This window comes from Mauremys mutica, chromosome 21, assembly GCF_020497125.1.
Source record: "Mauremys mutica isolate MM-2020 ecotype Southern chromosome 21, ASM2049712v1, whole genome shotgun sequence".
NCBI lineage: Eukaryota > Metazoa > Chordata > Testudines > Geoemydidae > Mauremys > Mauremys mutica.
In genome coordinates this window covers 3,441,549-3,502,496 of record NC_059092.1, presented here as the reverse complement: position 1 = coordinate 3,502,496, position 60,948 = coordinate 3,441,549, and the positions used below count along the sequence as shown (strand labels likewise).

Below are 60,948 nucleotides of genomic sequence, written 5' to 3'. Positions count from 1 at the left end.
TACTAGGGACTCCCCCGGGCTGAGAGAATCCTCATCAGGAAAGGTTCAGCTGCTTTCTGCTCCCTCCATGCTATTGGGGAAGTGCAAAAGGAGTGCAGCAGGCCAGAGGCTCTGTCCCCAAAAGACTGCTCATCACTAAAAGTGAGATGCAGGTTCTTGGGATAATTATACACAACACTGCACGGAGAGAACCAATATATAAGTGTTAACTATTGGGTAAAGGAAGCTGTCAAACACTATTTGTGGTTGATAAACAGCAGTGTGTAGTTCAGGTGAAATGGATGACGTGGGGCTCTTATCACTTGTAAACAAATCTTGGAAATGTTGTGCATCACATAAAACTTGCTCAGTTATGGAGACAAAGGAAACAAGTACTTCTCTTGTCATCGCTTTGCATATGTTCTGCCAGTGCTTTTATTCAGGCCCCCTTTTGGGGTAGGGATCTTGCTTCCTACAGAGGGGGATCGAACCTTTGTTGCCGTAGGACCTGATTTGTTTATGGTTAATCCTGCTGCTTTGCCTGGGAAAAGAACATACAGATTATCAGTCACAAACAAATACTGCACATTTCTTGCATTTCAAGTACATGACTGAGCTACAACATTGACAGAAATAATAAGATAGTCTTTGAAGTGACAGGATTATTCACAGGCGTGGTAATAGGAGATGGATCGTAAATTTGAATCCAGGCTAGGGAGTAAACATTAACATCTGACATCAACATACCATCAGCTTGTTCAGAGACCCACCATATGTGACACGAGTCCGTGGTCAGAGTTCAGTTCCCATCTACCTACCTGCCTCAGGCATTTGTATGATGCTTATCAACCCAGTGTCCTAATTTCTAGTTCTCTACAGGACAGATAAAGACTACCTATTCACTTCACTCCGTCCCATAGTTAGGATTAGATTAGCATCTCCAACTGGCCCCTCTCAGGCCTGAGGCACATTGACAGTATAGCATTTAAGTGGCTCTCTGTGCACTACTGTATCTGTTCAGTTCATAGCGTAACGTAGGATATAAGAGGGCAACTACAGCAAGACCAGCAAAGAATCCTGTGGTCTTTAATTTTTTTTTATTTTTTTATTTTTTTTAAGAGCATGAGCTTTTGTGGGTGAATACCCACTTCGTCAAGACGAGTCTTTGGGGTATGCTGCTCCATAAAACGAGACAAACAATAAAACAAAATTAAAAATGATGCAACTTCTCCATTCCATTCCAACAGCGCATCTGTGCTGAAGTCATTGAGACTGACTGGAGTATCAGAGGGTAATTTGCCCTGTGTGCGCTATTCTATACCAACATATTTAGAAATACAGAGTCAGCATATACAAATACTTGAATAATGCATTCAACTGTTATTGACTAAGGATCAACTTGCTTTCTAGAATAGAGCCTTCTGCTTAAATAGGTAAACAAAGTGAAAAGCATAGTAATCACAAGGAAATCCATACCAGGCTGCATCAGCAGAGTTTTATTGAGTGTATGCGCCCTCCGCAGATTCATTTTACAGCCATCTTTGCCCATTAAGTGAGATTTCCACGCCTATGATAAATTAAGAAACAAGCGGTGTTACAAAAGCAGAGAAATAGCAGGTCTTTCATACGAATGCTATTTCTGTATCTACACATGTGCAGGCATGCGCATGCACATGCATGTTTTACAGCATGAAAGGAAAAATGAAATGCTAGGTGTTATTTTACTGAGAAAAGCAAGCAGATTTCAATAGGTTTTGGTCTGCACTGAGGACAAAATCAGGAACATCTCACAGACAGCGTGGGTTTAAGATGACACGCTGTCTCATTCTTTTGCCTATTAACTACTGTCTTGATCAGATTTAGAAGAGACCTCTGAATGAAAGCCAAACAGGGATAATCAATTCCTGCTGTAACCTGAACAAGCCTAAATGTAACTCCATCAAATCACTTAGCAAAGCAAATTAAGGTGGCAGGAGAATTAGAGGCATCACTTTCTGCTCCAAGAGCTGATCTCAAAAGAAGCAAGATGGCCATTAAAATCCTGTTTAGCACAGCCTTTGAAAGTAGTTTGCTACCAGTTGGCATTTACTATCATTGTCCTAGAATCTGAAGCCACAGGCAGAGACTGCAGGCACTTTTTGATATGGTTATGTTCAGGCAATGTAGGTAATTTCAGTGTTAAAGGACAAATTATTGAAGTCTTAGTGACAAGACTAGCAAGACCAATTTGACATTACACTCATTTTCTCTTACCTCCTCTCCTGGGGCGAAGTTTTCATGGCACAATGGACAATGGTTTGCCACCTTTTCTGGTTTTGCAGCTGAAATGATTAGAAAGAGAAAAAAAAAAGTTACGCTATTGCCATGTGCTTTGCCAAATGCAAGAGGAACAGATTGATCTCTGCCAGTTTCTGTGAGCAAGAGATGGAACTGGCTGCTATTCTACCTTCCCCTGCCTAGTCAAGAAACCGATCTCATTATCAAGAGGAAAAAATGAAAAGGGAAGAGAGAACAGCTAACACAGAAGTGCCTTCAGCTTGTTCTACAGTGATGAGGAGCAAACTAAACTGTGGAGCAATCTTCAGGAGTTTTCTGTTCTTGCTCAGAAGACACTCCCACGTGTATTAATAGGAGCTAAGTGCAGGGAGCACTGAAAGGCAAAAACATTTAGGCCAAAAATATTCAATCCTTAGCCTCACGTTAGGATTCCAAATCCATAGTTCAGCACCTAAATAGAAGTGGCCTGGTTTTCCAAAGGTATTGAGTCCTAGCAGCTCCCCAGGCTTCACTTATTCCATTTGAAACTACTCACGATTGCAAGTCTTGCCCTTCACATGTTTGGCTAGTTCCTCTTTTGGAATGGCCTCGCTACAGCGCTGACATTTCCCAAAGCCATCTTTTTTATCACACTCAGTCAGCAAGTGCTCTGTCAGGCTTGCTATCTCCACCACCTGCAACAGGAAACCAGACAGGTGGCTGAGAATACAAGAGATACAGGAATAGACTTGTATTGTGCTATGAAACTACGAATAATATTTTCAAAAGATCTCAAGTGACTTTAGAGCTCAAGACTCATTTTTAAAAGTGACTTAGGCACTTACAAGCCTAAATGTCATTGAAAATCAATGAGACTTGAGCTCCTAATTCACCTTTGAAAATGGGGCTCCGGGTAAAATTTCAAAAATGCCTAAATCTGATAAAACTCTGCTTGTGTTTCTTACACATGTAACCTGCAAATTTAATGTGAAAAAGGTATCATTATAGGCTTAAAAATAAAACAAGGAAAGATAACTTAGAACTTGTTCCTATGTTTAACTCTATTCTTATCTTTAAATACAGTTGTTAGAAATGATTCCATGTATTGTATTGTGTATGAACACAGAAGTTGCTAACACTGCATGTATGTCCAGGCAGGCACTGGGACAAAACAGGAACACATGCTTCTTTCTGGGATAATCTTTGCACAACATAGCTAGCAGCGTCTAGAGAGATGCTTCAAAGCCACCTTGACTGCCAGTGGTTGAGAAAATCAATGAAAGATTCACATTAAACACCTCAGTAAGGGCTCCTAGGCCAAGTTCATCCTGAAATAAATGGATGCAACTCCCTTGGAAGTCTCAGGTAGAAGTTGGTCACAAAGCAGATGCAAATATTGAAGTAAATTTGGACTGATCTAAAAGTCAGTGGGTGTACAAAATAATGGAGCTTACACACTAAAGAACAGAAAGATAGAGGTGGGAGGAGGAAGAGGAAAAGCAATTGAAATAAGCTATCCCAGGCCTCTCTCACTTTTTAGTGCTTGTTTTAATTGCTTCTCCTGCTACATCCCTCCTCTTCTCCCCACCCAAAGTGTAAGTTAAATTGAAAGTGCAAAACAAATGTATGACAAATTAGAGCAAGTTACTCGACAAGTAACACTGGAATGTTAAAATGCCCCCCAAAATAAATACATATCTGAAACAGGGCCCATACTAAGCTGGTTAGTAGTCATATGGCATGCTGCCTTGTTCTCCAGAATCTCATGTGTGATCATATTTTGAACATCTGCGCAATCAACTCTGACTATGTGTCTTCGGTGGGCAGAGCTGATTTTGTGGGTGGAGTTTGGAAGAGTATCACTAACTTCTCCTCCCCCAATATGACATTTGGTCTGAAATGATTTAGAATTTCACACACAGCAAGAGCTCTGATTTTCACACATGCATCTGCAGCTTATACTGCGTAGCAGTGATTTCTCTATAGATGTGACACTGCCTTTCCTTCCAAACAACACTATTTAAAAGGTATTTGTCTTAACCCAGAAGAGAGATCCCCTTCCTTTCCAGTTTCCTCATTCTAATGGTGCTGTTACATTTTAAATGGACAAGTATGTTGAGCAGCTTTACTTTGGTTGTTAATCTGGTTCCTTATACTGCTCGTCTCATGTTATTGTCCATGACAATGATTTTGCTACAAACGGAACTTTTTGTTAAACAGCAATTTCCACCTTTTGCAGCTTATCTATTGACAACAGAATGATTCACTGCTTGTGTTAGTTCTGGAATGTGTATGTTAGGTTGTATATAGGCTTTTGAGTCCAATGCCTGACCTGTTTGCAGTGCTCACATCTTGTCAACATAGGGCAATGTTTCCAGTAATGGAGATCCAAGCCTTCCTCTGTGAAGGATTCGTCCCTTTCACCACAAAAAATGCATAGGCTGGAGAAGACAGAGGAATAATAACAAATGCTATAGATTACTAAAATAAACAGGTATTCCAAGTCGAGAGGAAACATCCTGCCAGTTTAAAATAATTCTGTACAAAACATCTTACCTACAGAATACCTGCCTCTGATTGGGCTCAGGCAGAGACTTTTGTAAAGTTGTAGTGTAGCTATAACTAAAAACGTTCACTCAAAGAGAGAGATGTTATTACAAATAAATACTGGGAGAGCTCACTTGGACAGTTTACCTGATCCCAGAAAGCATTCTATATTCTCATCAAGCCTCCAAATGTAACAATCTTATTCTTAGCTTTGCCTCTGTTCCCGTAGCAGTGATACGCTGTTATATTGTGACAGTTTTCTAATCCATGGACACAACTTCTCAAACACATGTACAAAGCTCACATTGTACAAGTGGCGAAGGATATGAAATCCTGATTTATCCATTATTAATTATATTTATTTTGGAAGATAAAGAATAAGGAGGAAGAAATTAAAATATTCAAAATGGTCCCTATTAACACTTAACAATTTAAATCTTATTTAATGAACTGTCCACAAATGTCAGTATAGATATTTGCATTTGGATGATCACTAACTGCTCTTTAGCAATTACTCTTTTAAAGTGGTTAGATGCTGCTGATTTTACTTACTTATCTAAATAATTTGCAACCGAGGAATGATCATCTGGAATCTCTGTTGCCACAGGTAGGGTGACTTTCTTTACCTGCTCACCTGTAACAAGGAATCTATTAAACTCAATAGCTGGTTCTTAGTTCTTTTTGGATAAATATTGTTTCTCAAGGTCTTAATGGTAACTGACTATTTGGAATAGTACACTCCTAAACATCAAAAAGGAACTAAAGTGTACGCAGTGCCACGAGGAAACGGCTCCTGGATACAACTGGACAATTGCTTGCCTTTTGGGTGCAGTGCCATATACAAAACAGCAGCCATGGACTGTTTGCACACACAGTCACCACTTAAAATGTTGGTGAACATTTTGAAAATAAAGTGGCAGATGATTTTACCTCAGTGTGAGGAGAAATCCAAACTGGCTTCAATCCAAGCCAATCTGATTGAATCAAGCCAATCTGATCTGGTGCAAGAAACCACCCACCTAGCTGATGGCAACCAATGTTGGCACACTAAATGGTCAGTTCTCCCCTGAAGACTGAATGATTCTCTCTGTCAGATTGAGTCAACCAATCCAAAGCTTTAGGATCTGTGCGCTTCTGAACTCAGATGAGTCAGTGTGCATTATGTCATAGTCACCTATTGGTTGCCATGTGTCCTAACTACTTCCCCATCCAAAACATTTCAAGGCTAATTTGGTTTCTGTGTTTCTTTGAATAGTTTTAAGCTTTACCTACCTTGAGTCTTTGGCTTCTGAAAATCATTTTCTTTCTCCTGCCAAAGAGAGAAGTAGATGTCAGTAACTCCCTTGGTGACTAAGGCACCAGCCAAGAAAGAATGATTTCTTGGTATTTCAAGAAAGAAGAACAGATAAATCCAGAGAAAGTCCAGTCAGTGAACAAACAAGATGCACGGTCAAGACAGCATAGGTTGTGGTGCAGACAGGCAACCTTCCCAAAGAGGATGTCTCCTATGTGCTGGGACACAACAGTGTTCCTCCAGTAGACATATTCCTTTCCCTGCCTTGGTACAGGCACGTATATTGCAGTAGAGTGGGCAACAGCCCCTCTACCATGTCAGGGTGCAGTTATTAACCTTTTAAAGTCAAGTATGTTCAAATCCAATTGCTGACAATTATATAGTATAGCATCATTCTAAAGTGACCTACACGAGTTATTATGTATACCAGGGGAGGCAACCTATGGCACGGGCGCCGAAGGTGGCACGGGAGCTGATTTTCAGTGGCACTCACACTGCCTGGGTCCTGGTCATCGGTCTGGGGGGCTCTGCATTTTAATTTAATTTTAAATGAAGCTTCTCAAACATTTTAAAAACCTTATTTACTTTACATACAACAATAGTTTAGTATCAGAGGGGTAGCCGTGTTAGTCTGGATCTGTAAAAAGCAACAAAAAGTCCCGTGGCACCTTATAGACTAACAGACATATTGGAGCATGAGCTTTCGTGGGTGAACACCCACTTTGTCAGAGGCATGTAATGGAAATTTCCAGAGGCAGGTATAAATATGCAGGCCAGAATCAGTCTGGAGATAAGGAGGTTAGTTCAATCAGGGAGGATAAGGCCCTCTTCTAGCAGTTGAGGTGTGAACACCAAGGGAGGAGAAACTGCTTTTGTAGTTGGCTAGCCATTCACAGTCTTTGTTTAATCCTGAGCTGATGGTGTCAAATTTACAAATGAACTGAAGCTCAACAGTTTCTCTTTGAAGTCTGGTCCTGAAGTTTTTTTGCTGTAGGATGGCTACCATAAAATCTGCTATTGTGTGCAATAGTTTAGTTATATGTTATAGACTTATAGTAAGAGACCTTCTAAAAATGTGAAAATGTATTACTGGCACACGAAACCTTAAATTAGAGTGAATAAATGAAACTCGGCACACCACTTCTGAAAGGCTGCCAACCCCTGATATATAGTATCCTTGCACGGCTCTAACAAGTTCTTGGACATTTTAAAGTTTGTAGAAGCAGCCTCCAAATACCACATGATGGGTTAAACAATTCTACATGGATGCAATTTTTGTACCACTGTACCAAAAACAAAGCATAGAATTTTAATTTTGACTTCTCTTTCTGATGTGAGTAAAGACCAGTCCCTTCATGTATTTCAGTTAAACTTCTTGTGGTTTAATATAGAACCAGAGTTATCACAAAGCAGCTTTCACCTCACAGAACACAGCAGCTTAATCTGTTTCCAGCATCCATCCGGAAAAAATAATAGGACCAGTACCTGTAATTACACCACCATTACAAGATAATTTCAACCCAGGACATCAGATCAAAAATGATATTGACCTTTCCAGCCTGAACTTCTGCCTGGATCTCCTTCAGTGCTGCTAGCTGCCCTTGCAGGGCCTTAATCTCCTCTTTCTTCTGTTTTTCTGCTTCTTCTGTGGCCGCCTTTTTCTGTGCCTGTTAAGAAATACTCTTTTGGTTACAGTGGTTTTGTAACACTCTCTCATACAGGGAAGGATGCAAAACCACCATTTAATCTAGAACATAAAATTGTTTTCTTACTGTGTGTAAAACTAACAACTGGTCCATCACAATATAAACAAAAAAGGATCTTCTATGCTAATTTTAAATAAATGCATTATGATTTAGACATGTTTATCATATAAATGAATAAATTAACACATCCTCCATTCATCCCACAGTCACAGAATGACCATACTGCCATTGAAACCTAGATTTTTACCTTACTGATGTGAAAATATTGTTACTGTTTCAGAAATATAATCTGTGCTTTTTTCCATGTTTGATCCCTATCATAACAGTGATTATAAACAGATGTATATAGTAAAGTGAGTGCGAGTCTATTTTTTTACTATACAACCATTATATTTACAATTATGAAATTCTGTCATAAGTGTTAACATTTTTTTTATATGATCAGTGCAGCTACAAATTCAATATACGGTTCCACCAAGACACTGCTTAAAATACAGTATCTTAACATAGCTGCACACTTTCCACAGTCTTATTACTTACCCTAAGCTCAGCCTCAGTAAGTCTACCATCTATTTTAGTAAATCCATCAAAGAGTGTTTTATAGAGAACATTCTTGCGTGTGTTGGCATCATCTGGAGGAAGATAGTCCAGTATAATGGCCTGGTGCTGCCTGTACATGTCGAAGATAATCCGTAATGCTGTATCGCGTACCTCATATACTCTGTGCTCCAATGCCCCTGTCGCAAACTGAAAATATTGGTGAAAAAAGTTATTCTAATTTTCTTCTGGAGTTAAACTGGGCTGGACTATTCTCACCACATTGGGGGAAAAACAAAGGTGGCTTTAAACCACCTTCACCAGTCCCATTTCCACTGTGTGCTAAGCATAGCTCAGTTAGGCCAAAGGATCTGTCCCTTAATCTGGAGTGACTGCCCACTGCAATGGGAGCATTGTTATTACCTAGTTAGACAGACAGACAGACAGACATGTTTCTCCAACCGAGTATCCTTTATAACTTTTCTTTTGCATTATGGATCTTCACAAGGTTGACTAAAGCCACCTGGAGAAGCTCACTGGGCCTGGTTACCTGGTGTATGCGCCAGGCACTAACACAAAAACTAACATTCATCCAAGAAAAATACTGTAGTTTCAGACTCTTACCCTCATGACATTGTCAATGGTAAACCCAGAGTTTTCTGTTCCCAGGTCTTTCAACAGCCGTTCCACCAAGTCCACCTGACTCATTGCCAGATGAGTAGGGGAATTCGGTTTCAATGGTTGGACCAGATGAACCGGAATGATTTGAAGAGGTTTAACTTCATTACATAGTGCCATTTCCTATAGGGAAATACAGAGTTAACTCGCACAGGAAAATGCTGAAACACAGGATGAAATGGTTTGCAAAGCCAATGTTATTCAGGACCTCATAACCAAGAATGTCCCGTGTTAGTTACAATGAGATAAGCCTTTCAGGAGAGGCAGATGGTCATTCACTATTTCAACACAGTCTGCTGTACACAGCATAAAGAGAAGAAAAAACAGTGTCAGTCTTGCTATTGACAACAGCTTTATTGACAAAGAACATGCACATATTGCATCTGCTGAGAAATATGTATTTCACTGGGACTATTCTTCAGAACAAGACCTGCAGAATTGGATATTAAGGTTTTTTTGTTTTTAAATAACTGAAGTAGCGAGGACATCTACTACCTCACATTTTATTGATCTACTAAGGAAACTGCCTCACAGCTGAGTTCTGTTGTCATAAGATGCTTGCTGTTTAGTCCTTTCAATGCTAGACAGTACTTATTCTAGCTGTGTGCGCAAAACTGATTATTTTTTTTCTACAAATGTTAAAATTAAGTTAACTTTCACTTAACATTTTAGTTTTATTAGGCTAGAATCTGATTTCAATAAGAAACCTGGATTAAATCCAACAGCTCCTGATCTACTATGTAGCACAACAGATCAGAATCTGACCCACTGAGTAAATTTAACAAATAAATACAGTTATTTTTCCCAGTGAATAAATTTTAATATGCATGAATCAATAAATGTTCCTTCCACTAATGAACAGTGAAGACTAGCATTTTCATATATTCTGTGCTTTTATGAAGGGTAAAGAAATGCATATTTCTAGGACAGTTCTCCATTCCTACATAAGTTCTAAATCCTAAAACATGGTCAATGCAATTGGAGTCTCACTTGTGTTCAAATTACACTAACTTTTGTGCCCATTTCATTTCTTCAGTGCCACATCTTAAAGATAAGGTTTTGGTTTGTATTTTTTAACATTTCAAGTAATGTTTGTAATTTGGTTAATTGGTTTATTTTTACTTTCAGTGTGGTGCCAAGCATCATTATTGTCTTCAACACCAAAAAAAAAAAAAGTCATAATATTTAGTTTAATAGTTGTGCTTTAAATTTGCTAAGGTCACATGAAAAAGGAGAAAAGTATATTTAAGCTAAGGTTTCCTGACTTGTCTAAGGAACTACCAACAACAAGTAAATTAAAGGAAACACGCAAGTCAGTTGTGACAATAGAAGTATGGAAGCACAGGCACTAGATCACGAGGCTATGAAGCCAGGTAGTATTCCCTTGAAATCACTGCTCTCTGTTCTCTTGTAAGCAAACCTGACAAAAAGGGGAACAATAGAGAAGGAGCCAGACATTAGTTCAGGTAGTTTGTACAGAAAGAAGAATCTGTTTTAACAGGTTTACTGCAACATAGCTCAGACCATAAGCCACTATTGGTCTTGCCAGCACAACTGACTGAATACTGGTTGCCAGTAGCTAGGAAAGAGAGAGTAACAGCTTACAGGAGAAAAGTGAGACATGTGAAGCAGCTTGCATCAGGATCAAAAGAATATGTGGTGGATGCACATGGAGGAAGAACCCTGATCTGCAGGCACCCATTGCACAGGATAATTTATGAACCTTCCATTTGCACTGTCTGTGTGGGACCCCTGTGCCAAAGGAGTAAGTGGCATTAGAGAAACAGCTTCTTTCATAAATTGGTTTGATTTTAAGTGATTATGGAGCAATGTTTCATTTAAACTTAATTCATATTTTTTAAAGGACACATGAATGATCTGCATTCACTTTTCAAGTAAGAGGCAAACCTACAGGAAAGGTACTAAGACTATATAGGAAAAGGGCTCTTTGACCATCTTTTATACCTCCTGTAGGGAAATGTCATACAAAAATCCTATGGTAATATTACACTGTCACTCTAAATATTTCTTAAGTTTTATTGTTTAGATTCTATTAAGATTTTTTTTTAATTTTCTGCTAGCAATAATATAGTAAGTACATCTTCCTCCTTTTCCAAGTAACAGTACTCTATGTCCTGGCTACAAAACTACACCACTAATGGCTTCCTCATTTCCTTTCAAGTATACAATTACAAATCTATTATGAATACCTCTTGGCTCATGTACAAGCAAGCAAGAAAGAAGCCACCTTTGGCTTTAGAGTGACAAATCAGAGCAGTGCTCACACTATCCCTATTAAAATCCGAGTCAAGTCTGCAATGAAAGAAAAACCTTTTCTCCCCATCTGGATGAATGCAATGATAAAATAACCCAGAGCCAGTGACTCACCTAGTACCCTCCCCTGGCACTATATTAACACATATATACACACACAGAGAATTACTTTTCCTATTTGGAAGTTTTACTGGAAAACAGAGTCTGTACACTTCAACAGCTGTTCACAAATGGTCACTGCCACCACACGAGGAATGGATTGTAAATTTTTAAATTGGCACCCTTTTTTTCTTTTGCTAAATCTGATATTTACATCATTTGTTTACTTCTAATTAAAAATTTTCCTTAGTTTTTATTGCAATTAGGTTAAAAGACTCTATAAAATGACTCTAAAATTCAGTCACAGAACAGGTAAGTTTACTTATAATTTTACAATTAGTTTGAGTGTAAATATATTTTCTTTTAATCAAAAATTCTACCATATTACAAATAGGAGACAAGGACTATCTAGGTACTTTCATAGCTCTCATCACTGCAGTACCCCTCAAATTAATCATCATAAAAAAAGAATGGCCAACTAAACTTTGTGTCCATTCTGCTCTTGCAGGAGTAGACGGAAAGCTAGCAGATTATTCCACAATCAGTAGATTCGAGCAAGCTGCTGAAAAAGTAATTGTGAGGAAGCTAAGTCAAACAAATGGAGTTAGTTCCAACTACTGTGAGGTACATGGTCATTATCTCTTCTGTGAGTGAGTTCCACCGTTTAGGTCCAAATCCTGTGAGAGGTCTGTCTCCTGCATTCACAAGCAGTACAAGATGAATCTCAGGAATTCCAGTTCATGAGATAAACCATATTTCAAAATGTTGAACTAATTCCAATTCAGCACAATATTTTGAAATTTCTTATGAACTGGAAATCCTGAAAAATATTTTGCTTCTCATACACCAACACATTACATTTCCAAAAAAGAAACACGCTTTCCAGAGGGCAGCTGTTGACTAAAATTGACTTTCTTGGCAGTTTAGCCACTGCTACCGCAATGAAATGGACAAGAATGTCAATTTCAGTCAGCAGATGCTGGAGCTTCCAAACTTTGCAACTTTTCGGGTGGACCTTCTTGGGGCTGGTGATGGAGGGCTTTCAGACCTGAGGGCGAGCTGGCTTCCATGGCTGCCTGCTTGGGAGCTGAGCAGCACAGGAGGCAGCCAGCCCAGGAGTCTGGAAGTCCTTGGTGACCCTGAACAATCAGCATGAAAATATGATAGTGTAATCTGTAATGAAGTATTTACCAGAAATATCACATTCAAACCAAAAAGGGTAATTAACATTTAGTGTCAAAACAACCAACCATGATATGGAGTTTATTTAGGTTAATCTAGCAGCAGTAAACTGATTACTATAGCACCAATATATCTTATTACATTTTCATATTTGATTTTGGACTGATGTCATGCAGTCTGTGTCTTGGTGGCATTCTCAGTCTGTCGTATGTGTGGGTAAAACAGCTAAATGTTGTGTTAAAAGTCAATCTAATATGCATTTCCAGATGACATTCCTACCTGAATGAAGTTGGCAGCCACAATACGAAGACGGGTTGAGGAGTCTCCTGTTCTAGAAAGCAGATTTGGAAGCGTTCTTTCCACACAATGAGCTGTTTCCAGTTTACCTAGTTTATGCTTTGGTATATACTGAGTGATGATCATTTTCAAAAGTTTCAGGGAAGCTTGGAAAACCTGAGTTAAAAAGATTATTAAAACAAAAAATATTTTAAAATTTCCTACTTCCATGTAATACAGGTCACAGGCAGTAAACAAAAATTCATGGCCCGTGAACCTGTCCATGACTTTTACTATATACCCCTGACTAAAACTTGGGGAGAGGTCAGCTCGGGAGGGCACTATGGGTGCTCAGGGGGAGGGGGATGGTGGGGCTGGGGCAGGCTTCCTACCCAGCTCCTGGGAAGCGGCGATCCCAGCTCCTAGCTCCACATGCTGCCTCTGCTCTGTCCCAAACCCTGGTTCTACAGCTCCCATTGGCTGGAAACCACGGCCAATGGGAGCTGCGGGGGCGGTGCCTGCAGGCAGAAGCAGCACGTGGAGCTAGGAGATGAGGGAGGAGAGTTCCTGTCACCCTTCTGTGGAGCGCCCCCCACAGGTAAGCACCGCCCCACACCCCAACCCTCAGCCTGGAGCCCCCCCACACCCAAACTCCTGCTGCTAGGGGGCGGGAGGCCCTGAGACTGCCCCAGCAGAGGTCGGTGCGCCTGGCCTGGGAGCTGCCTGAGCTGCTCAGGCGGCCCCTGGGCCAGGCGCACTGGCCGCTGCAGAAGTCACAGAAAGTCTCAGAATCCATAACTTCCATGACAAACACGGAACCTTACCCATCAAATATATTATTTGCTAAATAGCCTAATAGACTCTTTCTACTATAGCATTTACGTTCTGTATAAAAGTTTCATAAAACTTATTTATTGAGCACTGTCACTATTCTTGGTGGTATGCAATATACAGACAACCCAACATGCTCACATTTTATAAACTATTAAAATATTTACCTCTCTATATTATGCAGTTCCCTAAATTCTGCAGCAATTAAAAACCTGCATGAACTCACATTTTTGTAAAATTGCACCTATTATTCAAAGCCAAAATTAATATAGCAGCATTTCCTTTTAGAGTGTAGGCTATTCAGATATTTAATATTATTAAATTACAATTATTTTCTCAACTAAAAGCCTTTATTTACTAGGAGCTGATCCTGCAACTTGTTCCATGTGAGTATAGCCCTGCAGAAGGCTGTGCAGACTGGAGCTTCAATTAGGATATTTTTATTATGAAACAGTATTACTCACTGAAGACACTATGTCTTTTATGGCTCTTCTTATAAGAAAGACAGCAGCTCTAAGCATATTCTTTAAATCATCCTTAGATGTGCTGGCAGACATTTCCATCAGCTTTTTATATATAGCAAGCAATGCATCTTCTCGATATGACCAAGTCTTGGAATATGCTCCTGCAACCTGATACAGAGCAAGATTACTGTTAAAATGGCTAATACTGGCAACTCAATGCATAATTTAGTGTGACATAGAAAGAGATTTGCAAAGGCAAAATGGGAATTAGGAGCCCAAATCCCATTTACTTTCAATGGGACTGAGGTATCTTACTTCTTTTTGCATCCTTGAAAATCTCTGCCATAAGATTGCTTCAAGGAAAAATGAGACTTTATACCAAAAGAAAAAGGATTAATAACTTAATCTCAACAAACTATCCCAGGTTTTGGCAATTACCTATCTACTGACAAAGCACCAATCGCTGGCACTAGCAGTGAAACTTCCATCAGAGGACAAATTCTAAAGCAGATAATCTGTAAACATCTTCTTATTTCGCCCCCGAAAATGGATGAACTAAATGGACGAACTACATAAACTTAACTAGACATAATAGATTCCTCTGATAATATGTAATCAACTCATTAGCAACAGAAAGTTAGGTAGCCATGTAAATACTGAAAACAGGCACCTGATTTTAATACTAGTTATAGCAATATCAAACTTTAGATTTGCAGTTCTATTTAATCATTACATATAGGAAGCCATTATCTCATCATGCTTTTGTTCACAAAGTGAATTCTAAAATGACTCAAGATCTGGATTATAAATGTGAAGTGGTTTATTTTTCTGGTCTTTACCAAGGCCTCTCCGAAAACTTCAATGGCAGGGCTAGCCTCCCTCAGCGCTTTCTCAGTTAATGGTTCTGGTTCTCCAGTGATGCCACTTCTTGGAGTATCACTGATATCTTCTTCATTCATCTCTGGCTCAAGGTAGGCAAATCCATCCTCATGCTGCTTACGAATAGCTGGAAGAGGTCTCTCATCATATGGCAAAAATTCAACCTAATGAAGAAGACAAGCAAAGTAATTCTAATTGTGACTCAGATCCGATGGTGTTCCATCACTACTTTGATTCATTTCAACACAATCCATCCAGACTTTTCTACAGAGTTGTATCGCCTGCATTTTAAATGCAGGTTTGGAAGTTTTCCTTTTTTCCCATCCTGTTACCATGGCAACAGTGCTTTCAGAATGGAAGTCAGTACAAAGGATATATTTTATATGACATTAAGCAGATAAGATAAAAACATTATGGAATTCCATTTATAGCCACTCTCCAGATATGAAGACAATGTAAACAGTTACATTATTTTACTCCAGTGTGCTGTAAAGAGATTATTGCTGCTCTTAGGGACCAATCCAATCCCTACTGAAGTCAATGGGAGTCTCCACTGGCTTCAGCGGAAGTTGGGCTGGCCTTATTGGTTATGTCAATACTGCAATTAGACACCTAGAGCTGGAGGGTGCATCTGACTTGGGCTCAGGCTAATAGGCTATTTAACTGCAGTGCAGATGTTCCAGCTCAGGCTGCAGCCTGCGCACAGGGGCCATCCCACCGCACAGGATCCTAGAGCCTGGCTCCAGCCTGAGCCTGGATGTCTATACTGCAATGAAACAGCCCTGCAGCCCCAGCCTTGTGAGCCCAAGTCAGCTGGCATGGGCCAACCATGGGTTTTTAATTGCAGCCTAGACATATGCTTAGTGTTTCTGGTTCCAAGAATTTTATTACGATTACAGCCTGGATTACTTTTCCTCGTGGTGCATGTGCCATCAAGCCATTACTATGTTCTTCAATCTCATTCCAGCATATTCTTTGCTGCTGTTTTGGCCGTGAGCCTGGACTCACACATGATAATTCATAAAAGAGGAGTGTTATCAGATCATTAGAGGAACAGGCTGAGTTGTAGCCCAGGTCTAAAGTGAATCAGCAGTGTGCCCTTGGACTAATCACTTAACCTCTCTTTACGTCAATTTCCCTATTTGTAAATTGGGTATAATCTTACTTAACTCAGTCTGCATGAATGTTTGTAAAGGCTTTCAAGAGTCTTTCACAAGAGATGCTAAACATTATTATTACTAGATGAACACAGATTAACAGCAGAGAAAGCCAACCTCTGATGCCATATGAGACATCAGCATAACCAAAAGATTATCAGATTTCTACAGGAAACTGAATGTAATAAAATCTTTTTCTCTGGTAGATTCCTATAGAAATGGCCAAGAAAGGTGAGACTTTTGGTTGGACATGATTATATGATGATCTCTTGTAAACGTGGGAGGTCTTGAATCAGAGAAGCAGAGAAGCCTTAGATAAACAAGATCACTTACATTTATCTTTGGAAAACCCTCTACAGAGACTGGTGGCTGAGCAACAGGAGAAGCGGCGTGTTCAGGAACAGTGGGCTCAGGGGAAGTTGTCTTGGGTGGCTTTTCTTGTGACAAAGGCTCAGTCTTCTGTGCTTCTGTTTTCTCATGCTGGGGTGACTGCATGGGTTTCTTTTGCCGAGGGCTAACTGAATAAACCATAGGCTCAAGTGGCAATTCAGGAGGTCTTCGGATCTGAGAAAAGAAAGGGCAATTTTGTACAATAAGGTTTCAGTACATTGCTTCAAAATAAAATTCTGAAAGTGAAGCTCAGTTACCACTACTGCATCAGCTGTTTTCGAATAAACACTACAACTCCACTTATAAAAATTAGTGGAAATCATGGTTCTAAATGCAGGTGTCTGGCATAACAGCAAAGCAACACAAGGGAGAAGACAACAGATTATAAACAGCCTCACCAGTTGGCAAATAATACTTCCCAATAGCTTTCTAAGCTATAAATACACCTTAGGGTTGTGGTATGTCACTCATTTTGAACTCCTGTGGTTTGCAGTGATGCCACCAGAAGCCCTTTATGCATTTACGTTAGTAACAACAAGAGGTGCTTAGAAATATGAGAAAGCCACGTGTCTTGGTTACGTTTAGGTCAGACTAAGTGATCTAATGGTCGCTTTTATCCTTGAAAATCTGTGACAAAACATGTGAGTATATCTAGTGTAACTGTGATATGTTAGTGCCTTTTCATTATTATTTATAGACCATTAAGTGTATATAGCTGGAAAAACTAGATGAATACAGATCAACAGCAGAGAAAGCCAACCTCTGATGCTATATGAGCAACTAACAATCCAAGTAAAAAAAATATAAACATTTAACAAAAATACTCTATGACGATTATCTTATGAGTCCTAACCCATGAGTTTATTTTAGCTTCTCAGGCACATCTCTATTTATAATACAACTGGATAAAGCCTTATGAGTCAAGCCGCCATGTGTTTATTTTTATATTATGACTAGTGTTCCCTACCATCAGCTCTGGATCCAGAAGGTTGTGCAGCTCCAGTTGCTGATACACCTTCAGGCGGTACTCTTCCATCTGCTGTTTCTTCTGTTTAGCAAGATCATAATCTTCCTTCTCTACAGCACAGCGCTTTTCTACCTCATACCGCCCGAGTCGTTCCCCAACCTGAAAAATGGTGCTTTCATGTCATGAAGATTGCTGGAAATCACATTCTTTTAAATGTATATAGAATTCCAGCCTATAAAACTCAATTGTCTGACTCTTCATTTGTTATTTTTAAACACACCAGAGGGGTGACCTGCAGCCACCACAAATGTATTTTACTGCAAAGACTGAGGACCACCTGATGGACAAATGAAAAACTCATGGATTTGTGACATAACAGTCATTAAACAGTACCTTTTGCAAGTCAGCAATAGCTTGTTTGAGTTTCTTGGCATAGTCATAACGTTCATGATGGACAGCTTCATGCTTTTTCTCATCCAGTTTACGAATTATCTGAGCAACTTCCGGATCCTGGTACATATCAAAAGCCAAATCATCCAGTGGTGAAATAGAGTCAGGTTTTCTGGAGAGAAAAAAAAAAAAGAAGAAAAGAAGATGATGATATTTTTTAGGTTAATCTGAAGCACCAGCTACAATATATTCCTTCTCTTTTTGCTGTGAGAAGATTAAAATATATTAAAGATGACAATTATTTTTTTCTCATTCTTCAGTATATTGTGGATCTCACTTATTTTAAATGGCTCATCAAAGTCACATTTTTCCTGTTTTACTTTGAAATACAAGTTTAGCTCTTGTAACAGTTATTATTGAAACCAAAAGAATATTTAAGCAAATGTATATTTTCCATTTTACTCTACACTGAAGTTTAGTGGATATGCTATCTCCTAACTCAATGTTCTAGACCTACCACCACCGAGACTTTGATGTGATCTGTTGTGATAATATAATCATATAGATGTCACTGAAAACATTTCTATGTAAATGAAAGAGCTCCTCAAGACTCTGGTCATTGAGATTTTCTAAGGAAGAAGAGCAGATGTCTGTTATAATGTTTATACACGGCTCTGAAGATTTAAAGTACTAGGTAATAGCTAATTATTATACTCCTGTTATTTCCATCATTCACCAAATCCTCTTCCTCCCAGATCCACTCTGAGGTGCTTCTTCCGCCAAATGAGAAACTGGAAAATACTGCCTCTAGCACTAGTCAATGTTGCTATGACTGCAGTGATTTTAGTAAGTAAACAATTTGTCAATGTCCACAGAAAATTGTCTTTTATTCAAAAGAAAATACCTCCTACTTACAAGGGAAATTAACCACTAGAACATCTTACCAAGGAACATGGTAGAGTCTTCATCATTTAAGTCTTTAAATGACAATTAGATGTCTTTCTAAAAAAATATATTCTCTAATCCAACCACAAGATAGGGGTTTGATAGCATTTCACCCAGTAATTTCTGCAAGGTCTGTGTTATACAGTTCAGACTAGAATCCTAGATGATCATAATGGTTCCTTCTGACCTTAAAAATATATGAATTTATCACTGAGAATAACAGTCTCTTCTTCTAAGTGAGATGCTAACATTTTTTTAAATGAAGAAAAAAAGATCCAGAAAAATAACATTCCTGAAAACTAAAAGATTGTGTTATTCTGATAGAGTGTTTTTGTGTACCAGGCATGCTACGATATTTCCTCCAGTTGTCACACAGATAATTCAATAATCTGCTGATTATTCTGATCAAATAATGCTAGAATTGGATCAATTTGATCAGAACAAGCAGGAAGTATTATAGGCCAAAATATCAAAATCCTATGCAATGGACACAGATTGTTCATACATCAACAGCACATGCAAAAACCAATGTGTGTAAATCAAGTAACTGCACATTTATTAGGATACAAACTGAATTAGTTACTTGATCTGCATGCCCAAAAGAGGGTTTCTGTAGGAACAATTTGCATGGCTTTTGTAGAGGTTTGAAAATGTGGGCCATATAATTATGCAGCCAAAAAAGCCTGACTGAGAAACACAGGGCTGGCTGTTGGTGGTCTCTGACAGTTACATGGCTGTTTGCTATGACAATAATATCGGTAGGAGAGTAACTCAGAGACCTAGCTAGCTTCTCGAGAGTATAGGCTAGTCTGTTAGCCAAACTACTGTCCTTGTCTGTCAGCTGATAGAACTACCACACTGGCCAAATTTGCAGTGCTGCCACATTGGCTGAATCCTTGACTGCCGGCATACACATTGTGATGGCAACCACACTGTAAATGTTAAAGAGGAAAATGGGATGAATGGTAGTTAAAGTTGTGCTGGTTAACAAGATGCCAAGAAGAATAGCTAGTGCTATCAATTCTGTAACAACTGCTTGGGTTCAAATTTGGCATCTAAGGAACAACAATGTTTCTGAGAAATAAGACACAAGGGTGGCTGATGAAGAAATAAGACCCAATAGAATGTGACTGCACACTGTTCATTCACCAAGCATGTAAGACATAATTAAGTTAATTAAATGCTGAAGTCCAACAATAATCAGCACAATTCACAGCTTGGAAATGACAGTTCTGGCACCTAAATTGTTTTTAGTTAATGCTCAAGATGTCACTAGTTTTATTAACTCCTCTGATCCAAATCTGAGCAGAGAAATCTTACCCGAGGTATGTTCCGTCTAAGGCTAGGTCATCTGGATTGTTCCCAAGGTAATGGTCAATCAGCTTCTCTCTTGAAGGCTTTGGAAGAAAAAGGTTAATGTAATGTCACTAATTTTTTTGTGAAGAGGATAGAAACTATAGATTCAAACAATTAAATGTGAGACATCATGTCATGCCTTTTCCTATACGCCTCTATATTTAGACTTAGTTATTTAAGTTGAACTAACAGTATCTTCAAACAAACTCACATATATAAAAAGATCTCACAATGTTAGTAGAGTTTTTACTACATCTCTGACAAAATACTAGGTTTGTTTAGCACAACAGTAAAAGTAAACATGGCAAAACTATTCTCTTATATGCAAATTACACAGTAAGTTTGAAAATAAAACTCTGTAATTTATATTTACTGTACTATAAGAGAACAACAGCATTTGCCTGAAACACCACACTTCATCATCAGGTGAGAATCTAGTAGGGTTAATGTTAACTAGGTTCTACTGGACCATCACTTCTGTGGATAAAGCTTATGCTCAAATAAATTTGTTAGTCTCTAAGGTGCCACAAGTACTCCTGTTCTTTTTCTGGAGATGGAAGTGACTCTTAGGATAAAGAAACGAGGGTGCGGGTTGAGCAGTCCAATGTGAGGAATACTACCTAGCCTGATGAAAAGGCTGGACCTGAAATTTGCTACCTTGTTGTTGCTTTGTTAACTCCAAATCCAGGAAGGGGGCACATTTTGCATTTTACATGAACTGCATGTACACATGCATGTAAAATAATCTGTGCCTTTTAAAAGGCTGAAAATACAAAATACTCAGTTCCATGATGCTATTTTGGTTTACTCCTTCCAAGGGAATTTCTTTTCAAAATTACATTAAAAAGAAACAACCACACAAAAAACAGAAAATAAGTGCATGACAGCTCTGTTTAAACAACACTAATGTAACAGCAACAAAAATCAAAAGGCACCCTACATTAGGTGAAGCACATCATTATTAAGTACGTGTAGCAACATTCAAAGGACAGTCTATGTTTGAGAGGGAAACTTTCTTCCATAATCATCTTTATATACTTACGTTATTGCTGTCATTGCTGTAGTCTGCAGGTTCCCCAATTATATTTATTGCTACCAGAGCAACCTAAGATAGAATTAAAAAGAAATACGGATACACAAGACCATTATTACTTTACTTGTATTTATGAAGACTGGAACAACGTCGTTATATAACATGCACTGAGCCACTACACAACTTGTGCTGGCACCTCTCAAATATTTTTATCACTTTTCAAAAATTATCTAGTAGTGAATTACTTAAATTCACACATTCTATGGGCCCTATGCACCCAAACATAGGTAGGCAAGAGCTCACTGTAAGCGTAAGATGCGTATCTTTAACAATTTATTACTAAATTAAAGGTAACTTGGCGAGAAACAACATGGTGTAGTGGTCTGCTACTCCCTTTTAGGTTGATAAGTCTGATTCATACACAGCATAACTATGCAAAGTTAGAGAGGCTGATTCTCAGTTTCTCTCATTTTGGATAGATGTGCAGTGTAACTACTTAATTCACTTACAAAAAAAAAATCAGATCCCAAAGCGCTGCTGTAATGTGGTGTGCAAGATAGCAGCAGCATTCCATCACAGAGAAAGCTGTTTGTCTTGGCTGTATAACACATTAAACACTCAGAGGTCAAAATGAAAAGAGGCATAGAAATGCACACTTGATTAATCTGGTCTGGACACATTGAATGCAGTGCTTGGATGAAAGTGTGCCAGAGGAAAGCGCTCTTGATTATATCCAAATTTCTTAAGTGTAGTATAGAAATCTCTAGACCTCTATAAATTGAAGCTAATAATTTGCACATTAAAGAAAAGAGACACCAGACTTTTAATTGACATTTTTTCTGAGAATTACTCATTCACAACTTCCCACTGGCAATTTTAGTTTTATAAATCAAAGCAGCATTTTGCTTCGGCAGTCTTGGACAACTGCAATACTGTCTAGAGCATCAAGTCACCATTTTAATTCATCTTACCTGACTGTATAAGTTGTATCTATTGATGTAATTTTTATGGAAAGTGAGTTTTAGATACTGTCCTACTGCATCCACGTAGACTGACTTCAGCTCCCGTGCTTTGTACCCGGTCTTCTCATTGTCTGAGAGAGAGACATAACTGTAGAAGGAAAATTGATTAAGCAGATGAAATGTGTAAAAACATGCGCAAATAGGTAAGATATATTTTGTTAATATACAACATCCATTCAAATTAGTATTTTGATCAATTTTAAAATGGTATTGAGAACTGAAATAAAGAACGCCATTTTTCTTTTTTAAAAAGCACTCCACGGATTTGATTCAACATGCGCAGAAATCAACAGGAATTTTGACACTGACTTCCAAGGGCTTTGGATCAGTCCCTATATCACTTCAGTAGAATAAGCCCCATGGCCCTGAGCCCGCATTGAGAAAACGTGTGAGGGAACCCTTGGGGCTCTACTCCGGCAGCCACACATATGGATGCAATTGCAGCACTGGGGCCTATGTATTAAAAGAGTTGATGTGTTAAATATGCTCAACTATTAATAGAATACCAGAGAACAGAGATGCAGAAAACCACCTGAAGTGATGGCAACCACCATCCCTTTAAAACTGCAATAAAAAGGACTTTTCTATCTGAAGATATTAAAATTCAAATTATGTATTTAGATTATAAGCTCTTTGGGACATATTTTTGTTATGTGTTAGTGGCACCTAGCAGTGAGGTTCATAACTGAGGCTTCTAAGTGCTACCACAATACAAATAAATAATAATGACACAGCACTTAATACATACTGGGTTTTGATAGATTTTTCTCCTTTCAACAACTGTGCCTGTTCCACATGCATATTTAAAAAGATGACATGTCAGCTTGTGTACTGAGAGATACTGGTCGATAAGTCTAGTAAGATGTCTATATCCGTGTTTAATAAAAACACAGAGAAGAATGCAGCTGTCATGTGTGTTCTGAAAGCCCAGAGAAAAATTCTGTCCTCAGTTGCACCCATACAATTCTAGTGACTTCAACTTTATTACTGTGGCATTCCACAGGTGCAGCTGGGGGACAGAATTTCCCTTCCCTATTTGCATAACATCACATCAACATTTTACCCATGACTAACATAAGATACCACTCCCTTCCCAAATCTTACCTTTCTGATTAAAGTGACACTATCATTTAGCACATTTTGACTTACCCCAGTCTGCGAAACCGCTCTGACTGATACGGTGCAAAGTACTCAGGCAGATTTTCACTAATGTAGAACTCAATTTTGCTTGAAATCATATACTGGTGAGCGAGTAATTGCAGCTTTCGAACTCGACATCTCTCCATCATCTGAAGGACGATTTCTTGTGGATACTGGCAGAGTCTGAAAGTAAAGAAAATGTTCAATAGCTATCTTCTTAAAGAATTACTGTCAACTGGAATCACATTTTGTCTAAAAATTGTATCTCTCTCATTGCTACAAGTAACCCCTAACATTCAGAGCCATGCTGGGAAGGAAGTGGGGAGGAGGGACAGCTTGCTTAGGTCCCTTGTTTGAGAGGGCTCCTAAAACCAAGTGACATTGCCGCCTGGCATGCAGGGTCATAGTGCCATCACAATAGCGGGTCAGCCAGATCAAACCTCAGTGGCTCTGCAACTCCACATTATAGGTTAGAAAGCCCAGACCAGGGAACCAGGCCCAGCCCTGTGAGACAGGAGCCAACCTCCTACTGCGGGCTGAGTGTAGTGTGGGCTCACTCTCCAATTCCCCCTGCCTTCCCTCAGTGGTAATTTTTTTAGCAGGGTGGGGGCCCTCAGTTTCAGATTTTGCCCTGGGCACCCCAAAATATGCAGCCCTGATAACACCACTATATAGCAAGGTAGGGTTTTTTTGCAGGGGGGAGGGAGGCTCTTTTTTCAATTGATTTTGTATATTTAACAGCAGTGTGTATAGACAGGTCCCCCTGCTGGCTGCGTGGGCCTGTAACACAATAGAAATGGAGAGAAAAACATTAAAAAAATTAGAGAAGGCAAGTGATTGTAAAACCACAAAAATTGGCAGGGGGACTCAGAGGCAGATGTAGTGCCCAAAATCACTTTTTTTTTTAAATTGACTTGTTTCAAGTTAATGGTATCCCTTTTAAGAACACTCTGGAGTTTTGGGAGACAAGGGGTGCATGGGATGAAAGGCAACTACAGAACTTGGTCCATAGTTCTCACAGCCAATGAGGTTCCTCACCCTGCAATCTGCTTTGGGCAGACAGAACCAGGCAGCTGACTTTGATGGGATCTCATGTGGACACAGGAGTCTGCCTGGAGCAGTTCACAGGACTGGGGCTGGATTTTGTCAAACTCTTTGTGATCTTGAATGAGAGGCAACTATGCAAAATCCTGATTTTCTATCTTAGATTTCTTATTTTTTGATGTAATCAGATACCCAGAGTAGAATTATTTCCCTGTGAATTACTTATCTCTCATATTTTAGAGACACTTCAATGCTTCCTTAATATAAATAACTCTTTCACTTACAGTACCTTGGTGATCTCCATCCATTGACTGTTGGTGCATGAACCATCAGTTCTTTTGCACTGAAGCCATCTTCATGTCCTGATGAACTGATAACTACGAATCCAATTTTGTGTGGCATTCTGCACAGTTGAGCTGATCAAAACAAGGACTTTTTAAAATCAAGTTAATCCATTTTATAAAAGCTACAACTAAATAAGTACAACCCACTCCTGCAGTCTCTACTTAGACAAAATGTTCACTTTCATGGGAACTTTCTTGAATAAATACTAGCACATCAGATTCTTAATCTAAATCCTATCAAACCTATCAAAATATTAAAGGTATTAGTTTTAGCTAACTTTACAAGCATTGTTTAATAAAGCCAATAAAAACTTCCAAACTCAGAGGGAACTTTGTACGATTTGCACAATTTCAGAATTTCCACTTTAGTAACATTGTTTTCTGTGCAGTTCCAGCTGGATTTCAGTGACCAAGTTTCCATATCCACCTGTCTATGAGAGCCCAAAAAGTGTCAGGACCAATTTAGTGAAAACACTATTTTAAGAATTCCAAGCATTTTAACCAACAGGCTTAAATGTAAAGGAAATGAGAACCAGACATTCAGAAAGCCTTTGGCAAGGTCCCTCACCAAATGCTCTTAAGTAACATAAAGAGTCATGATATAAGAGGGAACGTTCTCTCATGGATCAGTCACTGGTTAAAAGAGAAAACAAAAGGTAGAAATAAATGGTCAGTTTTCACAGAGAACAACAGTAAACAGCAGGGTCCCCCAAGGATCTGTACTGGGACTAGTGCTGTTCAACATCTTCAGAAATGATCTGGGGAAAATGGAAACAATAAGGTAACAAAGTTTGCATATGATACAAAATTAGTCAAGATAGTTAAGTCCAAAGCCGACTTTGAAGAGTTCCAAAGGGATCTCACAAAACTGGGTGACCGGGCAAGAATGAAAATCCGTGTTAATAAATGCAAAATAATGCACATTGACAAACAATCTTCAACTACACACACAAAATGGTGGGGTCTAAATTCGTTATTACCAGTCAAGAACAGATCTTGGAATCATTGTGGGTAGTTCTCTGAAAACATCTGCTAGGTGTGCAGGCAGTAAAAAAATAATATTACCAACCATAAGGAAAAGGATAAATAATAAAAATGAAAATATCATAATGCCACTATATAAATATATATATATATATATGAAAGAGGATTTAATAAACAGACTCATTCAGCTCTAATACTAACATGTTCTCACATCTTGTGTCAAGTCACTTAAGGAACACTGGTTAGGTTTAAAATTTTAATGTATATTCTTTGTTACTAACTCTTGAATACAACAACTGAAACAAGTGTAGAAATATCTAGATTACTTTCTATCACTTTTTTTGCAATTCATGAAGCTTGGAGTAGATCATTTAACTTTGGAAACATCCTACTAGGACAACTGCCCTCCCCTGAGTTTATACTGTACCTTCCTGGGGCTCTAGAGATGTTACCTCACTTCAAATACTAGACTAGAAACTAACCTTAAACAAGAGTGAAACTGACACTTTCAGGTCACTTTCACAGTATTGCCAATCCCAAATGTTCAAAAACAATGAATCAGGCTCACCAAAAATCATGAGATTATGTAAAAACAACAGATTTGGGGTTCTTTTTATTTGCCTTCTGCTTTTTGAGCCTTTAGGGTGCACTGGGGTCACATTTTGAAGCGTTCTCTACAGACATGAGGACTAAAAACTTCATTTTTCTTTACGAATGAAGGCTGAAATCATCACCTATCCACTTGACTCCAGGAGTTGCGGCTTTAAGGAAAACAATTACACCTCTACCCTGATATAACGTGGTCCTAAGGAACCAAAAAATCTCACCGCCTTAGAGGTGAGACCATGTTATATCAGGTTTGGTCTGGTATAGTGTACCGGCAAGAGCCAGTATGCCGTGCCGGACTGGACCGGCTTCCCCAGTGGTGATTTAAAGGGCCCAGTGCTCCAGCCGCTGCGGGGAGCCCCAGGCCCTTTAAATCACCACCGCCCGAGCCCCGTTGCCAGCGCTCCGGAGATTTAAAGGGCCCAGGGCTCCCCACAGCAGCTGGAGCCTCTGGCCCTTTAAATCACTGCCGGAGCCTGGCTGCCAGAGCCCCGACGGGGATTTAAAAGGCCTGGTGCTACAGCTGCTGCAGGGAGCTGCGAGCCCTTTAAATCACTGCCGGAGCTCCCACAGCGGGGCTCGGGTGGGAATTTAAAGGGCCTGGGACTCCCCGCAGCGGCTGGAGCCTCTGGCTCTTTAAATCACCACCTGAGCCTGGCTGCCAGAGCCCAGGTGGGGATTTAAAGGGTCTGGTGTTCCAGCTGCTGTGGGGAGCCCTGGGCCCTTTAAATCACCACTGGAGCAGGGCTTGGTCGGGGGATTTAAAGGGCCTGGGGCTCCACACGAATTCGGATATAACGCAGTAAAGCAGCGGGGCTTGGGTGGTGCTTTAAAGGGTCCGGGGCTCCTCACTGCTTTACCACATTATAACCGAATTCGTGTTATATCAGGTCACGTTCTATTGAAGTAGAGGGGTATCATGAGACACAAGACAAAAATCATGAGAGTTGGCAACACTGCTTTTACTTCTGTTTAAAAGCTAGTTACTTTTCAGAAGGCTCTTAAACACAACACTACAGCAACTGAGTTACAGTTCTCACAGGAGAATATTTAAAACCAAACATCAAGAAAATTCTATATTTTAAAGCTGAGGAAAAAACGGAGACTTCTGAGGTATATCAGGGCAACTTCAGGCAGGAAAGGAAAATAAACAGGCACAGGAGCTCTGGGCAGCTCTTCCTTTAGAAAAAAAGTTGGAGGGTCAAATCTTCTAGTCCTTAATCAACTAAAACTTCTATTGCCATCAGTGCCTTCACTCATAGCTATAAGCATCACAGCGGACATATGATAATGTGTGATCAATAACTATACACCTCACACTTAAATATCTGACCCATCTTATCCAGAGTTATATGCATTGGCTCAGGACTTTATGGACAAATCGTTGACTTTATGGACTCTGCGGATACAGTTTCTGTTCTTTGTTCTGGAATTGGCCTGAATACAGCTGAAACCCTAAGAATATGAGGCATGAACACATCTGAAACTTATATGACACTTTCTCGTTTCTGCCTTTTCTCAAACTCAGAACAAAAAATGGCTGAACAAAATGGTTTTCAGTTAAAATGTAAAATTGCACAGCAGCCATTGCGCTACAACCCAGCATGGGGCAGAACCTGCCACCCCTTGGGAGTTAAGCTATCCCCTCTCATCTGACTCTTATTCTCCATCCTTCCTAACCTCTGTGCTGCTTTTCATGCTGTCAACCATGACATCCATCCTGGGACCATCTGCTGGAGTCTCAGAGAACTGGCTGCCGTGGTTTTGCTCTCATCTATCAGAATCCTCTTTTTTTTTTACAGCATGCAGCAGAGAGAGGGGCTGGTCTGCTGGATAGGGAGCTAGCCCTGAAAGACCTGGGTTCTACTCCCCACCCACATGGACTTCCTGACTGACCCCACCCCAGGTCAGTGCTTTAAGGACAGAATTTCAAAGGTTTTTAGGCACCCAAAGATGCAGTTAGATATCTAGTGGGGTTTATAAAGCACCAAATCTTCTAAGTGCATTTGAAAATCTCATGAGGTGCCTAAATACCTTTGAAAATCTGGCCTTTGGTCTGTGTGTGCCTCAGTTCCCCACCTGTACAATGGGGATAACAGCCCTGCTCTATCTCGCCAAGGGGCTGTGAGGAGAAATAGGTTAGACATTGTGAGGCGCAGTCTCAGATACTATGGTGATGAAACCACATAAATACCACAGGAAGAGTGGGCACTTCTCTATACACTGGCTAGTTCTTCTCTGGGTCTGACCCCTTCTTTTTGCCTACATCCCCAAATCGTCCCCTTTTCTGAATGTAACCTTGGCTCAGTGCTTTGCTGTATTTTTTCTGAATCCCCTGTTCTCAAACCCTCCTTCCTCTCCACGGAGGGATTCCTCTTTTACAGGCTAAACTTCCATATCCTTCATTTAATCCCCAGCCCTTTCTGATCTTAACCGCCTGGCCGCTGTTTGTAAACAAAATACTGACTCCCTGCCCCGGGGGCACCTCTCCTCTGCACCACCTCACCCTGACCCTGTGCTGTAGTTAAGAGCTCCATTTGGGAGCTTGCACCTCCTGTCTGAAACTCGGGTGGAGGGGGCTCCAGCCCGCCTCTGCTCCTCCCCCCCCCCCCACTGGCGCCCTTGTCAGGGGAGGGGAGCCTGCTGAGACGCCTGCACAGAGGGGTAACCAGAGAAGCGGGGGGGGGGGGCTCTCTCTCCAGGACGGTCAAAGGGGAAGGGTCGGGGGGCCAGGCCCTAAACGCTGGGGCTGGGGGTGTTTGTAAAGCAAGAACTTGGTAAAGATCCCGGCGGGGGCGTCACGGACAAATTCAACCCGCTGCGGTAGCTCCCCCCGCCCAGCAACGCGAGGCCAGTAGGGAAGCGCCCGCGGCCAGGGCCGGCTGAGGTAGCAGGGGCTTGGCCAGAGGCCCCAGGCCCGAGCGCGGGGGTGCTGGGGGGGGGGGGCGGGGATGGCCCTGCCCAGGCCGGCCGGGTCTGGGGGTCCCCATAGGATGGGGGAGTCGCGGGACGGGGTCGGGCAAGGACAGACGTTACCGCTCACCTCGGGCATGACAGGACCGCGAGCGGGGCAACGATCCCTCCCCCCCCTCACCTACTTCACTCCGGCTCCATCGCCAGGGCCACCGCTCTCATGGCAACCGGCCTAGTACACGCCCCCTGCGCATGCGCGGCGGCCGGGCCACATCTGCGCATGCGCCAGACCTGCTGATTCTCGGGGGACTGCTTCCGCCTCGGTAACCCCCATGGCGTCCGGAGGCGGGTGGGTGTCTGTGAGCATGCGCAAACCGAATGGGAGCGGCGCTAGGGCCCGGAAGCTGCTGAGGCCACAGGCTCGGGCCCCGCTCTCGGCTGGGCCATGGCCCCGCGGCCCAAGGCCTTCAAGATCCGCAGCCTGCGCGGCCCCCAGAAGTACGGGGTGGCGGGGAGGAGCCTGCCGGAGCTGCTGCGCAAGGGGGGCAAGCTGCTGCAGGTGCGGCCTGAGCCCGCCGCCCCGGGGGCATCGGCGAGCCCGGCGAGCCCCGGCGAGAGGCAGCCCCCCCCTCCCAGCGCCTTACGGGGGAGATGGGGTGACCTCGGCTTGGCACACTGCCCTGGGGCGGGGACCACGGCCCTGTCAGTACAGCCCCCCCCCCCAACACAGGAAATCGGCGGGGGCCCGGCCGCTTCCTGTATCTCGGGGTGTTTGTGGCGCCCCATCACCCTGAGCGCCTCTGACAGCCAGTGGCGCAGGGGTGGGCAACCCACGGCGCGCGTGCCGCAGGCGGCAGTGGCACTCACACTGCCCGGCTCCTGGCCACCGGTCCGGGGGGGCTCTGCAGTTTGATTTACTTTTGAATGAAGCTTCTTAAACATTTAAAAAACCTTATTTACTTTACACACAACAATAGTTTAGTTACCGGTATATATTATAGACCAGGGGTCGGCAACCTCTGGCACACGGCTCGCCAGGGTAACCACCCTGGTGGGCCGGGCGATTTGTTTACCTGCCGCGTCGGCAGGTTCGGCGGATCGCAGCTCCCACTGGCCACCGTTCGCCGCTCCAGGCCAGTAGGGCAGCGGGAAGCGGCGCGGGCTGAGGGATGTGTTGGCCGTGGCTTCCTGCCGCCCCCATTGGCCTGGAGCAGTGAACCACGGCCAGATCCGCTGAACCTGCTGACACGGCAGGTAAACAAACTGGTCCCTGGCGAGCCACATGCCAGAGGTTGCCAACCCCTGTTACAGACTTATAGAAAGAGATCTTCTAAAAACGTTAAAATGTATTACTGGCACGCGAAACCTTAAATTAGAGTGAATAAATGAAGACTCGGCACAGCACTTCTGAAAGGTTGCTGACCCCTGCAGTAGTGTCTGAGCGTGGGGGGTAAGGGGCGCATAACCGCTTTGAGCAGGAGCAGGGATTATCCAGCAGCACTGATAATATCTCCCCGGAGAATCACACACACATTTTGGGAGTGGAAGATGATGGTGCCAATGCGCCTTCACCCTGTCTCAGAGTGCAAAGATGCTAGCTCTGTAACAGCAAAGGCACCTGTAGGTGCTGGTAGAATCTGTATTTTTGCATTTTCAGTTACTTTATTTATTTTAACAGATTTAACTTTTAAAGTTTTCTTTGTGTCCATTCTAACTTTATTAAAGTGCAGATGTGTGCCTGTGTGTGTTTTCTTTTTGTGAACAGCTTTCTTTTCCTGACTGCCGGCTCTGTTTGTATGAGGATGGGACAGAACTGACTGAAGGTTACTTCCACAGCATTCCAGATAATACGGACCTTATACTACTAGCCCCAGGGGAGACCTGGCAGGGTTGTAAGTGGGAAACATTTATCAGTTTATCTTGCAACTTAAACAGTTTCACATTTCAAAACCCCAAATGGGAAGGAGTCAGAATTTGGGATTTTATCTCCATTTTTGCAACTGTTGCTCAATATGACCTTGTAAAGGCCTCCTTGTGCCTCAGTTTACCAGTATGTAAAAGGCATATGATACCAACCTAAAACTTCATTACAACCTACTATTGTGCATTTACTAGTCTGAACAACTAAAACTAAAGCTAATCTACAGCTTTCATCTTAAAATACACTTGGATACCTTATCATTGGGTTTTTGTTCACACCCTTATTTTAAAAATGTGTGCAATGGGCAGGGGTGGCTCCAGGCACCAGCATGCCAAGCACGTGCCTGGGGCGGCAAGCCACCGGGGGCACATTGCCGGTCGCCGCGAGGGCGGCAGGCAGGTTGCCTTCGGCGGCATGCCTGCGGAGGGTCCGCTGGTCCTGTGGCTTCGGCGGACCTCCCGCAGGCGTGCCGCCGAATCCGCGGGACCGGGGACCTCCCACAGGCAAGCCGCCGAAGGCAGCCTGCCTGCCGTGCTTGGGGCGGCAGAATACCTAGAGCCGCCTCTGGCAATGGGCCACTCACTTTTTAGTGATATGTTACTGTATTACTAAGGTAGTTCTGTAAAAAGTAAACTGGAAGAAATTTCCCTCATTTTTCAGAGTTGATCACTTGGGTGGAGAAAAGCTTGGTAGGTTTTTGAACAGGTGCAGAATAAAAGTAAAGATGCCTTTTACTCACCAGGTAGTAATGTTGAAGTCAGTGGGGCTACTCAGAGCAAGGTGCTATTCAACATGAATAAGGTGCTGGGAATTTGGCCCTTTGCTCCCAGATTTCCTATGAAACACTAGAAAGTCAATACTGCAGTCTTGGATTTACTTTTCATTAAGATATAAATGTTGAAAAATAGCATAATACTCTTAAAATATTCTTTATACAGTCCCAGACAAACTTTTTATGGAACACACGAAAATCCTAGCTGAAAGCACAGTTCAGACTACATAAGTTTGCCTAGCACTAGTTTAATTTTTTCTTCATTTAAAACTACAGTTGTCAGTGGCATAGATCACTTCCTAAATACATTTTACACACAAAAAGATGACATTGTTGAGGCTGCACAAAAGCTGCTATCAGATGAACAGGCTCCCAAGAGACAGAAGCTTCTAGTGGATCTCATTCAAAACCTAAGTGAAAACATTTTGGCGGAAAGCAGAGAGGAAGACAGAAAGTGGTTTGAAGGTAAGTTCTGTATCAGTATAGCAGTTAAACCTCTCAGCAGTGTGATAGTTGAGATAGTTTTAAATCGTTTCCATCTTTAATTTCTGTGATTTGATCACAACATATGGTCTATGTCCTCAACTTCTCTGTATTTATCAACTCTTAATTCTAAAATGACCCAACTGAAAAGGATCCTGCCATTTTCCTATTGCACAGTTCAGTAGATCTGTCAGATATTCCTCTTACTTTCCTCCCATTTCTTCTACACGTAAAGTCTCTGGGCAACTCTTTAGTGTTTAGTTATTTTTGATTTATATTCCTCTTTATGTTTAGATATCTATTCCCTTTAGATGTCACTCATTGAAAGACCCAAATAGATATAGCTTAACTATCTCCTTTTAAGCCCATCCATCTGGTACTCTAATAATTGTGGTGTTCCTTTCTGAAGACCCTTCAGTTTGTCATCTTTCTGATACAGAAGTGCCTGGAACTAAACACAATATTCCAGGTATGGGCCATCAAGGAGTACCATTAAGAGCAATGATTGATCTATGATTTATTAAGTGCAAACAACATGCTGAGCCCTCTGTAAAGCCAAAATAGTAATGCATTCTTGGTGTCCAGGGTCCTTACGCTACGAACAAGGAAGCAGTGCAAATAAACAACCATACTCATTTCATTTCATAAAGAAAAGGAGCCAGAGGTCCAGCCAAGTAAAACAATGGCTTGAGAGTTTTTGTACAAGAAGCAAGTCATAAAATATTTTTTATTTCTTTTAGGTATAGAGTCTCGCTTTAAGAATAAATCAAGTTATATGAGATACAGTTGTGAAAGCAGAATACGAAGTTATATGAAAGAGGTAAAAATTGCTGTTTTGAATGTAGCTTGGTTTCAGGCTGTTATTAAAAATAAATCTTTACATTAGACCTGAACAGCTTGTTTTTTTCCCATAAACAGCCATGGAACTATAAGTATTAAATTTAAATCTATTGGATTTATTAAATAGATTCAGAGTGCAATAGGCACTATCTGAGCTGACATAGTGCTTTCTGTTTTCTTAAAGGTTAGCAGTTATACTTCAGCTGTTCATCCAGCAGCACAAGCAGAATATAAAAGAATAACTGACTTTATGTTGGATAAACTGAAGTCTGTTAAATATAATGGCTGTTACTTTGACAGAAGAGAGGAGGCGGCGGTCCGCCTCTGCACTACTGAGGGATGGTTCTCCTGTCAAGTAAGAAACTATTTATAAGATAAATAAGTGTAAGATATATTTTATATGCTATGCTCATGAAAATAAATTGTAATGGGAGTTAGCATTTAAAGGCAGAATAAGCCTCTGGGCACAGCAAACTATTAAACCGAAGAGAAACAACTTACCTACCTACAGTGACTGAAGGACGCTGCCAGCGTAATTTGTTCTCAGATAAAATTATTTGGGGTTTTTACTAAATTTAAACAAGACTTAAAACCCACAACTGGTTTTTTTCGTTTTGTTTTGTTTTTTGGAGTGAAATTTTAAACATTGCAGCACTGAGCGTGAAACTGACTAATTACTTTGAGCATCCAACTTTTGAGAAGCATAAATTGTGGCAAATTACCTCTTTTAATAATCAAGGGTGTGGGTAACAACTAACTTATTTACAACATTTTAAAGTTGACAGTGTCCCGTTGCTGATTGTCATACTGCTGAACAAATTCAAGCCTTACTAGGGGAGGGGCGGGGCTTTCCAGGATTCTGTTTTTATTTAAGTAAAATGTCTGATTTAGGCTGACATTTCAGTTAGGCTTTCAGCAGGACATGGTGCCAACTGTTGTGTAAACAATCACGCAGCTTTAAAAGAGAACTTGTTTCTTGCCCTTTATAAGCTAAAAATTGGATTTCACATCTGTTGTCCTGAACCACTGATCCACAAATTGTTGTAAAACAGCAGCACTATCAGGGGCCTCAGTACTGGCTTTCCAATCATTATTAAAAGTTCCACCATGCTAAGAGCTGCCCCCTATTCACCTCTTCCATAGGCACACATTTCACAGTCATTTCTTAGTCAGAGTTCTCGGCTGCAAGTGCTGGCATGCTCTACAGCAGTGGTGGGCAACCTGGGTCCATCAGGGTAATCTGCTAGCAGGCCGCAAGACAGTATTTACATTGACCACCCTTAGGCATGGCCGCCCGGAGCTCCCAGTGGTCGCAGTTCACTGTTGGAATGTCTACAGTGATGGAATTTGAGGAAAGAGAGAACTACTTAGATACCCAATTAAATACAAGCACAGGTTAGCAATATTGATTGCTTATCTGTGCAGGGAAGAACTATTAAAATTTTATCCTGTATTTCCAAAGGGAGGTTTTGTCAGTGGATGGCCTTGATTCTTCCCATATCTTTTCCTATGCAACAAGTTGAATACATTTTGCTGGGTGGATACCATCCCACTGCCTTTATCTTTTGACAGGGTCCTTTTGACAGGAATTACTGCCTGTGTAAACATTCCATCAATCCCTACAGTAACAGGGAGAGCAGAATCCTCTTCAGTACATGGAATCTCGATCATATGTATGTATGAAACATTAAATCAAACATACCTGTTACACACTGTCCACCTTCAGTGTCAAACAAGTTACCACCCAGCTTGTTTTCATCTTACGGGGAAGTCTGATGGTTGGTCTGCTCATTTTATCCTAAGTCCACTGAGATGGAAGATACTCAGATATTGCACGATGGGTGGCAGGATAGAGCTCTACAGTAGATACTACATTCTAGTACATACATCATTAGCTGCTCTTTCCTTACCCCTAACTTCTCTGTGTATTACAAACATCCCCCCCACTAGGCTCCTCAGGTGACTGTTCTCTTTAATTTCTGCCCCTGTCCAAAGCTATTTCAGGTGTTATGCACTTAAAAATTACATAGGATTCTAGGGTCCATATTATTCATGCTAAGGTCCTTTCTTTAGAAATTAAAAACCACCATCACACACATCCTAATATCAATGCAGAAAATTCTTACATATGACTGAAAAGTTAGCTCCCATCACTCCTTCAGAGAATACATACATGGTTCGTAAAAAAAAGAAAATTTGTTACTGTCAATAATGGGAAATGCGCCTTTCATTTTATATTGCAGAATAGAGAAGAAACGTACTATTGTCCCAACACTGGCAGAAGCTGTCAAAGAACAAGATGGAAAGGAAGTGGCCTGGGAATACTTCTATCAGTTGCTGTTTACTCTGGAAAATTTAAAACTAGTGCATATTGCTTGCCATAAGAAAACCAGCCATAATCTTACCTGTGACAAAACTAAAATATACAGAAAAAGAAAGCGTATGCGGAAGGTCTCAAAGTGACTTTCCTGAAGGTGGCTCTTTGCTGGGGTTTTCTAAACTATTTGAAAGGACACCATTTTTAATATTTCTAAAATTCATAGTGAAAACATTATAGATTGATCTCTTCTTGCTAAATTCCCTAATATAGATGTGGCTGCAATCAAACCTAGTTCAAACATTTGTCATTCCACCTTTCATACACTTGGTTCCTGAGGCTCCAGCTCATTTTCCAAGCAACTTGCAGTTTATAGAATGTGAAATGTAGTTTATATAACAGACCTTTTATACCAAGTGTCCTGGCCCTTTAGCCATAGGTACAACCTAAGCAGTTGAAGTCTCTCCCAAACCCAGTCATGTTGGCTTTTTTGTCTCACATGAAGCCAGACAGGAGTGCTGCCTGGAAATAAAGTTCAGTCTCCATAACTGATTCAATCCTGGCCAGTTTTGTAGGCATGCCAAAAATGGGAAAAGTTGTACTAATGTGGACCCCACTAAATGACTTTGAGGGAGATTTTCAAAGGGTACCTAAGGAAGTTAGCAGCATAGATCCCCTTAAAATTCATTAGGGCCTGTACTTAAACATTTAGACATTTTAGAAAATTTCCCCCTCAGCTGACCACAAACTGCCAGAAGGGTAAAGACTTAACATGTTCAGAGCTAGATCTGATTGAGAGATGAAAGGCTTAGTATCCCATTACCAATGCAGGCTCTGATCTCTTTCTTACATTGGAAGTGCAGGTCCAAGAAGCAAGCTCCAGCAAAGTTGAGCTATTTCTGCAAATCATTAATTTCCAAGTGCTCTGGAACAACAATGCACCCAGCTATTGCTTTCAACGTTAAGTCTGTGAGGTAGTTAAGTTGTTTTACAGAATTTACAGCTGGGCAAACAATCCCTGTGCCTTAGATTTACCAAAGGCCACCACACACTCAGTAGCAGAGCTACTCCCAGTCCTGTGTCCCAGGGATCTCTGCTCTAATCTACTACTGACTCCCATTTTTAACCTATACTATTATTTTGCATACATATTTTCTAAAGAAACTCTATCAGTGGTGCTAGATTGTCTGTTTTTTTGGTTCATGTTCTGATTTTGTTTTTTAAAATACCATCTTTCAACTTCCTTGGCTGCTTGACTTTTCTTGCAGTGTTGTACAGTACTACATATGAAAGATATTATAGGAAAAGGTATTGTATGTTCAATATCTTTGATAATTGTCTGTTCAGCTGTGCTCTCCTCTACCTCAATTATGTAGTAAAATGTGAATGATTTTTTTTTTTAAAGGCCATCTGAAATCAACTGAATTCTCAGGAACTATGTAAATGTAAAACTTTAATGTATTTTTATATATTTGTTTAATAAAGTTCATGCATCTTTTGCCTTGTACATAAGTATAAAGGAGAAACAATGTGTGTACAAGCAACTAGTGCAAAATCACATGAACTAAGACCCACTTCTGATAGAGTGAAGTATAAATTGGTCAGGCTAGAATAATGTCTTTGTGGCACAGAGCTGTGTTTTTACATTTGGTGAAACTACTCACAACATGCATTTCCTCTCTTCTCTCTAGAGAGGTCTCTTTTTTCATGTTCTTCTCTCTCTCTCTTCCACCACAAACGCTGCTCCAAGTAGCATTAGGTTATTAGTACAAAAGTACCATCTTATTGTTCAAAGTGGGGAAGTTTTACTATATACAAAATAAAGTGAGTAACAAACTCAGAAAATAAGCATTCAGCATTGCTGCTATACAATGAGCGGGTGCATTTTTAAAGCAGGGCTAGGGCAGTCCCAATAGGTACCTGTCCCTGTTAATTTTTAAACATATACTTCTTTACACAATCAAAACAATTGAACAATAATTTGTAACTGTTTTAATACCTGTCAATAAGAAATCTACACACTCACTCCAGGATATGATTTTTGGAGATGTCATAACAAATGAAGATCCTGTTCTTGCCCTGCTGACAAATGTAATGTGGTCTATACAGTATGTTCCCTAAATAACTTAACATCACCCTTCAAGATGCTATTAAAAATAAATGTTATTCCACCTGAATAGACACTTATGAGGGACAGTGGTTCACAAATAAATCCCCAAAAGCCTGAAGGACAAAGGTATAGGGATTACAGCAAGATTTAGTTGTTAAAAATCATAACCACACTATTAAAAAAAGTTGAATGCCTTTATATTACTGCATTAAAAAAGAAGAAAAGCAGTAAGACATTGCTAACAGCAATAGCATATCAGATGAAATGAAAATAAGGAAATGAACATACCCTATACAATTTGTTAAGCTTTTATGTGGATGCTTAATAGGCAATAGCTGTAGAAAGGAATATTTATGTAAGCCATCTGCTGATAGATTTCCTACTTTTCTAGAAATATAGAGAGCAAGTACTTAAAGTTTCAAAAAAATATAGATCTGGAAGCTTATTGCCTAATAACCACTTCCAATTAAGTGTTATCAACGTTAGATGAACTAATAATTTTCATGAAGTCATTTGAAGCAGCTCATTTCCCAAAACCACCACAACCTTGGAAAATCAGGCAGACCGACCTTATTCCATACTTCCAACACCATTCATCTAGTAATAAACTGTTGGAGAAAGCTCAGAGATTCGTTTTTATTCCTTGAGCATCAACAGAATTATTTACTGAGCTCTCATCAGTAAGAGCTGTGTAAACCAACCGGAGAAAACAGCAAGGTTACCTAGGTATAAGTGAGGGCAATATTTATTCTGCAGTATCTTTACTGCTGGTAATATATATGAAAGAAAGAAAACCCAGCTAATATCTCAGATGGCAGGTGGAGTTTGTTGAACAGGCAGAGAGTAAAGCTCCCATACTTGTTTGTAAAATAAGCACATCTGGTCATTTGGAGACAAATCATAGAACCCACACTGACATTTGTACAGGGCCAGTTTTCCCAACAGAACTGCAATTTAAAGGTTTGTAAGTAGAATTGATTAGTTTCAGAAGTGAACAAATGGTATAACACTAAACATAAGAAATACAGGATAGACTCCCTCTTAGGTATTGGGTACCAGCAGTTTACTTACTAGGCACCTATGAAGAACAAAATACAAAAACAACACAAATGTGTTAGTCGCATTTTGCTTTTAAGATTTTTCTGCTTTTTAAGAAAATAACTGTTAGCCCCACGGCGACCTGTGTTGTATGCGCTCAAATTTACATAATGCTCTTGTTAGCTGTTCCTCTTCACAACAAAGAGATAAAGTAAAATTGCTTAGTTTATTAAAGCAATCAGTCCTTTAATTCTGTTAAATTGTTTAATTCTGTTAAATCAGTAGCTGTGGCTTCTAAATCCTGCAGACTTCATACTTCCACATTCACTAGTAAAGGCACTCTCTTCCACACTCAACTTTGGGGTTTTGTCTAGGATTCCTATGGAAATAGACAGTTTCTCTCTAGGAAAGGCACTTGCAGAAAGATGTCATGCCAGTGAAATGTGATGGATAAGATAGCTAATTATAAATAGGATCACTAATTATTTTAACAGACTTGTAGAAAAATAAACAATTTAACAACTTTAAAAAAGTTCTTTTTTGCATTCTGTGCTTAAAGTGCATCATCGTCGTCATCGTCTTCCTTTGCAATGAAGTGCAGCTTTCTAAATTCCCGCCTGCTCATTGTGGTGCACGTGACTGCAGCTGCTGGGAGGTCCTTTAAAAAAGAGAATTTATTAACAAAAGCTAGCTGCTGTAGCAACCAAATAGCCCTCCCATACAGACATTTCACATTACTATATACAGGTTCCACAACTGATATATGCTAGACATTAACATCTCTCTACTACAGCTGACTGTGTTCACATAGATCTTAAGTAAAAGCAGAAGCAGTCTGAAGTGAGCCTACTCAAACTATTCATATGAGCTCATGCTAAGAGCAAAAAATATCTGCCTTAGCGTGTGGTGCTTGCTTTCTTTTTTAATACTTGGGGGAAAAAAATTATTGGGCTAAGTGCTCTACAAACAAATCCACACATTACCCCTGTATGATGGTTAAGTATTATTCCTCATTAAACAGCGGGGGAAAAAAGATTAGGTCTTGTCCAAAATTACAATGCGTCAGTGGTGGATCTGGGAACAGAACTCAAAATCCTGTCCCGAAGTCAAAATCCTGTCCCATTCTCAATCCATTAGTAGAGCTGGTGGGAAATTTCTGTTCTGTGGGGAAATTCTCAAAAATCCTGATTCAGAAACATTCTTTTGCTAAGGTAAAAATGTTTAGTTTTGGTTGTTACATTAGAATATGAAAGATGATCTTATATTATTATACTATTAAAATATAGTAAGTCAAAAATTTGACATTATTGAAATGAAATATTTTACCTTATCAAAACAAAATGATAAAGCTGAAAAAAAACATTTAGACATTTTCCTTTCAAAATCAAAGTTCCTGTGAAATGTTTCAATTAGATTAAACTGCTTTTTTTTTTTAAACAGCAAACCGTTCAGTTGAAAGATTTTCAGTCTGCTGTATCCAGTAGCTCAGGATGTTTCTCTAATAGATAGTCAATATTGGCCAAATTTTGGCACCACTCTAACATTCTTTGAACATATAGACTAAAAGCTAGAAAGGAGTTCATAAGAGCAAAATTAAAACAACAACAATAACAAAACACTTCAAAGTTTTATTCTTCTAACCTGCATGAACTCCATGTTTCCAAAGAATCGGTCCACTGGCATTGGCTGGTTACTGTCCTCATCTAAGAAAGCACTATTATCCAATTGTATTGGTTTCTTCTGGAGATCCACGGTCTCCAGCCCAGACTCATCTGAAAATGCAGTTCCACAGCTGCTCTCCTCTTCCACATTTGGGATATGGTTTTGCAGGAAAGTTTCATCTTCCTCTTTCTTTGGTGGACAGCTATTTCCCTTCAGTGCAGATGGTTTTATGGAAACATCATCATCATTCCCCTGTATCCCTTCATTAATCTTTGGAGCACTTTTGCTTTTACTCTGTAAAGGCTTCATATTGGGGTCAACTGAATTTCCCAAATGTTGATCCTCATCAGATGTTTCCGTTGGTTCTTTCAGAAGAGGAACACTTCCATTTCCAGATATAAGTTCTTGTAACTCCAGTTTCACTAGACTGTTTTTTTCACATTTTAGCCTCTTTGAAGGGCGTCTGTCAGTTGCTTTGTGTGAAGAAGCCTATCACAAAGAAAGAAGATCTAAGGTCTACTTCAAACAAACTTCACTAGACAACATTAGTGACAGGCTGGATATGAAGCTGAACAGCTTAATGAAGTGAGCACTGCCTAAGGAAAGTTGATTTTATGATAAACAGTGGGTTTAAAATTTGACTCAATTACATTTCACAAAATTACAAACAAACAATTAATCACCATTTAGAATCCTCTTCCCATGGAAAGCACAGAACTAATGTAGCATGTGGATAACCACCCATCATATTTTTCACAATCTTCTTGATAGTTACCATAACAGAATGAACTTTATACACTTTAAATTACGAGACAGCTATTATATAGGAATTCACAAGACAGTACATACACACATGGTCTACCACAGTGTACTTTATGCTGTGAACAACAAATCTGGAAAACTGATTCCACAGTGTATAAACTTGTTCCCTTGATTGTGTTTTTTGCTTGGCCATATAATCAAATAATGTAAATATAGCGAATCTGGAAAAAATTTTTTTTAACAAATTCTCAAGCTAAATCTATCGCACCGGTGGCTCATTTTGTAGCTGTTTATAATTAGATGCAAAAAACCCCCTCAGTTGCAGTGTTTAAACAGATTTTAAACCTCAGAAGAACTGTGGTTCCCACAGCAGCCATAAGTAGGCCACATTGCACATATATTAATGTTAAAATCCTATACAGAAAGTAAGTGATAATGATTGCTGGGGAGGACACATTATTTCCTAGTAATTAGTGACTTGCTGAAGGAATGGAGTCATTAACCTCACCAGTCATCAACCGACCAGAAAATGCCTTAACTATTCATTATTGCCATTATTAACCATGAAACTATAAGTTTAAGGAAAAATAAATTACCACTTTATAAACTGCAAGATAAAACTGCATATTACTATAAAGTACCTTTTTTTCTTTTCTTTTTACAGAACAGGTTAAATGCTAGTACAGTAGCCAACAGGAAGACAGGATTTCACTTCCAGTGTGTTCCACTATAGTATGCTGTTGTTCCTTAGAACCATTTCCAAGGTTTTATGATACAAAACTTGGACAATGCAACCTTAGTATAGACATAATATGCAAAAAACTTTCTTTTACAGCAAAAAGAAAAAAGGTGCCAGTGCATTTATTTGCATGTATGCACTACTGATTGCATGAATGCACCACCGCCACCCTGATATCCTGAAGTAACAACTTGAGGAATCAGAATTAGTTTTTTCTGATCTGCAGTACCTCAAATTACTGACACATCCACATTAACAAGCAGAAATGAATGTTCCATATGTCAATATATTAAATGTTCATCGGTATATTTATTTATATAGCTAATACAAGGCATGTATGTTATGCATGTTTATTTCCATCTCCTTAGCTCTCTGGATAATCATGTGTACATTAATTAAAGTTTAGCTGTAGCCATGTCAGTTCCAGGATGTTGAAGAGACAAGGTGGATGAGGTAATATCTTTTATTGGACCATTTTCTGTTCAATGGTCCCTTAGCATTTAGCTGTGACACTCCAGAGCAGGGGTCCCCAACGCGATGCCCACGGGCACCATGCCCCCGCGTCCTGTCCGGCGGTCAAGCATCCGCCGAAATGCCACCGAAATTCAGCGGCATCATCTCTGGATGATACCGCTTGTCGGCAGCAAGCGGCGTCATCCAGAGGCGTCGCTGCTGAAATGCCACCGAATTTCAGCAGCATTTCAGCAGATGCTCAACCGCCGCCACGGTCCTTTGTCTGGCGCCTGCCAGACGAAAAGGTTGGGGACCACTGCTCTAGAGCAGTGCTTCTCAAAGTTGGGCCGCCGCTTGTTCAGGGAAAGCCCCTGGCTGGTTTGTTTACCTGCCGCGTCCGCAGATTCGGCCGATCGTGGCTCCCACTGTCCGCGGTTCGCCGTCCCAGGCCAATGGGGGCTGTGGGAAGCGGTGCAGGCCGAGGGACATGCTGGCTGCCCTTCCTGCAGCCCCCATTGGCCTGGTGCAGCAAACCACGGCCAGTGGGAGCCGCGATCGGCCGAACCTGCGGACGCAACATGTAAACAAACCGGCCTGGCCTGCCAGGGGTTTTCCCTGCACAAGTGGCGGACCAGCTTTGAGAAGCACTGCTATAGAGCAGGGATCGGCAACTTTTGGCATGCAGCCTGCCAGGGAAAGCCCCTGGTGGGCCGGGCCAGTTTGTTTACCTGCCGTGTCCGCACCTTCGGCTGATCACAGCTCTCACTGGCCGCGGTTCACCGTTCAAAGCCAATGGGGGCTGCGGGAAGGGCGGTGGCCAGCACATCCCTCAGCCCGCGCCGTTTCCTGCAGCCCCCATTGGCCTGGGACAGTGAACCACGGCCAGTGGGAGCTGCGATTGGCCGAAGCTGTGGATGTGGCAGGTAAACAAAATGGCCCGGCCTGCCAGGGGCTTACCCTGGCGGGCCGTGTGCCAAAGGTTGCCGATCCCTGCTCTAGAGTACCTTTCCCAGACCTGAAGAAGAGCTCTGCGGGGCTAAAAAACTAGTCCCTCTAACAGAAGTTGGTCCAATAAAAGATATTATTACAGAGACAAAGAGGGCGAAGCAACTAAAAACATTTTGCACAACATATTATTTTCATGGCCTTACTACTAAAAGTCAAAACATCCCTTATATCATATTCCAAAATGAACAGCTCATTGCAAAATGAATGTACATAACATTTTTAAAACATTTCACAAAAAGTGAAAGTCATAGGTTTTTCCTACCAGACACACTGTTTTAGTAGATTTGCAAAGATCAACCTCTTGATGAGATGAAGCCTGGGCTGCTGCGTTGTTCCCAGCCTTCTGGCGTGTTGAATATGGCACTCCATCTGCAAGCTAAACCAGATGCAATTTTACAATGCAGAAAGGATGTGGGGGTTTTGTTAAAGCCTGAGTGGTAGAAGCATCCATTCGAGCAACAAGGACTCTCCGAAAGCATCACGGAAATGATCATGACACAGATCCCACAGGAATGCAGGGCAGACCACTTAGGCAGAATCCGCTCTCCATTTACTTAGGCAGGAGGTTCGACTCCTTATCACCTTGGAGAAGTCTGCACCGGAGCTTGAAAGTGGTTAGGGTTAGCACGAGAGATCTGGACAGGAACAAGACGGCTACTGCGACCAGGGAGGCAGAAAAGCCACAGAACCACAGACCAGCTTTAACCTCTGCCCAGCACCCCCAGCAGCTGCTCCCAGCAGGGCAGGATGTGGGGATGCTCTGGGGGGCACTGAGGCGGGGTGATGGTTGGGGGGCAGTCTGTGGGGGGGGGGCGGTGCTGGTTGGGGGGCTCTGTGGAGGGAGGCGCGCTGGTTAGGGGGCAGGTGCTGGTTGGGGGACACTGTGGGGATAAATGGTGCACTGGGGGGACACTGGTTGGGGGCAGCCTGGGGGGGAGGTGCTGGTTGGGGCACTGGGGGGTGAAGGGCATACTATGGGGGGCAGTGAGGGGGCGAAGGGCGCACTGGGGGGCACTGGTTGGGGCAGTGGATGGTGAAGGGCGCACTGTGGGGGGCAATGGGGGGGAGAAGGGCGCACTGTGGGGGGGAGGCGCTGGTTGGGGTGCACTGGGGGGCAATGGGGGGGTGAAGGGCGCACTGGGGGGCGCTGGTTGGGGCAGTAGGGGGTGAAGGGCACACTGGGGGGGCAATGGGGGGGAGAAGGGCACACTGGGCGGCACTGTGGTGGGGAGGCGCTGGTTGGGGTGCACTGGGGGGAATGGGGGGGTGAAGGGCGCACTGGGGGCACTGGTTGGGGCAGTGGGGGGTGAAGGGCACACTGGGGGGGCAATGGGGGGGAGAAGGGCGCACTGGGGGGTGCTGGTTGGGGGGCACTGTGCGGGGGAGGCACTGGTTGGGGTGCACTGGGGGGAATGGGGGGGTGAAGGGCGCACTGGGGGGCGCTGGTTGGGGCAGTGGGGATGAAGGGCACACTGGGGGGGCAATGGGGGGGAGAAGGGCACCCTGGGGGGCGCTGGTGGGGGGCACTGTGGGGGGGAGGCACTGGTTGGGCCAGTGGGGGGGTAAAGGGCGCACTGGGGGGGCAATGGGGGGGTGAAGGGCGCACTGGGGGGCGCTGGTTGGGGGCACTGTGGGGGGAGGCACTGGTTGGGGCAGTGGGGAGTGAAGGGCGCACTGGGGGGCGCTGGTGGGGGGCACTGTGGGGGGGAGGCACTGGTTGGGGCAGTGGGGGGTGAAGGGCGCACTGGGGGGCAATGGGGGGGTGAAGGGCGCACTGGGGGGGCGCTGGTTGGGGGCACTGTGGGGGGAGGCACTGGTTGGGGCAGTGGGGAGTGAAGGGCGCACTGGGGGGCAATGGGGGGGTGAAGGGCGCACTGTGGGGGCGCAGAGGACGCACTGTGGGGAGTGGTGGGGCGCTCGGGGGAGGCTTTGACCGTGTAGCCCCCACCCCAGGGGAACGTGACTGGCCCGGGCCCTTCTCACCTTTCGGGTCCTCATAAGACGCCCGGGGGGGGGGGCTCTAGCCGGGCGCCTCCAGCTCCAGCTGCCTTCCCCTCCCCAGCCGGCGCCCCGCCGCTTCCGGGACGAGCTCGGACGTCGCGCACACGCAACTACGCCACACACGGAGCGGCCGCCATCTTTGTGATGGGTATTCTGAACATGGCGGGGGGGAAAGACAAAGAGCAGGCGCCATCTTTGTGAGGGGCGCTTAGCGCATGGGGAGGGGGAAGAGTTCGGACGCCATCTTTCTGAGGGGCATGAATAGGGGCGGGGCGAACACAACCGCCATCTTTGTGAAGGGCACAGCCCCCGTGAGCGCGTGGGAGCTCTGTGAAATAAGCAGGCTGGGCAGAATGCAATGTTTGTTCAAGGGGGTGGGGCTAGGGTGACCAGACAGCAAATGTGAAAAATCAGGACAAGGGTGGGGGGTAATAGGAGTCTATATAAGAAAAAGACCCAAAAATCAGGACTCTCCCTATAAAATCGGGACATCTGGTCACCCTAGGTGGGGCTCGTGTTGCTGTTCTGTTTAAAGCATTTTCTTTTATATCGATTCAGGTTTTCACAGTTGCATAAAATTGTGGGTTTTCCAATTCCTATAGATTTGTCAGTTGTGGGACATTGGGGGCAGGTGCCGGAGAATATTCAATACAGTCCAGGCTGAGATTCAAGAAGTGGAGGCTTTATAGCCTTAAACAGAAATTGTCAATGCACCGCATGTCAAAATATGCAAAGTAAATGGCCTTAAATCAAACTCTCATGTTCTCAAGCAGCATTTTTCTTACTTTGACTATCTGTACATTTCCATTATTATTGATGGGAATATTTTTCACCAATTTCTCTGTGGATGGTGAAAAAAATGTTTACCAATGTTTATCCATAAAAATCTATTTTTCTAACCCTAATTTTGTGCAATTTGAAGGGGGAATTCCTCTCCACAGAAGTTCCTATGGCTAGGAGGGGCGATCAGGTGCTACGGAGAGAGTAAATCACTATTGCCAATCACAAGCTTTAAGAAATCATGAGGCAGCCTTGCCCACTCCAAAATAGTCACAAGGTTGGCTTAAAAATCATGAGATTTAAAAGATAATGATTTTGCAGTTTGACATGATATTTGATACCATGCTTTTGCTGCCTTGTGTTGCCATCTGGTGGGAGTCTTGCACTGAGTAGTGTTTTTCATTAAGCTCCAGTTCTTGGAGTCATGGGAGTATGTGGGAATCTCAGCTCTAATTTAAAATACAGTAAATTTCTTGTTCCTTGTGGTTGTGAACAAAAGCTTGGAAATAGGACCCTTAAAAAACCTCAAAGCCCAGAAAGCAAAAAGAACCCCACATTTATTGTTTTAGAAAAAGTCATGATTTTATACTAATCTCATGATGTCTGGGGCCTCACTCATGCTGTTTGAATGCCTGATGTTGCAATATTATGGCTAATATTTTACATCTCTGGGATGAGCGCAACAGGGGTATATGTGAGGGAAAGTCACTTCCTCTTGCTCTAACCTTTGCTTTCTCAGAAATGTGGCACACTGCAGAGTCATGGCACTCAAATGTCCCTCATCACAAAGGAACATCACTCATTTTAGTGTTAAAGTTACTTATACCCCTCTCCCTTATAGTGACAGAAACTTTTATTATGGACAATTATTTTACATGAGCAATAAAGAATCTGGAAACTTGAGCTATCAAAAGACTGATTACACAACACGGATGGAATCCTGCAGCGTTTGAAATTGCCTGAATTAATAATTTTGGTGTGTTCCCCATTTTGGGTCTGTGTCACATTTGGGCCTTGGCATGGTGGGTTTGGAGGAGATGGAGGAAGGAACATATGCATCTTGAATTCATTCCTTCACTGTTCTCTCCTTTGTTTTGTAGCTGAAGTGTAATTCATATCCTCCTCCAAAAGCATCCTAATGTTCTCTATTCTCTTACATTGGCCTACTAAACCCAGAGTTGTGAGTTCACTCCTTGAGGGGGCCACTTAGGGATCCGGGGCAAAAATTGGTCCTGCTAGTGAAGGCAGGGGGCTGGACTCGATGACCTTTCAAGGTCCCTTCCAGTTCTAGGAGACTGGTATATCTCCAATTATTACCTTTATTATTACCTTTAACTTCCCGTACATTTATGATCTTTTCTGTAATGGTTGTTTTTGTCAAAAAACATTGTGGGAATCACACAGAATCCCCTTTCTGAAAGGAGGGGGAACAAAGAAGAGCCATTCCCCTCGCCAAAAGGTTGCAAACAAACAAAAAGGTTATATTTTGGGAGATAATAGGGCATAAAAAGAGTTTTAAAGTGGATATAATAGTAAAGGGGAAAAATTCTCCTTTACATGCTAGGTCTCTAGTGCACATTTTGAATGTGGAATAGCAATTGATGCTAATTATGGGTAGAACATTCACTGGAGGCTGGCAGTGCAGCTGGGAGAAGAGAATTTTACCCACAGACAGGACTATGTTAAAATCACCTTTTTATAAAAATGAAGAATCTTGCTTCAAGTTGCTCCCCAATGGGCTGACGTTTGGAAAAAACACAAATTTTGCCTTATCTCTCTCTCAGTTATAAACATTACAGATCCCTTTCCTTCCCACTGCATCTCCTTTCTGTAACTGTAGTTTGCTTTATAATATGTTCAGTTAGGGACTTATTCAGATTTGCCTCTCAGTTCATTTTTGCAACCCACAGGGAACAAAGTATGTTAGTAACTCAAATCTCTGTTTAACTTCAAGGACTCCAGTGGCATCAATGATAATAGATGAATTTATGTGAAGCAAGGAATGAGACACCTGCATTTAAATATGTAGTTATTTTTTTTTAATGAGGATTATTTAGTATTTTATCATTTCAAGTAATTATTGATATCTGTGGTATGTAACTGATCATTTTACAATACCCAGAACACGTGTTGGGAAAGAGTTGGAGCCCTATCCAAAGTCCATTTAAGTCAATGGAAGCTAGTGACTTCAGTGGGTTCTGGATTCAGGCCTTGGTGCATGCACATCTGTGAGTGTCACACTAAATTGCACATCTGCTTTTTGTTGGTTTAATGGATCAAGAATAATATGGAAACTTTTATTACCAGTTGAATAACAGTGCAGTAAAATACCACAACTGTGACTCTGAAGTGACAAGTGACCAGATTAAAGGCCTGAGAGCTGAATTCTTCACAGGAAATTTGCAGATTTCAAAACCATACAAACATTCATCAGTGGTTTGATGTTGTTACCCACCGTTCTTCTCCAAGTCCCTATTGCTCAGGGAACAACTCCTGTCCACACCTCTCGGCCTTAAAAAAATGAACAACAACTAATGTATTAGAAACAAATGGCAACAGTTTAATATTTTACCTATGAGAAAATTCAAATGAGACATTTTTCTCAGCAGCATAAAGTTCTCACAGTTAAACTGAGGTTGAGAGACACGCCTGCTATGTTGTTCTGCAATTTCATGCACTGCTCAAGGGTCCTTCTGTGCTTTGTTCTGTAGCTGAAGTGTAATTCATATCCTCCTCCAAAAGCATCCTAATGTTCTCTATTCCCTTACAGAATTGTCGCTTGCAGCCAAGCAATACAGACGATTGTTTTTATTATATAGTGAAAATGTATACCCTGCTTTGTAAACACATCAGGACCAATATTCAGCTTTCCTTTAGCTTGGCCAGTCTTGGCCAATACTTGAAATTAATAACTCTTCCTTTTCAGAATAATCTAATCTAACACATTGCACTGCCTGAGCGTCTCTCCTCTGAAGATCTTAAAGCATGTTCTGAACAGGGCTCAAAGTAATTTAAGAGACTTACCCGTATGCAGGGCCGGGGTCCTGAGCGGGGGCCAGGGCCTCAGCCGGAAGGGGTGGGGCCTTAACTGGAAGGGGTGGGGACTTTAAATCCCTGGGCCCTTTAAATTTTGATTTAAAGGGCCTGGGGGTCTGGCCCTTTTAAATTGCCACCCGGGGAAGCTGCCCCCTGCCGGTACGGTTGGCTGTGTACCAGCTCTTGCCAGTTCGCCATACCAGACAGTACCGGCTTACTTTTACCTCTGGTTCTGAACAATTATACCTCACATAATTCATTAAAGTTGGGAGGTGGGTATTGTCATTATGGGGAAAATGAGATGCTCAGCGGCAAAGGTACATGCTCATGGTCATACAGTGAATCGGAGGCTGGTGTGGGAAAATAATCTAGATGTCCTGCTTCCAGCTTCTAATACTGTTCTTTTCAAATACTCCACCCTGTAACTGCTGACAAGATAAAGTACACCAGAAACCGAGTGGCTTCATATTCTCTCTAAATGAGGTTCTATCCCTCTCCTCCCTAAACACGTTGCACTCAGTGGCCATGGATATTATATACGAATGTAGGACTTGCCATGCTGGCTCAGACCAACATTCCATGGCAATACGATATGTTAATTCTGTTCTTTACTGTAGTTTCTACTAGTTTGCCTGATACCAGCCTGTAATTGCTAGGATCAGCTCTGGAGCCCTTTTTAAAAATTGGCACTACATTAGCTACTTTCCAGTCATCTGGTACAGAGGCTGATTTAAGTGATCGGTTATATACTGCAGTTAGTTCTGCATTTTAATATTTGAGTTTCTTCAGAACTCTTGGTGAATACTTCCTGGTCCTGTGGACTTATTACTTTTTAGTTTATCAATTTGTTCTAAAACCTCTTCTACTGACACATCAGTTTGGGACAGTACTTTGGATTTATTGACCAAAAAGAATATCTCTGATGTTGATATCTCCCCAACGTCGTCTGCAGTGAAGACCAATGCAAAGAATTCATGGAAGTTCTGAATTCTTGCAGCTGAAAATCTGGGAGCTTTTCTGAAGTAGCCCTGATACTATGCAGAGTAAACATCCATAGTGTGACACAGAAAGTGCACCATGAAATGGGAGCTGTTATGGAGATCCCCTTTGAGACTAGTCTAGACTTCTTCAGGGGACAAGTGACTTGAGAAATTGCAATGTGACTAGTAACCACCCAGGCCAGGGATCAGATTGCATAAAAGAGGATGTATTTTCAATTAGATTAAAAAGTGTCTTTTTTAACCTTTGGGCTGACAGGTAGGGGAAAAAAAGAGATGAAAAGTGCTGTATTGAGAGCTCTCTTGCCTTTAAGCAAAGGGGGTCTGTAGTGGGGGAACCAGCCTACAATCTTATTAAACATGTGGCAAGGTACAAGCTGTGAAACGGAATGTGTAAATTAGTCTGTTGCAGCACATTTCTCTTTGCCTGCCACACTCATCAGTGTCTCCATTTTTTTAATAACCTTCTGGGCTCATTTGGCTGAACATTAGGGACATGATAGGGACAGCAGTCAAAGGAATGAATTGTGCCTGTAAGTGTAATGGCTATTAACTGTTGGATGTTCCCCGCACCCCCCAAGCCAAGTAATTATCGAACAGAGACATTTGGCGATGCTTTCCTGAATCAGAAAGTAACCATCTTGAGCTAAGGTGTCCAAATTCCTCTTTGTTAAGAAAACGTGGGGGTATTGAGAGTGAGAGCGCATGAAGGCTAGGGAACTGTCTACGAATCAGCATGATGCTTCTGCCCAGAGTGGGCTACACATCTCTTTCTGTGTCTGATTGAGAAAAGATGTCAATTGGTAACAGTCCCAGTTGCATGAGTTAATCTTTAGTGCAAGCTGTCGAGACTTGCTTTCGCTCCAGAGTTCTCTGGTTCAATCCATAGTCTTAACCAAGATGGCAGTTGTCACGCAAGCTCAGTTAATACATTAGACCTCTGCTCCCAGGTGTGGTGTGTCCTCATATCATTTCACCTCAGTTCAAATAAAATAGATCTTATATGGGCTCCCGAAACATTCTAAGGTGCCCAGCATGAACAGCAGAGTACCGCTCCATAACCTAACTCTCAAATGTCCCAAAGTCGCACCGTACAAATCTAGTGTGCCTTTATATCACTGAAAATTATTCACATCAGAAATAAAGACTCCCAAAGCAGAGATTATAGCCAAAGTTATTTACACTAAAAGAAGTAATCCTATGGCATTTTAGGTTTCCTGCATGCAGAGATTTTTTTGTCCTGCTCTATGGATCTTTCTCACACACTGCATCCTTCATTAGAGCCTTGGCAGGGTGAGAGGTGTGGTCAGAAGGATTAGAATTAAGCAAGTTCCGCAGTAAGGAACAGCTAAGAGGATTTATGACATGCCTGACCTTAGCCAAAAACCTTAAGGGAAGGAAACAGGGAATCAGAAATCTCATGGTCAGATGGGAATGTTATTTGCCAGAATATACAGTTATCTCTTGCAGGCCTCTGAATGTTTCTGATATTACAAAAGATACTGGCCCCTGGCCTATGTTCCCTGTTGTTGGCAGTAGAATCCATTTGGCAGGTCCCAGTAATCAGCACAATTACTCAGTGATAGTAACTGTCCTTAGCCCTGATGTGTGCTACTCATTGTCAAAGCACTTTACAAACCTTAACTCATGAGTGAATGGCTTTGAAATGAGTCTGCCTCAGTTCTATATCCCTTGCAATGCTTAATTGCTTTGTACAGTGCTTATTTTCAAAGAATTTAATCAAATATAAGTAAATCTCTCCCAGCACAAATATCCCACTGGGCATCTAGGAGTATGTCTACACTGCAATTAGACACCCGCGGCTGGCCCATGTCAGCTGACTTGGGCTTGCAAGACTCAGGTGAAGGGGCTGTTTAATTGCAGGGTAGAATTCCGGCTAAGGCTGCAACCCAAGCTCTGGAATCCTGCCCCTCACAGGGCCCTAGCACCCGAGCTCTATCCCAAGCTGGAACATTTACACTGCAATGAAACAGCCCTTTAGCCCAAACCCTGTAGCCTGAGTGAGCTGGCACAAGCCAGTCGCCAGTGTCTAATTGCAGTATAAACATACCCTTCGAATCGCTACCATTGCTTCAGGAGCCCGTCTGAGCCTTTAGAGCAGGGCTGAAGGAATGAGCATTGTCCTGAGGAAGCAACAGAAATCAGGGACTTACAGAACTTTTGTTCTGAGTTAATTAACAGTTGGTTTAACTATGGGTAAGTTAACCAAGCCAAGGTAACACCGACAGAGCCCGGTCATCGGCGAGCGGATCGAACCTCAGACCTCTGGACCTCAATGCATGAGCCTCTACGGCACGACCTAAAAGCCGTATGGCTCTGAGTTAAGGCTGTAGAGCAGACTCATTAATCTCTCTCTAAGTGGTCTCAGTGCTACTAGATGGGACAGAACACCACACCCAGGGGGTATGTGGGTTACACCAACACCCACTTTTTAACCATTTTCCATTTCCTTCCCAAATCTTAGTTCTATGGGTTTATGGGTGAAATTTCATCAAGCTCTGAATGTTTCTACCCACCTAGTTACTTATATGGTCCCCTCACTGGAGTATCCGAGTATCCTCACGATCATTAGTGAATATCTCTCACAACCCCCACACTCTCCTTTTGTGTATAGAGAAAGGGGAACCGAGGCACAGACAGATTAAATGACCTGGTCTAGTTTACACAGAAAACATGTGAAAGAGGTGGGAAATGAAACCAAATCTCTTGACTCTGCATCCAGTGCAAACCTCACAAGCTTCACTGGGTGGGGGGTGAACCAGGATTAATTTGCAGCAGCAGCTACTTGTTTTTAGTCCTTCGGTGCAAATTACTTGTCAGCGGTTTGTCTGTCTGTCAGTCTTGGTGCCTCTCCCCTTGGTGTTGTAAAGGCTAAACAGGTCATATAGTAAGCGCTGGGTTGGAAGCTCATTTTGTTTAAACCTCCCAGCTCCCAAACACTTGGGGTCAGTATTAGATAGGAAATTAACTACACAGACAAGGAAGCAGGCAGCAAGGGCAGCTCGCTGCCATGTGGTCATAGTGGTTCTAGACCCTGGCTATTCCTATGTGGGGGAGGGGAGGAAAGTTCCAGGTGTGGGGCAGGGAATGGGATTGACAAAATAGAGGGAGCAAGCAGCTCCCAGGGTTGTCAGAGTCCAGGGGGAGTGCAGCCTGAAGCTACAGCAGGGCTGGGGAAAATGTTGATTTTCCATTTCTCCATTTGCAGACTCCCTCTCAGCACCCTTGAGACAAACAGGGAATGAGCATGTAATATTAAAAATGTATTAATGGGTGAGGAGCAGCTGTTCTCTGGCGCAGAGCTGATTATCATGAAAGGAACTCACCTACTGTGGCAAGCCATTTAGCTCTCTTGTGGGTGGCCAGAACGCTCAGTTCCAAGCATGATTCCCTTGCTGCGGAGCCCATGGGGATTCACAGAGCCAGAGCTGTTATTTTATTTAATAGCCCTGACAATCTGCTATTCCCAGCCAGTGTGGCACTTAGCATCAAACAGTTTCACTCTTGTTTCCATCAGTCTACTGTCACTGTTTCCATTTGCTGACTGGGTGCAGGTAAGCAGTCTGGGCTGGGGTCCCCACCACTCTTGAATTTCAGCTGAGCAATCCAGTTTTACTCCTGCAAGACTAAACTTGGGGAATCCTTAAAAGTCCAAAGTTTAAGGCGGAAATTCTTTTCCTATTGTTTATTTGTTTTTATTTACTCTCCATTAATTTAGAAAAGGGTGTAAAATGCACCTGGTACAACACCTCTGGGCACATGAGCAAGATTTCACACAACACAGCAGGTGACTTATTCCCACATAGACTGACTACTTTCCACCCACCCGCAGTTCCTCTCAGGCAACTCACACACATCCACTCCCTCACACACACATGCTTGGCACATCAAGCTGGGTTCCATCCTCCATGAAATCTCTTAGCCAGGATTCCAGAAAGCAGGCTAGGGAATTGATTAAAATAAAAAAAAAATTTTTTGGATACTTGAGGTTGCAAAATGAAGTCCAGGTAGAGGAAGGGCAAATTCTGGCTTTGCCTGGCATCTCTCTCACCTTAGAGCAATTCCACGGTGGGGCCTTACATGTGTGGCTCAGAATCGTTCCCGCCTTGCTCTGAACCACCCCCTACGCTGGACTGTGCAGGAGCTTGAGACTAGCGAGGGAACCCCTGTATATAACATTATATTCCTTTACAATGCTTTTGTGCTCACATCTGTCCTCTACGGCTGTGAGAGCTGGACACCATACCGATGGTGTATCAAACAGCGAGAGGCCTTCCATAGGCGGTCTCTGCACGCCATTATGGGGATCTGCTGGCAGCAGGGCCGGCCCCAAGCGGCGAAGCCAAAAAAAAAAAGATAAAGGTGCGATTGGCAGCACTTCGGTGGCAGCTCTACCGCGCCACTTCATTCTTTGGTGGCAATTCAGCGGTGGGTCCTTCCCTCTGAGAGGGACCGAGGGACCCGCCGCCGAACACCTGGACGTGCTGCCCCTTTCCATTGGCCGCCCCAAACACCTGTTTCCTTTGCTGGTGCCCGGAGCTAGCCCTGGCTGGCAGGACAAAATTACCAACCTGGAGGTTCTCCAAAAGTCAAATGCCACAAGCATCGAGGCCATGCTGATAAAAGCCCAACTACGCTGGGTTGGACACACACTGATGGCTCAAGGTCCTGTGGCTCAGAAGATTGCCTGTTATGTGGGGAGGGGTTTTAGTGGAGAGGGTCCACAGCTAGATTGCTGGATGTGAGCTACTCCCTTGCTCCCTAGGCTTTGGAGAAATCCCGTTTGGCTTTGATTCCAGGTCTATACTTGGTGGCTTAAGCCCATCTCTAGTTCTTAGACATCCTTGAAAGTCAGGGACACACGACACATAAAAGCAGACCTTTGTGTTATGAACTGGGGGACAGAAAGGTGGTGCTGCCTTACCTCACTCAGTTCTAAAGCTTCTTGTTGAGACTGGATGTAGGAGGTCTGAAGCAAAGTTGGACAACCTGGTGTGCTCATTTGTCCCACTTCCCTCTCATCTCCAGGTATTTCGTAGCAGGCTTCGTGTCTGATCTTTGACAACAAATTGAAAGGCATAGTGTGTTGCACTGAGATCCTGTCTCTGCAGTTTGCAAGCATGTATTGTAGGAGGCTACACCCCATGTGCCTCCGGACATCTCTTCCAAGGGAAGTGCTGGACACCTCATTGCCTGAAGCTTTGAACACTAGCCTGGATAAAGCAAAGGAGAATTTTCTATAGACTAGATGCTGTCTCCAGCTTCTGTAAATAATCAACTATTGGGATACAAATTCAAACATTAGGTGCAGTAAACATGGCTGTAGGCTTTAACGGCTCAGGTCACCCTGTGTCAAAGCTTCCCGTGGAACATATTTCAGAGGAAATAGCAAGAGAATGTAAGATGCATCCATCCTACACTCTAATGAATATCAGCCTTAACTGCATCCAGATTTTCCTTCAGTAACAGGAAACATTTTAGTAAATGTTCTGCATTATTTAGCATTGTTTCTTTGGGGAGATTAAAATTGCTTTGTGTAAATGTAGCTCTCTGCCACACACACCTGACAATGACAGAGGAGCCTGCTTTACAGAAGGCTCATTAAAAATATAAACGTTATGTTGATTTCAGCAGCTTAAATTACTTAAGCCAGTGTAATGGGATAAATATTTGATGCTGAATTTTTATTAAATTTCCATCAATAATATGTTGTTGCTAAATATGTGGAGGGCTCTTTAAAAGCGGCTTGGTGGTCTAGGGAGGAAGATTATTTAAAACCCATCTCAAAGCTCCCTGCTGGTTGCTTTTGGGCTGGTAATGAACTACATTCTTCCTGTTATCATCTGCAGGTAATAGCAAATAATTTCTGATGCCATCAGACCACAAAATATCCAGGGTCAGACCCTCAGCTGGGGTAAATTGGCTTAACCCCATTGAAATCATTGATGATTTACATCAGCTGAGGATCTAACCCACTCTAGCCCTGTCTTTAAGCAGTGGGTAATTTCTAGGCATCCCATTGAGAAGTGAAAGCACATTCTGTCATGCTGCAGTGGAAGGCTGAGTTGTGGGAGTGCATGTTTAGGGATGTTCTACTTTTTAAACTGTCTGTTTGCATAGTATCTTTTATTGTCACCTTCCTGGACTTTCCCCCCACACTGCTGTGCACTTGGCCACAGGAAATGGATTGAAGTGAGAAGCTGATGGGGAGGAGAAGCAGAGCTGAGGGCAGAACATGCTGCATTAAAGAGAGAAAACCCAAGGAAGCTTGAAAGAGAATCATCTGACATAAACGATGCATGTTCCTGAAGTCCAGCTCCTAATCAGGCAAAAAGTGGCATTCACAGAAGGTTACCGCAGAGATGAAGTCAGGCAAGGAGCCTGAGAAACTGCTGAGCCAGCAACCTCCTCTCCTGGGGAGGTGGGACTGGGAAGGGAGTATCTCTCAAGAGGCTTGTGTGACAGATGTGACAGATACAGGAAGTGGTGCTGACAGGCTCTGGAGGGAGTCTTACCATACCTTAAAAAGAACAGGGGTACTTGTGGCACCTTAGAGACTAACAAATTTATTTGAGCATAAGCTTTTGTGGGCTACAGCTCACTTCTTCGGCTGTAGCCCTCGAAAGCTTATGCCCAAATAAATTTGTTAGTCTCTAAGGTGCCACAAGTACCCCTGTTCTTTTTGCAGATACAGACTAACACAGCTGCTACTCTGAAACTTACCATACCTTATCAATCACAAAAGGATCCTTTGTGAGGAGCAGAGTGTTAGGTCAAATGGGAAATCCCAGACGATCTCCCCGCTCCCACAGATCCAGGTGTTTTTTATTGCTAAGCCATAACAAAGAGGTTGTTTTCAGTGTGTTAGTTCCCCGAGTGATTTGGGCTCCATTCTGCACTCCTTGCTCAGGCAAAGCTCTCTCAGAAGCTAATGGGACTTTTGCCTGAGTCAGTAGTGCTATAAAGTCCAGTGCGTTCCAAAGGGCTGAGGCAGCCACCTTGGGGCCGTGTGTAATAAAGGCGTGTGTTTTCCAGGCCACTGCCCCAATTATTTAAGCTGAGAATTGCTGCTTCCCAAAGCTGCTGGGCTCTGCAGAATGGGGGAAGGAGGTGGGTGCTTCACTCCGTTTAGCTCTGGAAAAGCAGTAAAGGGTGGTTGCGATACAGGCGACATCTTCTCCTAATCCTCGAAGTGCAGAGAGGGAGTTAGGTGAAAGGGTCTGGCTTTGATTCATCTCTAACTTCTAACCTGCAGTCTCCTCTGCCTGGAAGCTGACTGACATAACGGTCTCAACCTCCCCAAAATTGCCACAAACCACATCTTTCCCCTTTATTATGAGTTTCCTTAAAATGCACTTGGGTGTCCAGTTGCTCCTGCTTGTGCCTAGGGACTGAGGTATTTGTGTTTTGCTTATTCAGGTAAGAACAGTGCTTAAAGGGTCAGCGTGATTTCAAATTAATCGGCATCTGTCCAGCCATCTGACAGGGCACATGGCGCATTAGCTCTCTGAGTGGAACCGGGGTTAAGAGCAGGTGAAGAGGGCCAGCCTGAAGGATGGGAGGCAAAATGGAGGTGGCATCACTGGAGTCTGAGGTGAATATTTAGCTCCAGCTACATATATTAAAAAATAAAAATCCAAACAGTCTCTTAAAGAGACCTTTTCCCAGGGGTGCACGAAATTCTGACCCATCAATGACACTATTTGGCTGTGACTAAAGATAGGCCTTTGTCAGAATAGACTGAGTAACACCATGAATCTCTTCAGCAAAAAACATTGTATAATGCTGATGAGGGAACTGGGGCAGACACTAGGCCTAGTTCTACAGCCCTTACTAAGAGGAGTAGTCTCATAGACTCCAGCAGTATTACCGACCCCAAGTGTCCAAAAATCACAAGTGTGGCTGAAAAATCATGAGACTTTAAGTAATGCATGTGGTGTTCTTTTTATTTGTCTGCTGGTGTTCATGTTCTCCACCTTTTCTTCATAACCATGAGGGATAGAAACATATGGTTTTATAATAACATGAATCCAGGAACTGGGACTTTCAAAAAAAAAACCACTAAAATGTTGCGAGACTCTAGAATTGTGAGAATTGGCAACACCACTTTAATAGTACCTGGATTCCATCTAAAACACCGTATGTAGACGGGCTAGTCTGAGCGAGAGCTGCAGGATTTGACCGTTAATTTGTATTTGTATTGATAACAAGTATATCGTAGCAATGTTATTGGCAGTCACTGGCAGTGAGCAGTAGCCATGTGGAAACTAATCAAGATGGATAGAAACTAGAAGGTTGCATGACTAGATTCTGTGCTGAGGCGTCTTTCAATTAATTGTCATTGGGGCCAGCTGAGGAGGAACCGCAAGATTTTCCGTGGTCAGATAGTTTGGCCACGCCATTTTGTTTCATTTTTTGGGGGAAAAAATCTTTAACAAAATCGACCATGAAGATAAAGTGTTTCCACTTTGATTTAATTTCATTGAAATCTAGACCTTCCTCTTCAGTGTCTGCATCCCAAACACAACAACCTTTGCTGGTGCAGGAGAATCAGAAAGTGAAACACCCATGCACCCAACTGCCATGAGCACAAATCACTCAGCACAACCCACAGAACAACACAACCAGCCTACCTAATCCCAAACACACAGTCCCTCACCACTGCACCCCCCATTGGCCACTCACACAAAACTACACAACTTTGCCAGCACAAATACACAACCATCACACACAATAACCCCAAACACATATAGCCCCTCACTGCAGCATACATCCCTCATTCCCCAATCAATATAAATCTCCCAGCACAACACCTCTACACAAATCAACACAACCACCTACATCTCAACACAACCAGCATGTACAACCTCCCCACAGGACTCCCCCTCCCCGCAGTCACCACCCGCACAAATCCACACAACTCTCCCAGCACAACACAACCCACGCACAAACCTACACAACCACTCACAAGAACAACAAATCCAGAACACACAATAACTCCAAACATCACTCAGAAGCCTAGAATGTCTGTTGAGTCAGTGTGAAGTATGGAAACAGTTGCAAGCATCACTGAGAGCTTTTTGTTTAGAATATCACCAGGTGGAATCATCACAGGGATTCATGGACTGTTACCTCCAGTTTTAAGTTCTCAGGCATTTTTGGCTTTTTTATGCATATGGCTTTATGAATTATGCTCTTGCGACAGCATGGGTTTTCATCTACTAGTGTGCAAATATCCCCCCACACGTCCTCCTACCAACCACCAAAGGGACCATTACATCACTGATTCATTAAAAGCACTTTTTGCAAGCACAGGAATGGTTGCCTGGGTGTCCTGGCCAGATTCAGACCTTCTGCAGTTTCAGCTGGGTATGATGTAATTCACATCACGGCTTCCCTTGTTGTGTGTAACCATACAGAGTCTCTGCAATCAGTTGTTCCATAACAGGTGGTAAGCTCTTCCAGGCTTCTTCTGTGCACACTAATAGTGCTCAGTGCATGACGCGGAATCACTCAGAAACAGAATTAAATAATAAAACCTTTGGGATGAAAAGTGCTGTCAAAATGCACGATCCTGGCTGGAAATCTACCTGGTGTCTTCTGCCTGCCCTCAATGTACTATATCTCTTTAAAACCAATCCTCTGGGACTCCTGGGAATGAAAACAGCTTTTTATACTTGGAGAGTTTTTTATTTGAGTGACAGGTCTGGGCTTGAGACTGTCATGCCAGGTCATTTGTGCTGAGTCATGAACTGTCACTGAAAGGAGTGCACTGTGAGCATGTGTTTGCAGATTCTGGGGTGGCTTTGCTTTGAGGACATAAACACAGATTGTCACTGCCCATCTTCGTCTGTCCGGATGGTTGAGATGCAGCAAGGTAAATAACAGGCTTTAAAGTTCCAAGGCATCTGTGTTTTCAGTCCATTTGCACACTGACTCTGGTTGAGTTTTGCATAATACAACCCTGTGTCTGTTGAAAAGGAGCAGATTTCTGCTTATTCTGTGAGCACACTGATTTCTGCTCTTTGGAAATATTAACATGCTGCTCTTTTGCCATGGCTTTCATGGCTGTAAAAGATGTCAAGAGCTTACTGCTGTCTTAAAGCAGCTAAAGCACTAAAGCCTAATTGGTTATAAAGTCAGGGCACATACAACACCACACAGGAATCATCCACCCTGGCCAAATTCACTTTTGGGAGAACTCCACTGGCTCCATTAACCAAATATAGAGATTTTTGTGATTTTTTTTTGAAAGGACACTTTCCCTCTTTTATGAGTGCAATTTGAGCCTGTAAAATTTGCACTCTCATTTTCTGCCCACAAATCAGGGATGCAAATCAGGTCATTAGAGGTGCAAGCACTCAAAGCTGTGCACACGGTTCATTTGCAGATGCCAGCATTGCAGATGGGACTTGTGCCCCCCAAAAGGGAATCTGGGCCTTAGCCAGGCTTGATACATGACCCAGAGTTTGTAAAGAGCTTGGGATCCTTGAGGACAAAAGGTGCTAGACATACATGTGAGATAACAGTGACAGTTATACTTGTTAGCGTACCTACAGGATCTTCCTTACCAGATTTTCTTAGCCAATCCCCGCTGGTGATTTCTTTTCAACCAAAGAATCAGTCCTTCAAATGCCATCTTAAAGGGATGGAGGGTGTGTGCTGTGGCATTTTGACATTTTGTGACATGATGTCTGCCAACATGAGAGACTTC

The 60,948-nt window shown here is 42.3% G+C and overlaps 3 protein-coding genes across 7 annotated transcripts; 1 reads left to right on the top strand and 2 right to left on the bottom strand.

The window, feature by feature from the left end:
- Positions 1–375: 375 nt before the first annotated feature.
- On the bottom strand, positions 376–29,543 carry CEP104 (centrosomal protein 104). Of its 4 annotated transcripts, none has more exons than XM_044995820.1 (22): positions 29,424–29,543; positions 24,731–24,862; positions 23,412–23,585; positions 22,212–22,350; positions 21,250–21,312; positions 20,172–20,248; positions 17,910–18,078; positions 17,517–17,675; positions 16,493–16,723; positions 14,963–15,166; positions 14,124–14,291; positions 12,832–13,005; positions 8,944–9,120; positions 8,323–8,529; positions 7,627–7,743; positions 6,055–6,091; positions 5,335–5,416; positions 4,568–4,676; positions 2,792–2,930; positions 2,233–2,300; positions 1,456–1,546; positions 376–520 (listed from the first exon to the last, which is right to left on the bottom strand). In XM_044995820.1, exons 2-22 carry the CDS (start codon positions 24,748–24,750, stop codon positions 384–386), a joined length of 2,742 nt encoding a protein of 913 aa, XP_044851755.1. In that variant the 5' UTR covers positions 24,751–24,862; positions 29,424–29,543; the 3' UTR covers positions 376–383. The 4 variants fall into 4 exon arrangements, with proteins under 4 accessions (XP_044851755.1, XP_044851754.1, XP_044851757.1 ...); XM_044995819.1 differs by having other exon boundaries at positions 24,736–24,862; XM_044995822.1 differs by lacking the exons at positions 24,731–24,862; positions 29,424–29,543 and adding an exon at positions 23,697–23,784.
- A 144-nt stretch (positions 29,544–29,687) lies between these two features.
- Positions 29,688–37,133, top strand: DFFB (DNA fragmentation factor subunit beta). Of its 2 annotated transcripts, XM_044995824.1 has the most exons (7): positions 29,688–29,852; positions 31,059–31,185; positions 32,263–32,451; positions 33,210–33,289; positions 33,494–33,664; positions 34,882–34,982; positions 35,553–37,133. In XM_044995824.1, the coding sequence occupies exons 1-7, from the start codon at positions 29,739–29,741 to the stop codon at positions 35,770–35,772; spliced, it is 1,002 nt and encodes a 333-aa protein (XP_044851759.1). In that variant the 5' UTR covers positions 29,688–29,738; the 3' UTR covers positions 35,773–37,133. The 2 variants fall into 2 exon arrangements, with proteins under 2 accessions (XP_044851759.1, XP_044851760.1); XM_044995825.1 differs by lacking the exon at positions 34,882–34,982.
- Positions 37,134–37,292: 159 nt separating this feature from the next.
- On the bottom strand, positions 37,293–45,564 carry C21H1orf174 (chromosome 21 C1orf174 homolog). The gene is made up of 4 exons (XM_044995826.1): positions 45,382–45,564; positions 43,661–43,774; positions 40,416–40,925; positions 37,293–39,432 (listed from the first exon to the last, which is right to left on the bottom strand). The coding sequence occupies exons 1-4, from the start codon at positions 45,394–45,396 to the stop codon at positions 39,328–39,330; spliced, it is 744 nt and encodes a 247-aa protein (XP_044851761.1). The 5' UTR covers positions 45,397–45,564; the 3' UTR covers positions 37,293–39,327.
- Positions 45,565–60,948: the final 15,384 nt, after the last annotated feature.

Excerpts from the sequence above, each read along its gene's own strand:
- C21H1orf174 (XM_044995826.1), bottom strand. Across the intron at positions 40,926-43,660 it reads CTACTAAAACAGTGTGTCTG|GCTTCTTCACACAAAGCAAC; the intron begins GTAGGAAAAACC and ends TCTTTGTGATAG. Across the intron at positions 39,433-40,415 it reads GAAACATGGAGTTCATGCAG|GACCTCCCAGCAGCTGCAGT; the intron begins GTTAGAAGAATA and ends TCTTTTTTAAAG.
- CEP104 (XM_044995819.1), bottom strand. The coding sequence starts at position 24,848 with ATGCCACACAAAATTGGATTCGTAGTTATCAGTTCATCAGGACATGAA. Across the intron at positions 15,167-16,492 it reads AGGGTTTTCCAAAGATAAAT|GTTGAATTTTTGCCATATGA; the intron begins GTAAGTGATCTT and ends CTTCTTCATTAG. Across the intron at positions 1,547-2,232 it reads ACTTCGCCCCAGGAGAGGAG|GCGTGGAAATCTCACTTAAT; the intron begins GTAAGAGAAAAT and ends AATTTATCATAG.
- DFFB (XM_044995824.1), top strand. The coding sequence starts at position 29,739 with ATGGCCCCGCGGCCCAAGGCCTTCAAGATCCGCAGCCTGCGCGGCCCC. Across the intron at positions 33,290-33,493 it reads TACGAAGTTATATGAAAGAG|GTTAGCAGTTATACTTCAGC; the intron begins GTAAAAATTGCT and ends GTTTTCTTAAAG. Across the intron at positions 33,665-34,881 it reads AGGGATGGTTCTCCTGTCAA|GGTCCTTTTGACAGGAATTA; the intron begins GTAAGAAACTAT and ends ATCTTTTGACAG.